The 72,089-nt window shown below is 37.2% G+C and overlaps 3 protein-coding genes across 3 annotated transcripts in view; 2 read left to right on the top strand and 1 right to left on the bottom strand.

Annotated features, from left to right (window-relative positions):
• LOC108699049 (vomeronasal type-2 receptor 26) overlaps window positions 1-16,200 on the top strand; it is a 16,248-nt gene extending 48 nt beyond the window's left edge. Inside the window, exons 1-6 of the mRNA XM_018230908.1 lie at window positions 1-134; window positions 1,277-1,568; window positions 3,159-3,956; window positions 9,211-9,432; window positions 11,643-11,766; window positions 15,278-16,200. The exon at window positions 1-134 is cut by the window's left edge and continues 48 nt beyond it. Of these exons, the coding sequence (XP_018086397.1) occupies window positions 1-134; window positions 1,277-1,568; window positions 3,159-3,956; window positions 9,211-9,432; window positions 11,643-11,766; window positions 15,278-16,200 (2,493 nt within the window). The remainder of the gene's footprint in view (window positions 135-1,276; window positions 1,569-3,158; window positions 3,957-9,210; window positions 9,433-11,642; window positions 11,767-15,277) is intronic.
• Window positions 16,201-36,816: 20,616 nt separating this feature from the next.
• Window positions 36,817-52,139, top strand: LOC108699048 (vomeronasal type-2 receptor 26). Its single transcript, XM_041573950.1, has 6 exons — window positions 36,817-37,067; window positions 40,491-40,782; window positions 41,208-41,483; window positions 43,182-43,322; window positions 45,348-45,471; window positions 51,241-52,139. The coding sequence occupies exons 1-6, from the start codon at window positions 36,817-36,819 to the stop codon at window positions 52,137-52,139; spliced, it is 1,983 nt and encodes a 660-aa protein (XP_041429884.1).
• Window positions 52,140-52,569: 430 nt separating this feature from the next.
• LOC108699047 (vomeronasal type-2 receptor 26) lies at window positions 52,570-70,184 on the bottom strand. Its single transcript, XM_018230905.2, has 7 exons — window positions 69,937-70,184; window positions 67,827-68,118; window positions 66,157-66,954; window positions 64,030-64,248; window positions 62,565-62,688; window positions 59,736-60,542; window positions 52,570-52,664 (listed from the first exon to the last, which is right to left on the bottom strand). The coding sequence occupies exons 1-7, from the start codon at window positions 70,182-70,184 to the stop codon at window positions 52,570-52,572; spliced, it is 2,583 nt and encodes an 860-aa protein (XP_018086394.2).
• Between the last annotated feature and the right edge of the window lie 1,905 nt (window positions 70,185-72,089).

The raw sequence follows: 72,089 nt of genomic DNA, 5'->3' as shown, positions 1-72,089 counted from the left end.
AGTTCTGATATCTCCCCCTATAGTTACTCCAGAGACGGAGACATTATCTTTGGTGGCATCATGCAAATATTTGTATATGCAGCTGGAGGGAATCAGGATTTCTCACAGAAACCAGATCCTGTATCGTGTTTTGTGTAAGTATAAATGGCCACTGAAGTATGCCTTTGTCTCACTTTAAAAAACAGCTCTTTGAAAGAAGCCCAAGTGTTACTCGCTGCAACATCCGTTGATTAAATTTAATTACAGAAACCGGTTGAGTACAAAATATATTTTCAGCTAGCTATACATCTAAATGATTATGAATATGTTTTTATAATGTATGTGTAGTCAGTTCAAGTGCAGGAAGCTGGAAGGACAGTTGCAAATAACCATTGTAGGGGATCTGTGCATTAAAGAACCATTATACAAAAAGATCAATGGAACCATCATCCACATTTTATTTTATCAGTAACCAAATCTTTTGAGTAATAAGGCAACACTCTGAAAAGCATTTTCATGACGACATACATTCACCATATTGCAGATCACATCCCGGGTGCTCCTCGTTGTTGTAAATAGTAGAAAGTATTAAAGAGCACTCACTGGTATAGTTTCAAGTGACTATATTCAAGTTTTCACAAAATCCCCCTCATCCGTACATATACTGTATATATGTAAAAACAATTAGTAATGACCTTTAATAGTTATAATTTGTATGTAGTAAACAGGTATTATAATCCTTTAATAATTATTTCACAAGCCTGCTTGAAGATGTCTTGAAATATTTTCAAAAATATTTTAATGATTTAATACAAAAGGACTATGGGTCCACTTAGTACAAATGCAGATACTGTAAATATAGAAATAGATCAAAATCTGACATTAGGTTTAGGTAGGGAATAGGATACAACAGTATTTATCTATTTGTGACTTACAGCCATGAGCCTCCTCAACCAGAAATTATACAAATACAGTAGTTGCAAGTGATGGGCAAAACTGTCCTGTTTTACCGAAAAATTTGCGAAACATAAAAAAATAATCTAATGGAAGTCAATGGCCATCAAAATAATTTTGATGCAAGACAATTTTTAAGCGTGTGCCAATTCGGATGAGCAATATTTTTTTTTGTTGTTGCAAATTTTTACTGGCAAATTTTCGCTGCAGTTTCACGAAAAACATTTGTGGGTGGCAAAACACAGAAATTTGCTTTGAATCTATGCCTGACAAATTTATTTGCCCATCACTAGTAGTTGCTGTTCCCCTTCACAATTTTTATGTTTCTATTTTTCTCTTTCAGGCCATCTTTGCAGTTTCTGCGTCATCTAATTGTCTTTATTTATGCTGTTGAGGAAATCAATAACAGTGCTGAGATTTTACCCAACATCACATTAGGTTTCCAAATTTATGATTCCTGTATCAGTGAAGTAGTTGCCTTAATGAGCACTTTTAGTATTTTGTCAGAAAGACCAGAGCCCATTCTTAACTTCATCTGTCAAAAAAGACAAAAGACAGTTGCGTTTATTGGGCACATGTTGTCATCTGCAACTCACACCATAGCTGGAATTACTCAACTGTATGGATACCCTCAGGTACCAAGAAATCCTTTCTTAAGACATTAGAACAACGTTTTATTTAGCATAAATATCCCTTGGTTATTCTGTTACATAGTTACATAGTTATATAGTTAAATTGGGTTGAAAAAAGACAAAGTCCATCAAGTTCAACCCCTCCAAATGAAAACCCAGCATCCATACATACACCCATCCCTACTTTTAATTAAATTATATATACCAATACCTATACTAACTATAGAGTTTAGTATCACAATAGCCTTTGATATTATGTCTGTCCAAGAAATCATCCAAGTCATTCTTATAGTCATTAACTGAATCAGCATCACAACATCACCCGGCAGTGGATTCCACAACCTCACTGTCCTGACTGTGAAGAACCCCCTACGTTGCTTCAAATGAAAGTTCTTTTCTTCTAGTCTGAAGGGGAGGCCTCTGGTACGGTGATCCACTTTATGGGTAAAAAGGTCCCCTGCCATTTGTCTATAATGTCCTCTAATGTACTTGAAAAGTGTAATCATGTCCCCTCGCAAGCGCCTTTTTTCCAGAGAAAACAACCCCAACCTTGACAGTCTCCCCTCATAATTTAAGTCTTCCGTCCCTCTAACCAGTTTAGTTGCACTTAGTCTCTGCACTCTCTCCAGCTCATTTATATCCCTCTTAGGGACTGGAGTCCAAAACTGCACTGCATACTCCAGATTAGGCCTTACCAGGGACCTATAAAGAGGCATAATTATGTTTTCATCCCTTGAATTAATGCCCTTTTTTATGCAAGACAGAACTTTATTTGCTTTAGTAGACACAGAATGACACTGCCCAGAATTAGACAACGTGTTATCTACAAAGACCCCTAGATCCTTCTCATTTAAGGAAACTCCCAACACACTGCCATTTAGTGTATAACTTGCATTTATATTATATATATATGTTGGTGGAGTTTACCAGTAATTCTGGTAGTGATTGGGTCATGAATACTTGGGTGGCATGAGGATGCTCAAGGTCCAATTACTGCATTGAACCAATAAAAACATCTACAACCTACTGTAGCAGGGAAGGGCTGTATTATCCCAATTCTTAAGGGTTAAGCTCCAAAGTTTAAGCAACCTTGAAGCAATCTTGCTAGTAACATACTCCTAAATATTTTTGGTCAATTCTTTTTTCTACCAGGTAAGTTATTGGATCATATGTTTAATGATAGAAAAAGGTTACAAGCCCTTTATTGAACTGTTCCCAATGAATATTTCCAATTTATGCTATCATTCAACTTTTAACTTACTTTGAATGGACATGGGTTGGCATCATTATTTCAGATGTTGACTGCATTCTCCTTTCTAGTGAGGAACTAATCAAACTGTTGAGACAAATTAGAATCTGTGTTGCATTTCAGGGTCATGGGTGTCAAGGTGGGACCTATAAGTACAAATGATGCATTGAGCCTTTGGGTTTTTACAAAAAAAAAAGAAGTTTATAAAAGAACAACAGGAACCTAGTTGGGAATGGCTGTTCTTTTATGGTAGATCAGCCTTGAGACATATTGAAATAAGGCTTATGCTCCAAGCTATCCAAAAAAGCACATTCTTATCAACTGTGGTTATTTTTTCCTACCAGGTAAGTTATGGTGCATTAGGTCCAATGTTTAACGACAGAGTAAGGTTCCCAGCCATTTATCGAACTGTTCCCAATGAATATTCCCAGTTTAAAGCCATCATTCAACTTTTAACCCACTTTGAATGGACATGGGTTGGGATCATTATTTCAGATGATGACAGCAATCTCCAGGCTAGTGAGGAACTTAGTAAACAGATGAGGCAAAGTGGAATCTGTGTTTCTTTTCTGGAAAGAACACCAAAACCAACAGAAAGCAATGGGGAGGGCATTCTTAAGGTGATAAATGTGATTAAAAGGGCATCTGCCCGGGTGATCATTTTATATTGCAGCACTGAGGCCTTTATATATTTGCAATCAAAGCTTAAGGGAGTCAGAAAGGTAACCTGGATATCTTCTGTTACATTCAATTTTATTACTGATTTTCCATCTGAAACAAATTTACATGCATTTACTACATTTAATGGATCGTTAGCCATTTCCTTGCACAGTGAAGAAATACCTGGATTTGAAGGGTTTTTTTCTGAAGCAACATTGGGAAACATGCCAGGCAACACATTTATTGAAGACTACTGGCTATTCAATCATGGATGCCCTAATGTTTCACTAGACAGCAGAGGCAATCAATGTCTGAAAGAAACATATAAAAAAAATATTTTGATGCTGGAGGGCAAATACAGAATCACCTATACAACTTATATGGCCGTCTATGCTCTGGCACATGCTTTACATGATATGCATTCCTCTACAAGTCTCCTCACTAATTTACCTAATGTATTTTCTGGCAAAATAAGAATGAAGGTATGTATGTATGATTGTATATATGTATAACCTTATTTGTAAAGTGTTGTAAAGGAGCCATAATGCCATACAATGCATAAAAGTACAATATATACACCTAAACACAGTGAGACAATAAATACAATAAATATGCAAAGTACACAGAACTCATATAAGGACATAGAGCTCAAAGAAGAATTACAGCTTAAAGGAACAGTAACATCAATAAATGAAAGTGAAATAAAGTAATAAAGATATAATGCAGTGTTGCCCTGCACTGGTAAAACGGGAGTGTTTGCTACAGAAACACTACTATTGTTTATATAAATAAGCTACTGTGTAGTCATGGGGGCAGCCATTCAAAGGAGAAAAGACTCAAGTTACACAGCAGATAACAGATAAGCTCTGTAGAACATAATGGTGTTATCTGTTATCCACTATTTAACCTGTGCCACATAGCCTTTTTTCAATTTCCGCCATTGCCACACAGCAGCTTGTTTATATGAACTATAGTAGTGTTTCTAAAGCAAACAAATCCGTTTTACCAGTGCAGGGCAACACTAATTTATTGGTGTTACTGTTCCTTTAACTAAAGAAGTAGGATATAATTGTTATACATTATGGGGCACATTTACTATGCTCGAGTGAAGGATTCGAAGTAAAAAATTTCGAATTTCGAAGGTTTTTTTTGGGTACTTCGACCATCGAATAGGCTACTTCGACTACGACTTCGATTAGAACGTTTCAAACCAAAAATCGTTTGACCATTCAATAGTCGAAGTACTGTCTCTTTAAAAAAACCTTTAACTACATACTTCGCCACATTAAACCTACCGACCACCAATGTTAGCCTATGGGGACCTTCCCCATAAGTTTTGCAAGCAATTTCTGATTGAAGGAAAATCATTCGATCGTTCGATCGATGGATTAAAATCAATTGAAGGAAAAAACGTTCAATCGAACAATTCGAAGGATTTTAATCCATCGATCGAACGATTTTCCTTCGTCAAAGTATCTGCGGTAAATCCTTCGACTTCGATATTTGAAGTCGAAGGATTTTACTTTGATGGTCAAATATCGAGGGATAATTCACCCTCGATATTCGACCCTTAGTAAATGTGCCCCTATGTTTTGGGCTTCTGTACCAGACCAAGAATACCACAGCCCTTTAGCAGTAAAGATCTGTGTCTCCAAAGATGCCCCAGTAGCTCCCCATCTTCTTTTCTTCTGATTCACTGCACATGCTCTGTGCTGCTGTCACTTACTGAGCTTAGGGACCCACTCACAATATACAGTACACATAGAATAGAAATGTCACAATATAAGGCTGATTAGTAATTAATACAGATAATTACTACATGGCAGCACAGAAACCAGTGCAATTAGCATCAGAATTTAATAATCAGCCCTGTAGCATCAGTTTATATTACAGACCAACCTCATTTTCTGCTTCATAATTTGCGACAACTGTGTAAGTATAGGTGATGACACAGGCTCAAGTGAGCAAGTTGTTGATGGAGAAGTTTTGAGACTACTGACTCAATTATAAGATAAAAAGAGTTGAAAAGGAAAAGATGAGAAGAGTGAGAATATTGGTATCTGAAGGGTAGGAAAATTGTTTGTGGATTGAATCGACTTTGCTTTTAAAGAAGTCAGCAAAGTCCTGGGGGGAGAGTATATTCAAATTTTAATGTTTCATTTGGAGAGGTATGGATTAGTAAATTGAATATGGAAAAAGTGTAGTGGGTTGGATTTATTATTATTTATAAGTGCATTATAGTATTCTTGTTTATCCTGGGATAGGGCTATACCAAAGCAGGCCATAAGAAATGTATAGTGGAGTAAGTCTGCTTTTGTACGGAATTTCCTCCACATGTGCTCTGCTGTTTGCGTACAGGGATGCAGGAATCGCGTCTGAGGGGCAGATTTATTAAAGGGCAAAGTGGCCTGTCGCTAGCAAAAAATCGTCAGAAATCACAACCACAGGGACATCACGAATTTACTAACAGGTGTAGACGACAAGTTGCTAGCACAGTCTTGCGCCCTCTCGTTACTCTGCAAATTCACTAAAGTGCGAATTTTACAGAATGTTACCCTTTTTCTTTTGCCAACTTAGACCAGGCGAACTGATAAGATAAAGCTGCATCCAACTCAATCGCATCATATCCTGCAAAGGAGAAAGGAATAAAAGTTGTAAAAAAAACGCTGGTGTTTTCTCATTTTTTCAAGTGGGATTGCCTTCAAAAGTTCTAACTATTAAAGATTTGTGTGTTAACATTTATTTCCCAGCCATTTGATGGGCAAAATTCACCCTTTAATAAATCTACCCCTGAGTTATCATCCAGTAAAGGGGATTGCGGGCCGAATTGCATTGTGGCTGCAGAGGGGCTTGGATATTGGTAGAAGCAGACAAAACTGAGTTGTAGGTATTTACCAGTGAATCAGGATCATCCTGATCCTGATCCATTAATGGTGGAGAAGAAGGTAGAACTAAGAAAATGAGATAGAGCCGTTATATTCACATTGGCTGTGTTATGAACCAGAATTTTTGCCTGAGGATTAGGGATGTAGCGAACTGTTCGCCGGCGAACTTGTTCGCGCGAACTTCGACCGTTCGCGTCCGCCTAATGTTCGCGAACGTTTGGGAACGTTCGCATTTTGAGTTCGCGTGCGATTCGAATACAAATCGTTCGACCATTCGACCATTCAACCGCTAAAATCGAACGATATCCATTCGTTCGAACGATTTCCATTCGTTCGAACGATTTCCATTCGTTCGAACGATTTCCATTCGTTCGAACGATTTCCATTCGTTCGAACGATTTCCATTCGTTCGAACGATTTCCATTCGTTCGAACGATTTCCATTCGTTCGAACGATTTCCATTCGTTCGAACGATTTCCATTCGTTCGAACGATTTCCATTCGTTCGAACGATTTCCATTCGTTCGAACGATTTCCATTCGTTCGAACGATTAAAATCCTTCGAACGTTCGATTCGAATGAAAATCCTTCGATCGAACGATTAAAATCCTTCGAACCTTCGATTCGAATGAAAAATCCTTCGAACGTTCGAATCGAACGATTTTAGCGGGTGTTCGAAGTTCGCGAACTGTTCGCGAACGTTCAAATTTTTTGCCGGTGTTCGCGAACGGCGTTCGCGAACACCAAATCGGCAGTTCGCTACATCCCTACTGAGGATTATCATAGGGTGGATTGTGCAGAATAGAAAAAAGAGATAAGATGGTGAAAGGGGAAAAGGATCACGCGTGAAAGCAGAAAGATGTACGTTTTTTGCAAAGACAAGATCTGGGAAGTGACCATTCTTATGGGTTGCTGAATTTGTCCACTGCTGGAGGTGGTTAGATGGAGAAATTATGATGGCCACGACTGGGAGGGGTCATCAATGTAAGGAATTAGAGCTGATTGCAGCAAGTTACGTAACAAATTAAATTAGTCAGCCATGTCACATGACCAGAGCACTGCAAGAGTGAAGTGCTCACAGAACTACAAAGTTTGTTTAAATAAGTTTATGAGGGGGGTTACAAAATCAACTACTTGGATAAACAAGGGGACATAGACATGAATATTGGAAAGTAAAAGTGTGAGGAATAATACAGTGCACCATTTGCCAATAATAAAGGTAAAAATACAGTATTCAGGACCACAGTACAGATGGATTTGGTATAATTAGTGCAACAATTACCCTTGCACTTCTACCCTTGCGCTGCTTTCCCAAATAATGTCTTAGGATATAGGGAGATCAACCTGGGCCACTCTTGGCCACTTGCAGAACTATTTTACTAATATGCTTAGTTATGTAAATGTGTAGAGTAAGAGGGATATTTATAAAAATTTAGATTTGGAAATGTTAGGGTTTATTTTTAATTTGGGTTTATTTTTAATTTGAATAAACTTGAATGTTTGCCTATTTATTACAAATTTAAAATCTAAAAAACTTGAAGCAAACTGTGAAGCAAACTGTGAAGAAAAACATAAAAAAGCACCAAATTCATATTTTCCTCTTCATTTCCAATGGGTCTACCAACTCTCAAAATAATTAAAAAATTGATTACCTGATCCTGATCTTGGCAGATTTTATATGCTTTACATTTGAGTTTTTCAAAAATGTGAAATTAGAGCTCATCCAAATTTTTCAGCTATGGTGAAAATTGGAGAAGTTTATCTCTCTTAATTTGAGGAGGAAAATTAAGTTCTATCCAATGTTCACTTTATTAGAGTTAACTAATGGTGACAAATGTTTTGATAATTTAGCCTCAATTAAAGGATTATCAACGAAATCAGCGTAGATCACAATGTCAAAAACATCTTCAAATTGTAAAAGGGACATCTGACATTGACTTCTACATAACCTTCAGATTTTTAGCAGCTTTGGGGTATAATAAATTAGAGTTTCGTTTTCCTCTAAAACTCAACCAGAAAAAAGGCTTCATAAATATGCCACTACATATTTAGGATTTCTTAAATAGCTAAAAATGTGCAATGGTTTATGATGAAATACAACTTAAATTACTAAAGGGATACTGTCAATGGAAAAAAAAAATTTCAAAATGAATCAGTTAATAGTGCTGCTCCAGCTTAATTCTGCACTGAAATCCATTTCTCAAAAGACTAAATAGATTTTTTTATATTCAATTTTGAAATCTGACATGGGGCTAGACATATTGTCAATTTCCCAGCTGCCCCAAGTCATGTGACTTGTGCTCTGATAAACTTCAATCACTCTTTACTGCTGTACTGCAAGTTGGAGGGATATCACCCCCTCCCTTTCCCCCCTAGCAGCCAAACAAAACAACAATGGGAAGGTAACCAGATAGCAGCTCCCTAACACAAGATAACAGCTGCCTGGTAGATCTAAGAACAACACTCAATAGTAAAAACCCATGTCCCACTGAGACACATTCAGTTACATTGAGAAGGAAAAACAGCAGCCTGCCAAAAAGCATTTCTCTCCTAAAGTGCAGGCACAAGTCACATGACCAGGGGCAGCTGGGAAATTGACAAAATGTCTAGCCCCATGTCAGATTTCAAAATTGAATATAAAAAAATCTGTTTCCTCTTTTGAGAAATGGATTTCAGTGCAGAATTCTGCTGGAGCAGCACTATTTATTGATTCATTTTGATTTTTTTTTTCCCCATGACAGTATCCCTTTAATGAAAACCAAGTAGTATTAGGATGCTGCCCACTATGTGTATGAAATATACAGTGTATTGTCATATATGTTTTGGAAAAATATATCTTCTTTATTTGTCAGCTAAATCACTATCTGAGAAATGTACATCTGAGAACATCTTCAGGTGGGGTCTTTCGTTTTGATGAGAATGGGAATATTCCTGGCATTTTTGATATCCTAAATTGGAATGTTTTTGAAAATGGAACAATAACTAGAACTCAGGTTGGCAGCTTTTTGATCTCTAGAGTTCCACAGCTCCTCATTGATGATTCTAAAATTACTTGGAACCCACATTTCCATGAAGTGAGTTTTCTTCTTCCTATGAAAACTATTGTTGTAAAATCAGTGATGGTATTAAGAAAATAAATAAATAAAGTTGAGAAGCAATTACTAAGCGGAAGATTTATCAAGGGTCGAATTTCAAATAAAAAAAAACTTTGAAATTCGAATAAAAAAAGACCAACCAAAATTTATTTAAAAAACCAAAGTTTTTGTTTTTTGGGTGAATAGGCCATTTTTTTGTTTGAATTAGAATCGTATGAATCGAAGTAACATCATATTTTATCGAGAGTCCACCACATGACTCCAAATAGGTTCTAGGAGGTCCCCCATGGGCTAAAACAGCAATATGGCAGGTTTAGATGGTGAATGGTCGAAGTCAAATTTTTAAAGAGACAGTACACGATAAATTTCCATATTCTCATTTTTTTTTTTTCAAATCCAAATCAAATTTGAACTATTCCCTAGTCACAAAGTACACAAAAAATAGCTTAAAAAGTCAAATGTTTTTGATTTGAATTTTCGCTTCGACCCTTGATAAATCTGCCCCTTAAAGGCAGTGATGGGCGAAAAATTAATGAAACTGCAAAAATTTGCTATACATTTTTTTACCCATTGGAGTATATGGCCATCATTTTTGTGGCATAACTTGGTGAAAAATTTTACTCATCACTACTTACAGTATATTAGCACAAATGTTTACCACTGGAAGCCAAAGGAAAAATATTGTTAGTATTTTTACTAGTACAATGGTCCAAATGTAAATCAGTGAGAAAAAAAATTATATTTTTTTAAGTTTGCTTGTTCTTTTTGGCAATTTTTATAGAAGCCCTGCGTGAGCTTCTTAATAAAGGCGTGGGGTTCAGGCTGAAAAAGCTCTGTGATTTCTGTAACTTTCATTGAATGGGCTTTTGAAATTAATAAAAACTTCAACACCTAAAATCTGCCAATTTTTTTCTTGTTATAATAGCCTGTTTGCAGAAAATGATTATGTTTTCCAATATCAACAGGCTTGAGCTCCCAATTTATTAATTAGCAAAACCACTAGTGAAAAAAATATGAGAAGAATCGATAAATATGTAAAAGTCGCCAGGGGTGGGTTTTTTGGTATCTGATGTTACATAATGTGACCTTAGGCAAGGTTATCTTGCCTTATGGTAGAATGGTTTAACTTCAAAGTAATTTATAACTACTGGTGTCTTTGTATCAATTGCTGACTGTAGGGGGCACATTTACTAAGGGTCGAATATCAAGGGTTAATAAACCCTCGAATTCGACCCTCGAAGTAAAATCCTTTGAATTTGAATATTAAATTCGAAGGATTTTAGCGCAAATCCTACGATCGAAGGATTATAATCGATCGATTGAAGGATTTTTCTTCGATCAAAAAAAGCTTAGAAAAGTGATGGGGAAGGTCCCCATAGGCTAACATAGTACTTCGGTAGGTTTAAACTGCCAAAGTATGTAGTCGAAGTTTTTTTAAAGAGACAGTACATCGATTTTTAGTTTGAATCGTTCAAAATTGAAGTTGAAGGTCGTAGCAGCCTATTCGATGGTCGAAGTACCCAAAAAAATACTTCGAAATTCAAAGTTTTTTTCATTCGAATCCTTCACTCGAGCTTAGTAAATGTGCCCCCTAGGTGTAATACACATCACATACGTTATACATTTGTGAATTTGCAAACTGTTTGCATTTTCGACTGTTCTAGAACAATTTGCAACCCTCAACATTCTTAAGTAACAGAAGCATTCAAGGAAACAAAAGGGTATTTAGAAAAAAATAATGCCTAATTTGCCTTAGAGATAGGGCCTTCTTAATAGTTGCAATGTACAAAACAAAAGTGGTATATCTAATCTAGTAAAAAGTTTAAGAAAAGGCACGATTACCATTATTATGGAAGGGTCCAATGAACAATCCTTCCCTTTCCTGCCATGCACCAGTATGTCATTTTACATTAAAAAAAAAGGGGAAATGGCCATCTGGGTCAAAATGTTGTGGGTGGGTGGAATAGTTATGGTGAACAAAAGGTATATTAAAAGTCTTCCTGATCTGCCTCATTTTGGTAGAGTTTGACAAAGGTATCCCTAAAAAATGAAGGATCATATTTTTATCATATTAATTATGAAAATTAATTATTGTATGGTATCGTTTGACAGTCCATTTGACATTCTTCAAGTGTCGAAAACATTGATTTGATAAAAAAAAATCTGTTGATTTGTTTTTTTTCTCTTAGACTCCCTTTTCAATGTGCAGTATACCCTGTTCCTATGGTTTCCGAATAGCTCATCAGATTGGTCAAGCTCCCTGTTGCTTTGATTGCATCCCTTGTTCAGATGGAGAAATAGCCAATAAGACAAGTGCGTTGAATCATTTATCTTAATATTCCATAGAAATCGCTCAGAGCCTTATCATTGTACAGGACTCAGTAAGCATAGAGAGCACAATAAACATAACACAAGGGACGGTAACACCAAGCTTTAAAATGTTAACAGGGATCTGAAGTTTTGAAACTACCTTTATTGCTCAATTGATTTCTCTAATCATATTCCAAGTCTCTGACCCATATGTGCTAAGCCTCAACACCTAGAAGATGTCAAGTGTTTATATGCATCTAAGGGGCAGATACTGTAAACTAAGCTCGAGTGAATAGTTTGAATGCAAAAATATTCGAATTTGGAAGTATTTTTTTGGGTACTTCGACCATCGAATTGGTCAAATTCAATCAAATTCGATCGAATGGAATGATTCAAACTATTCAAAGTAAAAATCGTTCAACTATTCGACCATTTGATAATCTTTAAAAAAAACTTCGACTTCATACTTCGCCACATTAAAGCTACCGAAGTACAATTGTGAGAAAATCTTACCCTGGTGGTCTAGTGGGGGGACGGCAGGGACGCCTGCCGCCCCCTCGGCGAGGGCGCTCGCTGCACTGAGCCGGGTTCACTGTAGCGCCGGTCTGTTAGGGCGCACGCGCGCCTCTTCCTGGGTTTATGCGCATGCGCGCTGACGTGATGACGTCAGCGCGCAGTGGCGCGAAATTCAAATGCTATTTAAAGGTACAGTTTTACTTTATGCATTGCCCGTGATAGGATTTGTTCCTGGTGCTGTTAACTTTTGCTATTCTGTTTGAATCTGATCCTGATTATCTGTTTTGACCCCTGCCTGCCTGTTTGACTATTCTGATCTCTGGAACCTGACCCTTGCCTGCCTTCGACAACTCTTCCTGCTAAATCCCTTGATTGACAACCCGGTTTGACCCTTGCCTGCCTGACGATTCTCGATATCTGCCTGCCTCGATCCTGCCTGTCTGACGATTCTCTTGCCTGCTCCATTTGTACAGAGACCATTGGCCTAACTGACTTTTTCAACAGTCGTGCCCCTTTGCTTGCCAGAACTCCTCGCTTTGCTCCTCTCGAAAAGTCCAGGTGGCATCTGAGTACGCTGAGGCCTCCTCCCGAAGCCAAAGGCGGTCACACTACTGGTGAAGCTGAGCCGAGACCAGGGAGCTTGGCATTAGTTCTGGTTTAGGGTGCCGACCGTGACAACAATGTTAGCCTTCCAGAGCACTTTTCTACGGTTTTTCTAATAAAAATCATTTGATCGATCACTTAAAATCGCTCGTCTCGTTAGTTTTGATCGAACAATTTTTATTCGATCGAACGTTTTGCGTTAAAATCCTTTGAAATTCGATATTCGAATTTGAAGGATTTAACTTCGAGGGTTTTTTAATCCTCGAAATTCGACCCTTGATAAATCTGCCCCTAAGTGTGTATACTGTATGTCTAAATATATAGTGATACATGTATAAATAGCTGAATACAAAACTGTTTCAAATCCAGTCCATTTTTTTGGACCAGGCAGACCAAGACCAAGACGATCAGCAGTGAATTTGGCTTAAGTTCATAACAAAACAAATATTCCTAGAGCTGCTATAGTTAAATACTTTACTTTTTAGAGGCACCATATACAGTTTATCTTTCTTACATTTTGATAGTAACACTATACTACAAGCATAACTGGGTAATCTTGTCTTTTAAGGGGCAGATGTATCAAGGGTCAAATTTAGAAGTAATGGGAGGTTTTTATCGAACTCCCATAAATTCAAATAAAAAAAGACCAAACAAAATTTATTAAAAAAAATCTAAGTTTTTTTCCCGGTGAATAGGCCATTTTTGTTCGAATTAGAATCGTATGAATTGAAGTAACATTGTATTCGATCTAATTTGATTTGAAGTTTTTTCCACCAATTGACTCCAAATAGATTCTAGGAGGTCCCCCATAGGCTAAAACAGCAATTCAACAGGTTTTAGATGGTGAATGATCGAAAGTCGAATTTTTAAAGAGAAAGTACATGATACGTTTCGAAAGTCGAATTTTTTTCAAATTCAAATCAAATTTGGACTATTTTCTAGTCGAAGTACACAAAAAGTAGCTTGAAATTCGAACTTTGTTCATTTGAATTTTCACTTTGACCCTTGATAAATCTTCCCCTAGGTGTAGTTTATAGATTTTGCTCATTCGCTGCACAGATTGTATTATCCTTATGTATAAAAAATGCTTCAACCCTGGAAAAAAACAATAATAAAGTATATATAAAGTACAGAATGTTCAAAAATTGGTGTTTAGGCAAAAGAAACGCATGATCCTTCTACAAAATGAAATAATACAAGTTTAAAATAGTGAGGAGCAAATCTGCCCCGTTTCATTGCTGGGAAATTTGTGAAACTGCAAAAAAATTGCGAAACACATTAAAGTTTACATTTTTTGTATATTCTGTTACTTAATGCCTGGGAAATTATGCCAAGGACTGAAAACTGGCCCCCAGCTACCTAATACCTGACAATAAGCAATGGGCAAATCTCTCCCGTTTTGCTTCTCTGAAAAATTCACAAAACAGCGGAAAAATTTGTGAAACCCAGAAAATATTCACAAAACGCATTGAAATCAACGGGTGTCAAAATAAATTTGACGCGCAACAATTTTGACACAAGCGTCAATTTTTATTTGCATGACTACTTTGTCCAAATGCATTAAAGTCAATAGGTGTCCGAATAGTTTCGACGTGCACCAACTTTTTATGCACACAACAATTTTGACACCCAGACATTTTTTTTTGTTGTGGTGAATTTTTCAGCGAATTTTCACTGCAGTTTAGTGAATTTATTCACAGGCAGCGAAACGTCGAAATTTGCCGCAAATTCATGCCTGGCGAATTTATTCACCCATCACTACTGACAATGTACATAAAGAAATAGGCACATATATATACAATGCATGAGGAAAATTATTTTTTTTATAACTAGATGTGCACTTGTAAATAAATACATTTGAACACCTGGCACCCACAGTCATGCATTTCCCCACTAAAACCATGGGTGCTGTTACAAATGCAAAGTTTGCACTGACACCCACCAGGTCTAGATTAAATAACAAACCCCTTCTTTCTACTTTCTACTACTTTCTACAAACTGTAGGAAATACAACTGTGGTACAGGTATAGGATCCATTATTCGGAAACCTGTTATCCAGAAAGCTCCAAATTACGGAATGGTCATCTCCCATAGACTCCATGTTATCCAAATAATCCAAATTTTTTTTTTTTTTTCTGTAATAATAAAACAGTATCTTGTACTTGATCCAAACTAAGATATAATTACTGCCTATCATAAGCAAAACCATCCCATTGGGTTATTTAATGTTAATGATAATTATGAATGATAATTAAATGATTTTCTAATAGGCTTAATGTATCCAAAGATCCAAATTACGGAAAGATCAAGAAGGGCACGATCATTCTGGATAACAGGTCCCATACCTGTACTGTACTGCTTAACAATGGAACCTGACCCCTTTTTTCCCTCAAAGATATGGAAAACTGCTGGATCTGTCCAGAAGATAAGTGGCCGAATCCTAAAAAAGATAAATGCATCCAAAGGACCATAGACTTTGTCTCTTATGGAAGCATGTTAGGAGACACATTATCCAGCATTGCTTCAATATCTCTTGTGATAACTGTGGCAGTGTTATTTGTCTTTGTAAAATTTCGGAGATCTCCTATAGTCAGAGCAAATGATCGGACTCTTAGCTACATCCTCCTCTTATCCATTATGTTGTCATTTCTCTGCTCTTTTCTCTTCATTGGCTATCCTGTGAAGGTGACCTGCATGCTGAGACAAGTTGCCTTCGGGTTCATTTTTACGGTGGCTGTGTCTTCTGTTCTGGGAAAAACAGTTACAATCATTATTGCCTTCAATGCAATTAAACCTAACAGCACATTCAAGAAATGGATAGGAACCAGGATATCTATTGCCCTAGTTTTTCTTATCTCCTTTGGTGAGCTGTGCATTTGTATCATTTGGTTGGTATGTTCTCCACCATTTGTGGACACTGATACAAAGAGTGTTGTAGGCACAATAATTATCCAATGTAATGAAGGCTCCTTCGCTGCTTTTTATGCAATGATCTCATATATTGGTATATTGGCTCTGTTCAGCTTCATTCTTGCTTTTATAGTACGAACGTTACCTGCCAGTTTTAATGATGCTCAGTGTATAACCTTCAGCATGCTGGTGTTCTGCAGTGTTTGGACCTCATTTATCCCTATCTATTTGAGTTCTAAAGGCAAATATGTTGTGGCTGTGGAAATATTTACTATACTGACATCCACAGGAGGTCTTCTATTATGTATATTTGCTCCTAAATGTTACATTATTTTGGTACAGCCAGAACTCAACAGCAGGAGACATCTGCTAAAAGCAGAACTTCACACTTTCCACCTGAAACTATAGGCTTGGCTTTAACTACAACTTTGGTGTCTGAAGTAATTATACAACGCATACAATTTTTTCAATCTTCTACTTTTCATAGAGATCATATTTCAACAAAAAGTTACATGTGAGCATTCATGAAAGTGCCAGTCCTCTATAATAGAACTAATGGAGAGTGTACATTGGTGCAATTCATTAAGGTATTTGTGTCTAAACACTTTCCTACACTTTTCTACACACTATGGGGCCCATTCACTAAGTTCGAGTGAAGGAATAGAGCAAAAATAGTTCGATTTTCGAATGATTTTTTTGGCTACTTCGACCATCGAATTGGCTACTTCGACCTTCGACTACAACCTTCGAATCGAACGATTCGAACTAAAAATCATTCGACTATTCGACCATTCGATAATCTAAGTACTGTCTCTTTAAAAATTTCTTCGACCCCCTAGTTTGCCACTAGTGATTGGTGAATTTGCGCCGTTTCGCTTCGCCAGAAAATTTGCGAATTTCCCGTGAAATTCACGAAACGGCGAAAAATTAGCGAAACGGCAGCGGTATCTCATTTTTGATGCCGGCACCCGGCGGCAAATTTTCACGGCGTTTCGCAGATTTATTCGCTGACAGTGAATCGCCCATTACTATTCGCCACCTAAAACCTACCGAGGCCAAAGTTAGCCTATGGGGAAGGTCCCCATAGGCTTTCCAAGTTTTTTATGATCGAAGGATGATCGAAGGACAATCCTTCGATCGATGGATTAAAATCCTTCGAATCGTTCACTTCGAAGGATTTAATCATTCGGTCGAACGATTATTCCTTCGATCGTTCGATCGAAGGAATTGAGCAAGATCCTTCGACTTCGATATTCGAAGTTGAAGGATTTTAATTCGCCAGTCGAATATCGAGACTTAATTAACCCTCGATATTCAACCCTTGATACATCTGCCCCTATATGTGTCTATTCTTCTACTTCTAAATAAAATAATAACTGTGCCTTTTGCCACTGGAGAATCCCTGAGATATCATTATCCTGGACCTGGCAGCAGGGTTCCCATGACAGGTTGCATCAATAGGTGAACCAGAACTGTTCCAATGCATCTATTGCAAACCCCATTTTAAACATGTGCACTGGAAGTGACCCAGCCTCCACTCTGAAAGGAAAGCCCCAACTTTTCATGATTTGAGTTATTGTGTCTGTTTTATGCATTGTACAATTTCATTTAGCACAGAGCATTATCTGTGGTAGATAAATGTTAAAGTGGTCTCTTTTTTGGCTATAATAATTTGTTCATTAATGTGTTTGGGGAGGGCATTGTAAGTAATGCATTAGTGTTTGCTGATAACATACTGTAAAGTTAATTAATCTAAAATGTATCCTACATGCAGAGCAATAAGGACCAAGTGGCAGTGTGATTCACAGTTGATAGATCATAAGGTTAGCACATTTAAAGAAAACCAAGCGCATTATACACTTAATGGAACTAAGGCAAATCCTTGATGGAGAAAAGCCTTGGGATACTTATGGATAATGAACTGTAGCTCGCAATGGGCAAAGTATTAGCAAGATATATTATCCTATATTAAAAGGGACATAGACAACAGGATGACTGGGTAATTTATCCTTTTTAATAAGCACTTGTAAGGCCCAGTCTAGAATATGCAGAGCAATTTTGATTTTTAGAGCTCAAAATAGATATTATTGAAATAGGGAAACCCCAAAGAAGACAAACTACAGTCATCAAGGGAAAGGAAAGACTCAGAAGGAGCTGACATTTAAGAGGCACTTAAGCAGAGATAAATTTGTATAAATATGTAAGAGGACCACATAATAAACTCTCTGATAATGTATTCACCAATAGATCCATCCAGTGGACACAATGAACCTTGAATCTACAGACATTTAGGGGGTTGTTTACTAAACTTTATTTTTTCTGGTCAAGGTTTTTTGGGCAAAAATTACTTTAAATAGTGCCCATAATAATGTACCTTTCTCCCTGCATTCAGTTTCACTTTGTTTCTACAGCACAAGCAGATCATTTAATCTTTTCCTACTCTAGTGTGAAGCCCCCCACCTTTTTATTTCCTGAGCTCCCCTTCCCCTGTGAAGTCAAAGATGTGCCTACTGTGCATTCCTGAATTCCCCTGAAGCAGAGGCAGCAAGCATGAGTAGTGACTATGTTCACAGTCAAAGAGTGAATGAGAGGTGTTTATAGCTACTTCCCAGTCATGCTAGACTAGTATTTAAGTAGTTAGTAGTTAAGAGACCTGCATTTCAGATGCTTGTAATTTAGAATCCACATCTTATTGAATGGGTTTAAAGTAGTGAAGTCAGGAAAAACTCAACCCACACCCAACCTGCAAACTGTTGCGATTGTAGAACTAGTGCCCAACCCATACTTTGTATATTTCTATGTTTGTTCTGTTTTGCATCTACTTTGTTTAACAAGTATAAGATACCAGCTTATAGTATGGCTTGGTCATTCTGTCACACAAACACACTGAGGAAAGCCTGGCAGCTGAGAGCGTAAAGGCTGGGTAACTGGGAGCATAGCCATAAACAGCTGAATTGACTCCAAAGGCCATGTTAAAGTGAAGGAGACGTTTAATAAAAACAATGTAAGGTGCAAAACATAACACAAATGTATAAATATGCAATAACTGTAGAATCAACAGGCAGAGTCCAGCAAATGGGCCAAAAGTCAATGTCAGGCAGAAAACAACTTGGGGGCAAATTCACTAACCTGCAGAGTTGCGCTAGCACAGCCTTCGCTGCACTTTGCCAGGGCGCCGATAATTCACTAAAATCTGAAGTTGCGCTGAGGGAAAGGTAGCGAAGTTGCACTAGCGTTAATTCGTCAAGCAAAGTGAAGTTACACTAGCGATGCCTAATTTACATACGGCGCCAAGGTAAAGTACAATGGACTTAAATGTAGCAGCAAATACATTACACTACACAAGCCTGGGAAAGCTTCATAAAATAAAATGAAGTTATTTTGCCCTATACATGTGCCCACTGTATAGTTTAGCTGCCATATGTTAGGAAATATAGGGGGGAAGGAGCGTACCCCCAAAAAAATGTTCGATCTTTTTCAGCCTATCACCGTTAAAAAAGTAAAAAGACACCAGTGTTTAAATTTTTTTGAAACAAGCCCTATCTACTCTATTGCACTTTGCCTGGTCTGAGGTGGCGAAGGCAAGTCGGGCGCAAGAGGTAATGTTCAGTAAAATGCGCAAGTTAGTGAATTAGCGTAGTTACGTCCCTTTGCCATATTGCAACTTTGCCTGGCGTAAGGGTGCGAAGTAGCGCTAGAGTAGGTCCACTTCACTAGCGAATTTACACCAGCACCCATTAGCAAATGGGCAAAGTAATGAAATGACGTCACGCTGGCAAATTTGCACTAGCGTTAGCCGTTTCGGGCTTTAGTGAATTTGCCCCTTGGTCCAGTTAGCAGGCCAAGGTCAGTACCGGGAGATCAACGCGAAGCAGGCAGGGAACAAGACAAGGCTCAGGAAGAAGACAAGGATTTAGGAACATGGAAGCTATATAGAGGCAGAGTTCAGGTAAATATCCAATGGATAAGCAGGCTGGATCAGCCTGGAGAATGGACAAGCTACCAGAAATTGCTTGGAACATGCTTATAAAGGGCCTTTATTACTAAATGGAGTACACTTCAGGGGCTTAGGTTGGATACAGCGCTCCTGGAAGAGGGCCTTTGTTTGCAGTCCTGGTGGATTCTGGATGGACCAGTCCGATCATGTTTTTGTGGCATTTTGATTTGGTCAGTGTGGTGGTGTGGGGTTAACACATAGGCAGATTGACCAAAATGTGTGAGAGCTCCCAGCAAAAAAATAGACACACATTTATACATTCCTATGGGATTTTTAGAAGTGTATTTATAAATGATGAACTCTTTTTTTGTAAAGTTTATTGATTTTTGCAATAAAGTACATGTGCAGCATGAAATGTTTCTTTGTGTTATTTGTACAATATTGTTATCAATGATAGACACAAATAACCAAATCATAAACATTGAGTAAAAATGAGATAAAACCAAAACAAAAATCAGAGTGATCATCAGGAGAAATATATCTAATTCCAATCATGGTGGGGTATGGTTTAATTTGGAGATATTGCATGGTCTCCCCAGTTGGCCAGTCCCTCAAGCATCTGAAGTTGTGCATGTGGTGGAAACCATGTAGTATTCCCTTTATCCCACATATTCTTATGTTGCTGCCATTTCCTAATATGTTTGGTTGCTTTTAAGTTTGGTAATGACTTTCTTGATGGTGAGGACTCTGGGAGATTTCCACTTAGAGGTGATAGCCAGTCGGGCTGCAGCTGGTTAACCAGCTTTTGGGCTGGGTTATTGAGCTTAGAAAGAGGGAGTGCCAATAATAAATGAGGCATTTGTATTTGATAGTAATTCCAAGACTGTCTCTATTAGAATAGTTATGGCCGACCAGAAATTGTGATTTTAGGGCATGACCACAGAATATGATGCAAGGTATCCAACACATAGTGCTGGTTTGTGGGTACATTTTAGAGAGTCTATCTGGGGTCAGGTAGCACTTTATCAATACCTTATAAGCACTCTCTGTTTGTTGGGTGTATACTACTATTTTGCAGACATTTCCCAAATTGTAATCAATTTAGAGAGCATCAATTTGTTTTCCATGACTTGACTCCCAGTACCAAATGTAGGCATGTTTTGGAAAGGGGTCCTCCGGTAAGCAGTTCAGCAAATAATAGAGTTGAGCGATGAGGACTCTGTAGGGAAAACTGCCCCCAATTATTTTCTCAAATGGGGTGAGGTATCTGGATCTGTTGTCCCAACGTGGTAGTAATATAGTGCTTAATTTGAAGGTATTCTATCTTTTTGAAGGAGTTTCATTTAAACGTTTTAAGAAACTCGTCATATGTATATAGCCTCTGTTTCAGCAATCAATAAAATCTATAATTCTGGTCAAGAAATGGGTGGCCCAGTCTGTGTGAAATGATTTTTACTGGCCAGGCTAGAAGTCAGGGTTTGCCAAAAGCTGCTCCTTCAGATCAATAAGACTGATCTTGGAATTCTAGTATTCATTATATACTTAAATATTTGTTTTTAGATATGTATTAACATGGAGGTAAGCAAATGGACAGGGATGGTTTCAGATAAGTTTGGGCAGTATACTCATGTTCACAGCAGCTAAGTTTGCTTGATATAATTGGTGATAGTGAGGAGTTATGCAGAGTCCTAGATATCTAATATGGAATTTTTGTCATTCGTGGGGGAAGTTGGTTTGCATTACAATATACAGTATCTTCCTTTATATTAAACAAAAAGGCCTAACATTACCAGTTAATTTTGTATCTAGAGAATGTACCATTAACAACCACCCTCTGTACCCAATTCCTATCCATGTGCAAACAACTGCATTAAGCCCAACAGATCTTAGTTTAGAAAGCAGTCGTTTATGGGGCAATATATCAAACTCTTTGGCAAAATCCATATTCATCACATATACTGCTCCCCCACTGTCCAGCATCTTATTTACCTGATCATAAAAAGCAATCAAATTTGTCTAACACGACCTATCCTTCATAAAGCCATGCTGATTGCTGCTCATAATGCCATTCACTAGGACAATATATTGAATGTGATCCCTTAACAAGCCTTCAAGTAAATTTCCCACCATGGGTGTCAAATTTATTGGCCTATAATTGCCAGACTGAGATTGTAATCCCTTTTTAAATATAGAAATTACATCAGCTTTCCTCCAATCCATAGATACCATATCAGATGAAAGTGGGTCTGAGAAAATCAGAAATAGAGGTCTAAAATTAAACTAAGCTCTCTTAGAACCCGAGGGTGTATTTCATCTGGCCCAGTTGCTTTATTCACATAGTAAAGCTTTATGATCCATATCATATCCATATCCTGAGTCAGCCACTGACTAGACTGAGCCAACAGTGTATCTGTTACAGCCATACTGATACGATTATTTAAAGGAGACACTCTCAACCCACATCTTTTTACTATTAATATACTTAAAAAACTTTTTGGTGATGTCTTAGCCTCAGACACTATGCAGTCCTCATTTGCAATCTTTGCCTTCCGGATTACCATTTTACAGCATTATTATAGTTTTATATCCGTTAAATGCAGCATCTGTCCTTACAGACTTGTAGTTTTCAAATGCCTTTCTCTTAATTTCTATTAACTTCTTTACTTCTATATTAAGCCACAAAGGTTGTTTCTTCGTGCTTCTACATTTACTTCTTAAGGGAATAAATTGAGAACAGTAACAATTTAATATCATTTTAAATGACATCCATTACTATTCTGTGTTCTTATCAGAAAACCTAATGCCCCAATCTATGCTCTAAAGGGCAGCCCTTAAGGCACTAATATTAGCTTTTCTGAAAATAAGGACTTTTACTGCTTCAATGCATATTTGTTTTTTTCCTATGCCCACCACCTCATCTAACCTATCTTCTACGCCAAATTTCCTTCACCGTTTTTGGCGTCAGGTGTTGTTGGTGCAGGATTTCTAAATTGCAGAGTTTGGTCTTTAGATTATACAACTCATGCCATTTAGTTTGTCTCTTTGCCTTTACAAAAAAAATATTTGGCCACTGATTCATGGTCACTGGTTCATGAGCCTCCCAGGTTAGAGCTTTTGATTCGATGGGTCCTTTGTTATGTAAAAATATTCTTTATTAAGGTTGCCTATGGTTACCTTGGTATCTAGATAATGTAAAATCACAACGGCACACTGCAACTCTTCAGAGAGGTGACATCTGAAATTAACAGAGGTGTTGATTCTGTGTAGTTACTGTGATAGGATTATCCAATGTGTCATGCAACTCCTAGAAACAGGTGTTACTTGTGAGATTTGCATGAATAGATGTGTGAAGTGTTCTGAAATTGCTGGGGTACAGATGTTAGAACAGCATTGTATGTAGCAGACAGGTGGTGTTGAAGGCCCCCACGTCTGTTCAGGGATGGTTTCTCCACCTTGACATGAATCGCCACTTTCAAACCAGAGGTCTTCTTTATCCAAGATTTGGACATTGCTATCTTCAAAAGAGTGTCCCTTGTCTTTTAGGTGTAAAAAGACAGCTGAGTCTTGCCCTGTATAGTTTGCCCAAAGCATAGACTGTAAACTCTTTGGGGCATCAAACTCGTTCCAATTGTGCATTTTAACAGACCAATTAAATGTTAAGTTTTAATATCAGCATAACACATGAACCTGATGCAGCAAAAAGCCAGTAACTGAAAATCTGCCATTTTAGACCTGCCAAGGTTTTGTATAAGTCAATGGCAGAAGTCCATATCATATTTTGAAGTTTCCGTGGTCTGCTTTAGAATTAGGTAAAAAAGAAAGAAATGGAAGGTGCGCTGGGGGTACCAATAGAGAGAGGGAGACAAAACCTATATGGTGTAGTATCCTCTATACACCTAAGCAGATAATAGGCAATTGGTTCTACTCACATTCACAAAGCGGTCATTTCGCAAAACGATGCTGATCGCGTCTGCCAGTAATCTGAAGTCAGTGTGCGGCTGGCGTGTCCGGTCAGTTTTGAGACTGTTGAATAGGGGTGCCAGATAGTGTGGTAACGCTAATTTAGATGTAACTGTCAGACAGTATTGCGCTTACCTGAGGTGTACGGAAAGCTGACTTATAAGACACTGTCTGGATCGTATTCAATTCCACCACTTCTAAGTCGGCTGAGTGGCACTTGTACGGGTCTTTGTCAGATCGCGGCCAGATGTCTTTGCGTTGAGAGGGATATGGTCTCCTCCAGCAGGCGCTGATCCAGAGTTACCGCAGTTTCAAATTTTGGCGTTCTCCTCCACGCGGTCTTCGATCGTGCCTGGGGATACTTTCGGCGATGCCTTCTACTTCTCCACGGGATAGTTTAACTCAGGGGGATTTGTTTCAAAAAGAAATTCTACGGCACTGTCTTTGCCTTTCAAGCTTTTATTATAATCCAATATTTATAAAACACAGTACAAGGCCCAACGCGTTTCGTATACAATTATACTTCCTCAGGGGCTGATTTCCCATGTTGCCTCACAGAGGTTTTTTTTATCCCTTCCGTGGGTGGTTCCCTTCATTAAAAATGCAAATTACATTTATTTAATCGTGCCGTATAAAATATAAATATATAGTAAAACAGGTTAATAAAATTATTTTTAATCTTTTAAAAAGCATTTTATATCAATGTCGATATTCAAACCTTTGGGGGTTAAAGTCTTTAATTTATGGATCCAGAAGGTTTCTTCCTGTGATATTATTTTGGTCATATCGCTCCCTCGCCAATGGTTCTTTTTTAGCGATATTCCCATAAAAGTTAGCTGTGTGGGGTCTGAATTATGATGTGTTTTAAAATGTGCAGGGACACTGTGAGTAATTATTCCTTTTTGTATGTTATTAACATGTTCACGTATCCTGGTTTTCAAACTTCTAGTGGTTCTCCCCACATATTGTAACATACACGGACATTGTAACAAATATATTACATTTTTAGTGTTACAAGTAATTATATCCTTTATGTCAAAAATTTCTTTTGTTACGTCTGACCTAAAATTAAACGAATTTCTTGTATTGTTTTTGCATGTACTACATGCTTTGCAGCTGCCACATGAATAAAATCCCTTTTTTCCACTGCTGAGAAATATATTGTTTTTTGTTTCATTTGAAGGTAGACAGCTTGGTACTAACATTTGTCTTATGGTTTGTGGTCTCCTATAGATTACCTTAGGTTTCTCAGTTAGGAATCCGGACAAATCTTTATCGTTTTTTAAAATATGCCAATGTTTCTTTATTATTTGTTCCAGATTTTTATTCGAATTATTAAATGTTGTAATAAACGAGATAGAGTTGTCTTGTGAAATTTTTTGTTTCTTACAATTCTGTTTTAACATCTCATTACGGTCTTTCATATCACAGATCATCTTTGCTTTATCCACAGTTTCTTTTTTATATCCTTTTTCTTTGAATTGATTATATAATATTTTGCATTCATTTTCGTAATCGCTTACTTTGCTGCAATTTCTTTTTACTCTATTAAATTAACCAAGAGGAATATTTTCTAACCATTTCTTATGATGGCAACTGGAATTCAAGATGAAACCGTTACAATCAGTTGGTTTACGGTATAGACTTGTCACAAACTTATTGTTGTCTATTGATATTGTTAAATCAAGAAAGTGTACGGTATGAGTACTATATTCACTGGTAAAAGTCAAATTAAATTCATTTTGATTTATGGTATTCAGAAAGGTTTTTAAGGATTGTTCAGGGCCTTTCCAGATAAATAGACAATCATCTATATAGCGTTTCCATGCTATAAATCCGATGTTAGGATTAAGGAGGGGAGTAACATTAGTTTGTTCCCAATAGCCCATGAATAGGTTGGCATAGCTAGGGGCGAACCGAGTTCCCATAGCTGTCCCCTTGGTTTGTAAATAATAGTTTCCTTCAAACCAGAAATAATTTTTTTCTAGGATAAATTTAATTCCGTTGAGTAAAAATTCCTTTTGCTCACCAGCAATAGTTGAGTCTTCATCTAAGTAGTATCGTATTGCTTGTAATCCCTGATTATGATTTATAACAGTATACAGAGAGGTCACATCACAGGTTCCTATGATGTAACCATCTGAGCATGGTGTATTATTGATAAAATCAATTGTTTGAACAGTATCTCTGAGATAGGAGGGAAGTTTTGTCACATAATTTTGTAGAAAGATATCTATATATTCTGATAAATTGGAGGTTAAGGAATCACATCCCGATATTATAGGGTGGCCAGGTGGGTTGGTCTGATTTTTGTGTATTTTTGGTAAAGTATAAATTACCAGAATTTTTGGATGAAGAACATTAAGATATGTGAATTCGTTTTTAGATAGGATGCCAGTTGATCTAGCACTTTCTAGTAATCTCAATAATTCTACTTTGTATTCGTTAGTAGGATTATTTTTTTACTTTTTGTAAGTGGTAGTGTCTGATAATTGCCTATTGATTTCACCTATGTAGTTGTCTCTGGTCATAATTACTATTCCTCCTCCTTTGTCAGCGGGTTTAATTACTATGGTTTTGTCATCCTTTAAATCTTTGAGTGCTGTTCGTTCTGCCCCGGTTAAATTTTGTCTTTTCGGTTTTCTTTCTAAATTTTCCAAATCTTTAAGTACTAGTTCTCTAAATGTATTGATATAATGACTGTTTGCAAATGTCGGATTAAAGTATCTCAGAGATACTGTTCAAACAATTGATTTTATCAATAATACACCATGCTCAGATGGTTACATCATAGGGACCTGTGATGTGACCTCTCTGTATACTGTTATAAATCATAATCAGGGATTACAAGCAATACGATACTACTTAGATGAAGACTCAACTATTGCTGGTGAGCAAAAGGAATTTTTACTCAACGGAATTAAATTTATCCTAGAAAAAAATTATTTCTGGTTTGAAGGAAACTATTATTTACAAACCAAGGGGACAGTTATGGGAACTCGGTTCGACCCTAGCTATGCCAATCTATTCATGGGCTATTGGGAACAAACTAATGTTACTCCCCTCCTTAATCCTAACATCGGATTTATAGCATGGAAACGCTATATAGATGATTGTCTATTTATCTGGAAAGGCCCTGAACAATCCTTAAAAACCTTTCTGAATACCATAAATCAAAATGAATTTAATTTGACTTTTACCAGTGAATATAGTACTCATACCGTACACTTTCTTGATTTAACAATATCAATAGACAACAATAAGTTTGTGACAAGTCTATACCGTAAACCAACTGATTGTAACGGTTTCATCTTGAATTCCAGTTGCCATCATAAGAAATGGTTAGAAAATATTCCTCTTGGTCAATTTAATAGAGTAAAAAGAAATTGCAGCAAAGTAAGCGATTACGAAAATGAATGCAAAATATTATTTAATCAATTCAAAGAAAAAGGATATAAAAAAGAAACTGTGGATAAAGCAAAGATGATCTGTGATATGAAAGACCGTAATGAGATGTTAAAACAGAATTGTAAGAAACAAAAAATTTCACAAGACAACTCTATCTCGTTTATTACAACATTTAATAATTCGAATAAAAATCTGGAACAAATAATAAAGAAACATTGGCATATTTTAAAAAACGATAAAGATTTGTCCGGATTCCTGAGAAACCTAAGGTAATCTATAGGAGACCACAAACCATAAGACAAATGTTAGTACCAAGCTGTCTACCTTCAAATGAAACAAAAAACAATACATTTCTCAGCAGTGGAAAAAAGGGATTTTATTCATGTGGCAGCTGCAAAGCATGTAGTACATGCAAAAACAATACAAGAAATTCGTTTAATTTTAGGTCAAACGTAACAAAAGAAATTTTTGACATAAAGGATATAATTACTTGTAACACTAAAAATGTAATATATTTGTTACAATGTCCGTGTATGTTACAATATGTGGGGAGAACCACTAGAAGTTTGAAAACCAGGATACGTGAACATGTTAATAACATACAAAAAGGAATAATTACTCACAGTGTCCCTGCACATTTTAAAACACATCATAATTCAGACCCCACACAGCTAACTTTTATGGGAATATCGCTAAAAAAGAACCATTGGCGAGGGAGCGATATGACCAAAATAATATCACAGGAAGAAACCTTCTGGATCCATAAATTAAAGACTTTAACCCCCAAAGGTTTGAATATCGACATTGATATAAAATGCTTTTTAAAAGATTAATAATAATTTTATTAACCTGTTTTACTATATATTTATATTTTATACGGCACGATTAAATAAATGTAATTTGCATTTTTAATGAAGGGAACCACCCACGGAAGGGATAAAAAAAACCTCTGTGAGGCAACAGGGGAAATCAGCCCCTGAGGAAGTATAATTGTATACGAAACGCGTTGGGCCTTGTACTGTGTTTTATAAATATTGGATTATAATAAAAGCTTGAAAGGCAAAGACAGTGCCGTAGAATTTCTTTTTGAAACAAATCCCCCTGAGTTAAACTATCCCGTGGAGAAGTAGAAGGCATCACCGAAAGTATTCCCAGGCACGATCGAAGACCGCGTGGAGGAGAACGCCGACATTTGAAACTGCGGTAACTCTGGATCAGCGCCTGCTGGAGGAGACCATATCCCTCTCAACGCAAAGACATCTGGCCGCGATCTGACAAAGACCCGTACAAGTGCCACTCAGCCGACTTAGAAGTGGTGGAATTGAATACGATCCAGACAGTGTCTTATAAGTCAGCTTTCCGTACACCTCAGGTAAGCGCAATACTGTCTGACAGTTACATCTAAATTAGCGTTACCACACTATCTGGCACCCCTATTCAACAGGCTCAAAACTGACCGGACACGCCAGCCGCACACTGACTTCAGATTACTGGCAGACGCGATCAGCATCGTTTTGCGAAATGACCGCTTTGTGAATCTTCAGGGTTGACCTTACATTTTGATGAGAATGGGACTATTCCTGGAATATTTGATATCATAAACTGGAATATTTACTCAAATGGAACAGTTACAAGAACTCAGGTTGGAAGTTTTTCGATCTCTAGAACCGCACAACTTTTCATTGATGATTCTAAAATTGCTTGGAGCCCACATTTTAATCAAGTGAGTTTATTTTGTCCTAACTCGAAAACTATTGGTGGAGACTTACACAATCAGTGATTGAGAAAAAAAATGAATTAATATGCTTACACTAAAATAATACCCTTTTCAAATAGCACATATCTTAATCAACAGGAGATATATGGTACTGCATTATTTGCACCTAAGGGGCTGTACTTAGTGATGGCCAAATTTATTTGCCCATCACAGGTTGCAGTGTATTAATCAAAGTATGTGAAGTCCATATTTTTTAGAAGTCTAAAGTACAGTTTTATAAAAATCCATGAAATATTCTTATTTTCTTGAAACTTCCAGTGTTATAAATACAAAAAAATCAACATTCAAATGTTTTTTTTCTTATAAAGCAACTCAAGAATTAATATACTCCAATGTAGGAGAGCATAATATGTTGTTGTGGATGGGTTAAAAAATGAAATAATGGGGTATGTTTACAAAAAAGTGAATTTCTAGCTCACGACAGTCTGCCAGAGTGGAATTCCTCCACTCTCAATTCACTTTTATGTGATTTTTAAGAGTCTATTTATTAAAGGGTGAACTCTCACTTTCACCCATTGATAAATAGGCTTTCATCCCAGAGAAATTAATAGAGAGTGGATGAATTTCACGCAGATTCAGCTATAAATTCACTTTTTGGTGAATATGTGTAGGTGGAAGTGAAGTAAAGAGAAACATATTATAAAGGCTGCCTGATCTGTTTTAATCTGTTTATAGAGTTGTAAGATATTTATTTTTCTTCATCAAATACATTTATTTCATTGACCAATCTGCTGATTTATACTTAAATGAATGAATATATTATTTCATGTTTTTCTTTCAGACTCCCTTCTCAAAGTGCACTCTGCTCTGTCCCCCTGGCTCCAGAAAAGCTCATCAGACTGGGAAAGCTCCCTGCTACTTTGATTGTATTCCTTGTCCAGGCGGAGAAATAGCCAATGTGACAAGTGTGTAGCATTATTTTAGCTTATTTTATAGATATTCAATAGCAATAGCTCAGACTCTGTCCATATAATGTCAGTTATCCAAGCACATGACTAGAGATCCACAAATAATTTTGAGGCATCACAACACCCAGCCTCAAGTAAACAGGGTGTTGAAACTACCTTTATTGCCCGATTAATCTCTTTATTCATATTCCAAGTCTCTGTCCCACATATGCTAATCTTCAACACATAAAAGATGTCAATTGTTTTTATGCATCTATGGGCCACATTAAGTAAAGGGAGTAAGTGAAAAATTTATGTAGTTTCACCAAAAATTAAGATTTTCCTCAACATCGCCAATTGACTTAAATGAAAAGTTTTGGAGATTTAACTTCACTGTGATGAAAATTCTCTTTGCAGTGGTGGCGTAAATTCCCCTTTTCTCCAGGTGCAGGGCTGGATTTTGAGCCACCCTAGGCCAGTAGCTTTGTGACCTCACCACAAACAGGAGCGTTCCAAAAATGAAGTGAGTTGAGTAACTTGCCTCAGGCGGCAGCGCCCCACTAGATACCAGGGGCGACAAAAATGGTCCTCCTGGTACTTTAAGAGCCGAATTTCTGTTTTTCAAACTCTTCTAGCACAGAGAGCGCAATTATGCTCTCTGCAATAGCGTCCTGGACCACTCCGCCACCCTCATGGACCCCCCTGGAACAAAAAGGGGAGCACACCGGGGAGGGGGGGTGCGGCAGCAACACCAAGCTGACTCAGGTGGCAGAGGGGCCAGGATCTCCCCTGACCACAAATCCGGGCCTGTCCAGGTGAACTTTACCAGTGAAAATTCTCTAATTAAGAGCATTAAGAGCACTAGAGTGTATTTTCAATAAAAGAAACTTCTCCAGGTTCAGGCTGATGAATTTACATTATAAAGATAAAGCAGCCACTTTTAAATCTCCATAAACTTTGAGCTTTCCATGGTAATTTTCTCCATGGCAAAAATTCTCTGGAAAAAATTCTCTAGAGTATTTTCCCCACTACTTTCTATGGGGAAATATACTGGTAGATTTTGACAGAGAATTTAGGGCAGAAGAAAATTCACCACAATTCTTTTGAAAAGGTTAACTTCCAGTTTTTAGTAAATATGAGATGTGTTGTGAAAATACACCTAGGGACATTTTTATCAAGGGTCGAATTTCAAATTTTGAAAAACTTTGAAATTCTAATTCAAAAAGACCAACGGGAATTAAGTCGAAGGTTTTTTGGCTGAATAGGTCAGTTTTCGATCGAATAGGTTCGTATTCGGCCGAATTCAAATTGTACGAATCGAAGTAATAGCACATGCGATCCAATTTGAATCAAAGTTTTTTTGGGAAAATTGCCACCAATTGACTCCAAATAGGTTCTAGGAGATCCCCCATAGGCTAAAACAGCAATTTGGCAGGTTTTAGATGGCGAATGGTCGAAGTCTAATTTTAAAAGAGACAGTGCATGATAAATTTCGATATTCAAATTGTCTAATTTTTTTTCAAATTCAAATCGAATTTTGACTATTCCCTAGTCGAAGTACACAAAAAAAATAGCTCAAAATTCGAATTTTTTGAATTCGAAAATTCACCTCGACCTTTGATAAATCTGCCCCTTAGTGAATTGAAGCGAACTTTGGTGAAGTTAGATAGAGAGAAAACTAACACTAAGGGGCCGATTCACTAAGGGTCGAATTTCGAAGTTAAAAATACTTCGAAATTCGACCCTCGGATTGAAATCCTTCGACTTCGAATATCGAAGTCGAAGGATTTAGCGCTAATCCTTCGATCGATCGATCGAAGGATTTTTCGTTCGATCGAACGATTAAATCCTTCGAATCGAACGATTCGAAGGATTTTAATCCAACGATCGAACGAAAATCCTTCGATCAAAAAAAGGTTAGCAAGCCTATGGGGACCTTCCCCATAGGCTAACATTGACTTCGGTAGGTTTTACCTGCCGAAGTAGGGGGTCGAAGTTTTTTTTAAAGGGCAAGTACTTCGACTATCGAATGGTCGAATAGTCTAACGATTTTTCGTTCGATTCGTTCGATTTCGTTCGAATTCGAACAAATTTAACCAATTCGATGGTCGAAGTACCAAAAAAATACTTCGAAATTCGAAGTTTTTTTCATTCGAATCCTTCACTCGAGCTTAGTGAATCTGCCCCTAACACTTTAGTAAATGTGCCCCTATATGTGTATTTTTCTAAAAAAAAAAATTCTAATACAGAAGGAGTGGGAAAGCAGTAAAAATAAATTAATTGAAAGATATACAATAATCCAAGATAAAGTGGTAGATGTTAAATCATTCGGGGTTTACAGGCATTATAGTATTCACTTAAATAACTAGATATCCATTATCATAAATACATAAATTAAAATCCAATACCATTAAGTCTGGGCAAGCCAGATTAAGACCAGGAAGATAAGTAGTGACATTGGAGTAAGGCAAAAGCAAAATATACATTTTTAGAACTGTAATTAAATAGTAAAAATTTACTTATGGCTGCACAGTTATTTTTTGGCTTTCATTCTTTTTAATATATTATAACTATAAACATTTTATAATAACACTTCATGCCAGGAACAGAACATGAAACAAAGTTCTGCCTGTCTGTTTTCATTATAATATGTTCTTACAATGATGATGTTTTAATAATACTAAATTAAAACTAAATATGAAAGCACCATTAAGCATTTAGTAGACGTAGTCTGGCCGGGTCAGAACCAGATAACAGGAGCAGATTTAAGAGACAAAGTCAAGGTCAGGAACAGACTGGGGTCAGAACCAGGAAGTCACACAATGGACAGGAACAGGTAGTAGGAGTCAAAGGAACAACAATCACAGGGAACAGAGCACCTAGGACCAAGCACTTTTGACCTAGAATGGCAGTGAGTGGGTGCACAACAGGGGGTTATATAGCCAGAGTAATGACTTTTACTGAACACTAGACTAATAGCAGCTGGATGAAGCAAAACCTTCTTGCAAATACAAGGATAGCAATAGAAGCAAACCAGGACCAACTGTCTGCTAAAATATAGCAGAGGTGATGCAGACAGCATGAAAACACAAACCATGGCAGGATTTTACACTACTTAAGAAAAAAAATGTAATTAACATACCTATACGGGCAAGGGATTTGTGCCTATAAAATATAATCAACATATGGACGCATTTTACATTTTTGCTTGTTCGTTGTCTTATTATATTGACTCCTTGTGAGTTGTCTCAGGCTCAGGAATCATTACAATTTAACAATTCATATAAAACAACTTGCCTTTATATCTTCTGTATGCATATAGTGAAAAATGGAAATTAGGTTGATGGATAACACAAAATATGTAAAATGACTAGGGGGCAGATTTACCTAGGGTCGAATATCGAGGGTTAATTAACCCTCGATATTCGACTGCCGAATTGAAATCCTTCGACTTCGAATATCGAAGTCGAAGGATTTAGCGCTATTCCTATGATCGAAGGAGCAAAGGAATAATCGTTCGATCGAACGATTAAATCCTTCGAATCGAACGATCCGAAGGATTTTAATCCATCTATCAAAGGATATTCCTTCGATCAGAAAATTGTTAGGAAGCCTATGGGGACCTTCCCCATAGGCTAACATTGGCCTCGGTAGGTTTTAGGTGGCGAACTAGGCGGTCGAAGGATTTTTTAAAGAGACATTACTTCGACTATCGAATGGTCGAATAGTCGAACGATTTTTGCTTCAAATCGTTCGATTCAAAGTCGTAGTAGTAGTCGAAGGTCGAAGTAGCCAATTCGATGGTCGAAGTAGCCATATTCGACCATTCGAAATTCGATTTTTTTTCTTCTATTCCTTCACTCGAGCTAAGTAAATGGGCCCTCACATGTGAACTTACAGTGAATGTTATCACCTGACACTAGTGATGGGTGAATAAATTTGCCACGTTTTGCCGCCAGTGTATAAATTCACAAAACTACGGCGACGAAAATTCTGCAGCGACAAAAAAAATTGGCACTCGTCAGAATTGTTGTGCACCTAAAATTGTCACGTGTCACAATTATTCGAACGCCCGTTGACTTGTATGCATTTGGACAAAATAGTTGTGTGTATAAAAATTGTCACGCGCGTCAAAATTATTTTGACGCCCATTAACTTCAAAATGTTTTGTAAATTTTTACAGTTTCACGACAGATTTACCCATCACTAACAGCAAAAACGCTGCGACTATTCGCCATTCGATAGTCGAAGTACTGGATCGAGCGCAAAAACACTGCGACTATTCGCCCATTCGATAGTCGAAGTACTGTCTCTTTTAAAAATACTTTGACTGCCTACTTTGCCACCCAAAAACCTACCGAATTGCTTTAAAAGCAAGAAAGTCCCATAGGCTTGTTTTCCAAGTTTTTGATCGAATAAAAAGGCATTCGATCGAATGAAAATCCTTCGAGTGAATATTCGATCGAGCGCCTATTCGCCTGGTGAATATTCGCCAATTCGACTGTTCGCCAGCGCGTAAATTCACCCGAATTGCCTATTCGATTCTATTCCCCAGTCGGATTTCGAGGGATTTAACCCCTCGAAATTCGACCCTTGATACATCTGCCCCATAATATACCTCTCCACTTCTATTCACTTTAATGGAATATCACCTCATTAGTGAAACTACATTTCAAAATACCACACATAATGGGTGAACATTATCATTTTGTATGTTCTCTTAGCCTAAATAATCCTCTGGGATATTTAATTTGATTTTATGCTTGTGTCTTTATTATTTAGCAAATGGTGAACTCTAAGGGGCACATTTACTAAGGGTCGAATATCGAGGATTAATTAACCCTCGATATTCGATCATCGAAGTAAAATCGTTCGACTTCGAATATCGAAGTCGAACGATTTAGCGCTAATACTTCGATCGAACGATCGAACGATTATTCGTTCGATCGAACGATTAAATCCTTCGAATCGAACGATTCGAAGGATTTTAATTCATCGATTGAACGAATATCCTTCGATCCAAAAAACATAGGCAAGCCTATGGGGACCTTCCCCATAGGCTAACATTGAGTTCGGTAGCTTTTAGCTGCCGAACTAGGGGGTCGAAGTTTTTCTTAAAGAGACAGTACTTCGATTATCGAACGATCGAATAGTCGAACGATTTTTAGTTTGAATCGTTCGATTCGTAGTCAAAGTCGTAGTCGAAGGTCGAAGTAGCCCATTCGATGGTCGAAGTAGCCAAAAAAACACTTCGAAATTCGAAGTTTTTTTTATTCGAATCCTTCACTCGAGCTTTGTAAATGTGCCCCTAACTTTAACCAATTGATAAATACAATTCTAAAAATCCAATAGGAATGAATTTTTCAAAGGTGAGCTCTAATCTCACATTTTGATAGATCTGCCTCTTAATAGATAACTTTTGAGGTAATTAATATCCACTTGTATGAAATTATGTAGCAAATGTAATTTATTTCCAGGTAACTGGATAGAAAATGTAAGTGTAAAATCCGAAGTACTTGTATCATCATTTTTGTTTATTTTGCCTTTTCAATGAGTCTATCATATAATAAGTAATTTTCCACCATTAAAGCTCTGACGAAGATTTTTTGTAGAGGTGGAGGAAGCAAGCTTGTGGTTGATTAGTGACTTCCCTAAGAGGGAAGTTCCTGCCCACCTATTTCTGTATCGAAAAAAGGACCAATAAATTGTGTTGTTTCATGAAATCATGTCAAGATATTTATTTTGAATATCATAGAAAAGATTCCTTGTCTTGTAGTGCCAAGTTTGACTGTAACTGAATTATGTGATATAATAATTTAAGTTCCCATAATTGTTTTGGAGGTGATTTTGTGGCAGTCCAAAATGCCAAGAGTCTTAAATTGTCTTATCTGTGTTCTTATTCAAAAAAGCAATAAAATGAATTGACCTGTACTTTTCTTTATTTTTCAACCCTTGATTTAATATATTTATTAACATTGTTTTTGTACTAGGATCAATCTCTTCTCCCATGTTTTTATGTTTATAATTTCAATAATAATATGTTTATAATTTCAATATTCTGTTTATATCTGTTTATAATTTCAATATTCTAACATCCTATACACCTATTCCACTTCTTATTAATTAAAATCCGAAGTTAAAAATCTAAAAAACATCAAAAAAATTTTCACTAGAACACTCAAATGTTTCGATTTTTTTTCCAAAATGTTTTAAACCCTGATGCTGCAAAAAGTTAGAATCTGAAAATCCACCATCTCAAGGTCCTGTATAAGTCATTGGGAGAGGCACCTATCTCAATTTAAAGTTTTCATGGTGTGTGCTAGGTTTAGCCAGAAATCCATATTTTTGGAGTTTTCAGGCAAAATTTGAGCAATTTTCACTTGATTTTATCGAGTTTAACACGATTGGTTTGAATCCAGTTTTTTTTATTTATAAATAAGCTAAAATCGGACACGACAGTTTGGTCATGCTTTTTTTAATAAAACAAGAGATAAATTCGGGTTTTAGTAAATAACCCCATGATAATACCTATATCAGCCAGGCCTTCTTTCCCTGGCAAAAGTCTGTTATCACAATTAGTCAGTTGTAACTGCTAAAACTATACCTGTTTAATACAATTACAATTTATATTCTTTTCAAAAAATAAATACAAGGAAACTTGGAGACACAGCAGCCTAATAAAGTGGCTATGAGCTGCTTATACAGTAAATAAAAAATAAATGTTACAATTCTGCAGATATTGGGTGTTAGGTATTTCAGCATGAGGAAGCCAAGCTAAAAACATGTTTGCAAAATTGTATTTTGAATATTTCTGTGGCCTCATGGGCTATAAAGCTAACAATCAATTACATTGCAACTAATAATTACATTGGAAAACAACTAATGGTTATAAAGACGACCTCTGAGCCTAAATGTGCAATCTGTTTGACTGCTTGATATCCGTTCTAGAGATTGTACTCCAGCATTAATGCTTTTACATTTTTATAATATACTTTTTCCCTTTAAGCTGGTACAGACAGACTGATGAGACAACGTAATCACAAAGGCAAATCAGAATGATATTCGATTATTTGCGGATCATTTTACTTCACCTGTACCTTTACCCATTCATGACTATTGATCTTATATTAGACTGTGTCAGAGGAGAGTATAACAGACAAGGTTGTGCTCTTATTACTGATATATCGCCCTACAGTTACTCCCAAGATGGGGATATTATCTTTGGTGGCATTCTGCAAATATTTACATTTTCCTCTAAAAGTAAACATGATTTCTCAGATGTACCAGAGCCTGTAACATGTTTTGTGTAAGTAAAATGCTTTACAGTTATGTATAATGCCACTGAAGGATGAAATTATTATTATACAATGAAGGACTAATCTGTGTCTCACTTTAAAAAATGGCACTTTGAAAGAGACCATCAGTAAGTAAGAGTATCACTAATCAAAATTGATTTGTAGATACAGGTATAGGATCCCTTATTCGGAAACCCGTTATCCAGAAAGCTCTGAATTACAGAATGGCGCGTGACGTCTTTTCGGCACTTTGCCAATTTACTAACGGTAGCTGGTGTAAATTCGCTGGCGTAATTTCGCCAAGGAGATAGACTCTGGCGCAACTTCGCACTCTAACGCCAGGCAAATTTTCGGTCTGGCGAAAGAGCGTTACTACGCAAATTCACCAAGTTTTTGATTTTACTGACCGTTACCTCTATCGCCAGACTTGCCTTCACCACCTCAGACCAGGCGAAGTGCAATAGAGTAGATAGGAGTTCCTCAAAAAAAAGTTGAAAATTTTTCTAAGTCCCAAAAAACGCTGGCGTTTTTTCCTATTTAAAGGGTGACAGATTGAAAAAGATCGTAAATTTGTTTTGGGGTACCCTCCTTCCCCCCTACAGTTGCCAACATATGTCATCTAAACTATACTGTGGGTACATGTGTAGGGCATTATAACAACTCTATTTTATTTTATTAAGGTTCCCTGGCCTTGTGTAGTGTAATGTATTTGCTGCAACATATACGGCCATTGTACTTTAACTGCACGCCGTATGCAAATTAGCCAATGCTAGCGTAACTTCGAACTGCTGAGCGTAATTTCGCTGGTGTAATTTCACAAGCGTTTGGTACCTTGTGCGCAACTTCGGACCTTTGTGGATTAGCGTTGTCCAGGCGAATTTACGCCTGGCGAAGTGTTGCGATGTGTGCGGAGCAGGCACTGGCGAATTTTACCGGTTAGTGAATTTGCTCCATAGATTCCATTTTATCCAAGTAATCCAAGTTTTTAAAATTTTTCTTTTTTCTCTGTAATAAGAAAACAGCACATTATACTTGATCCCAACTCAGATATAATGAATACTTATTGGAAGCAAAATCAGCCTATTAGGTTTATTTATAGTTTCTAGTAGACTTAAGGCATGAAGACCCAAATTACAGAAAGATCCATTATCCGGAAAACCCCAGTTCCCGAGCATTCTGGATAACAGGTCCCATACCTGTATAGGTAAACTGGGAAAATAACTACTTCTGTTTCTATGTGTAGTCAGTCCAGGTACCTTGACAGTTTATATTGTTTTTGAGTGCTAACTAGTTTCCACCTGACAAGATCAGAAGTTGGTAGGCCATTTTGAAAGCACATTGAATAAGTAACAAAGATAATTCACATTTAAAGCACTCTGTAGCTCGAGTACCAGCCCTGTAGTTTCTATGGACTTCGACAGTTAATGCTGAAATGGGTTTTTCTAGATTTCAGGCAAGGGACTATATATAACACTAAAAACAATAGACATCTAGAATCGGCTAAATCCAAAGAATTCTGGAAAAATAATTAAAAAAATGTCAAAACAATTTTACTTACAGATTTTAAAAAATGATTTCCTTTTTTCTCTGTAAAAAAACAGTACCTTGTACTCGATTCAAACTAAGATAAGTAATCATTATTACAAGCAGCCTATTGGGTATATTATGTTAATGTTTACATGATTTTCTAGTAGACTTAAAGTATGAAGATCCAAATTACAACCTGGACAACCCCAGGTCCTGACCATTCTGGATAGCAGGTCATATACCTGTACCTGCTACAAGCTTTCCTGAACCCTCTTGTGATATATATTAATGACTTTAATAATTTATTTTTTGAGCTGCAGTTTTTCTCCATTCTTCTTCTGTCTCTTTTGTGAGTGCTGGCAGGTAAACTGTAATATTTTTATTTATTACAAGATAAAGATGGCTATAATGAAGGTATGTAAGCCACTTAGCACTGTGCATATAAGTAGATTTGAGGATAAACAACATCAAACAGAAATAAAGCTTAAAACATGTTTTTTTCAAAATGCATCAGTTAATAGTTCTACTGCAGCAGAATTTTGCACTGAAATCCATTTCTCAAAAGAGCAAACAGATTTTTTTATATTCAATTTTGAAATCTGACATGGGGCTAGACATTTTGTCAATTTCCCAGCTGCCCCCAGTCATGTGACTTGTGCCTGCACTTTAGGAGAGAAATGCTTTCTGGCAGGCTGCTGTTTTTCCTTCTTAATGTAACTGAATGTGTCTCAGTGACATGGGTTTTTACTATTGAGTGTTGTTCTTAGATCTACCAGGCAGCTGTTATTTTGTGTTAGGGAGCTGCTATCTGGTTACCTTCCCATTGTTCTTTTGTTTGGCTGCTGGGGGGAAAGGGAGGGGGTGATATCACTCCAATTTGCAGTACAGCAGTAAAGAGTGATTGAAGTTTATCAGAGCACAAGTCACATGACTTGGGCAGCTGGGCAATTGACAATATGTCTAGCCCCATGTCAGATTTCAAAATTGAATATAAAAAAATCTGTTTGCTCTTTTGAGAAATGGATTTAAGTGCAGAATTCTGCTGGAGCAGCACTATTAACTGATTCATTTTGAAAACAATTTTTTTCCCATGACAGTATCCCTTTACAATACATAACAAGGTTTTGGGGACCACTTTGTTCACATACAGATACATTCTGAGAAGGGCAACTAAGCTGGTAAAAGTTATGGAAAATCTTAGCTATGAGGAAAGACTTGCCAAATTGGGGATGTTAACGCTGGAGAAGAGGTACTTAAGGGGTGATATGATAACTATGTATAAATATATAAGGGGATCTTATCATAATCTCTCTAATGCTTTATTTACCAGTAGGTCTTTCCAGTTGACACAAGGTCACCCATTCCGATTAGAAGAAAGGAGGTTCCGCCTAAATATTCAGAAGTGTTATTTTTTTTACAGTGAGAGCTGTGAAGATGTGGAATTCTCTCCCTAAATCAGTTGTACAGGCTGATACATTAGATAGCTTTAAGAAGGGGTTGGATGGTATTTAGCAAGTGGGGGAATACAGGGTTATGGGAGATAGATCATAGTACACGTTGATCCAGGGACTAGTCTGATTGCCATTAGGATTCAGGAAGGAATTTTCCCCCCTCTGAGGCAAATTAGAGAGGCTTTTTTTTTTGCCTTCCTCTGAATCAACTAGCAGTTAGGCAGGTTAAAAAAAAAAGTTAAAAGGTTGGACTTGATGGATGTGTGTCTTATTTCAACCTAACTTACTATGTTACTATGTATGTTACTGATGGAGCAAAGTTTGACTTTTAGTTCGGTTTGAAATACCTTTTATAAATGTTTGTGTCTACAGCCATTCACTTTCTCAACAAGGAATGCTTAATGTATAATAGTTGCTGTTACTTGTAACAATTTAGCTCGTATTTCTCTTTTTAAGGCCATCTTTGCAGTATCTGCGCCATCTGTTTGCCTTTATTTATGCTGTTGAGGAAATCAATAACAGTGCTGAGATTTTACCCAACATCACACTGGGTTTCCAAATTTATGATTCCTGTACAAGTGAAGTAGTTGCCTTAGTGAGCACCTTCAGCATTCTGTCAGAAAGACCAGAGCCCATTCTGAACTTCATATGTCAAAAAAGACAAAAGACGGTTGCGTTTATTGGGCATGTGTTGTCATCTGCAAGTCACACCATAGCTGGAATTACTCAACTTTATGGATACCCTCAGGTACAGTACAAAGGAATACTTTCTTGATGATACAGATCTATCAAAAAATAGAAAAAAAAATTGGATTTTACATACCAGTGACTGTTTTATAAATTAGTATAGTTAAAATTAATGTAACTTATTCATTTATAATTTAAAACATTTTGTAATTTATAAATGTAATCAGGATTTAGGTTTATGGGTGGTTAGGAGAGCTGAAGGTATAATTATTGCGCCACTGGGTTTTTGCAAATAAAACAACTACAAACAACAGTTTTACAGCAAGTAGAACAACAGCAACATAGTTGGGAAAGTACAGTACTTTCATAATATATCAGGCCTAAAACTTATTGAAATACGTTGTAAGCGCCAAAGCAAAGTGTTCCAATAAGCAATTATACTAGTAGTAAACCTTATTAACTGTGGTTATTTTTTTTTATTACCAGGTAAGTTATGGTGCATTAGATCCTATATTCAATGACAGAGTAAGATTCCCAGCCGTGTATCGAACTGTTCCCAATGAATATTCCCAGTTTAAAGCCATCATTCAACTTTTAACCCACTTTGAATGGACATGGGTTGGGATCATTACTTCAGATGATGACAGCAATCTCCAGGCTAGTGAGGAACTAAGTAAACAGATGAGACAAAGTGGAATTTGTGTTCCTTTTCTGGAAAAAACACCAAAACCAACAGATGGAGATAGGAAGGGCATCCAAAAGGTGATAAGTGTGATTAAAAGGACGTCTGCCCGGGTGATTATTTTATATTGCAGCATAAATTCCTTTCTAACGTTGCTATCAAATCTAAAACAAGACTCAACGATAACCTGGATATCGTCATTAACATTAAATATTATTACTGATTTTCCATCTGACACATTTTTACAGAAATTTAGTTCATTTAATGGATCTTTAGCCATTTCTATGCCCAGTGAAAAAATACCTGGATTTCAGATTTTTTTTTCCAATGCAATATTGGGAAAAAATCCAGGCAATATATTTATTGAAAACTATTGTTTTTTTAATCATGCATGCTCTAATATTTCAGTAGACAGTAGCAATAATCAAAATATGAAACAAGTTTATAAAAAAGATACTTTAATGCTGGACAACACATACAGAATTACCTATACCACTTATATGGCCGTCTATGCTCTGGCACATGCTTTACATGATTTGCATTCTTCTACAAGTCTCCTGACTCATTTATCTAAAGAATCTTCTGGCAAAATAAGAATAAAGGTAACCTATAAATGCTTTTTAACTATTTGTCTCATGTTATTCTTAATCAGTGCCTTTACTATCTAAGTCAATTGCAGCCTTAACTGGCAAAATAAGACAATAAAATAAATTATTAATGTAATGGTGTTTTGCGGTTTTTCAGCCTTTATTATTTTAATTAAAAATTGGCTGACCAGCCTACCCAGGTTATTAAAAACAGAAACAGTCTACTAAAATATACACAACTAGCAACTTTATGGGGATTATTTAATAAAGGTTGAGTTGTTTTTTACCTGAAAATTTTGAGTTTTCCAGAGAATTTTTCAGCCAATTTTTTAAAAAAACTTTTTTCAAGATTTATTATACCCCGAAGTTGTAAATAGGTCAAATCCTAAAATACTCCAGCTAACACCTGTCAAGGTCATATAAAAGTCAATGGCAGAGGTTCCTTGAACCATTTGAAGATGTGCGCAGCCTTTATGATGTTCCGTTTTTCTTTCGGTGGGTTTGCCAAAAACTTGATACATTTGAGTTCAGGTTTTTCACCCACAATTTACTTATTTGAGTTTTTTTCCATTCAAGATTTTTTCTCAAATCAGGAAACATTTGAGTTGTGAGTTCATTTGAGGTAAAAAAAAAAAACTCACAAAGCTCACAAATCCACCTTTGAAAATAACCCCCTATTTAAGGTTAATGCACTAGTTCAAGTTCAGAGGACCATTCTGGTAAGTAGAGCCTTAGAATTGGACTGGTGTTGAGGGTAAGTTTTCAAATATTTTTCTTAAATTAAAACATGAATAAATACGGTACAACCCTACAATACCTATTTTTTTGGGGGGGGAACTTTGAATCAAATTCGATTGAATGTGCTATTCCTTCGATTCGTCGATTCAAATTCAGCAGAATACAGACCTATTCGATTGAAAACGGACTTATAATAATAAAATAATAATAATAACTTAAAATAATAATAATTTTGGTTGGTCTTTTTTAATTCAAATTTCGACGTTTTTTCAATTAGAAATTAGACCCTTGATAAATATGCCCCTTAGTGTTGTTAAAGTTGAATCATTTCTGATAACAATGACAATTAAAAAAAAGTAGTATTAAGATGTTGCCCACTATATGCAGTATATGAAAATATGCAGTACATTGTGATTTAAGTTTTTGTACAGACGCATCTTCTCTATTTGTCAGCTAAATCACTACCTGAAAAATGTACAACTGAAAACATCTTCAGGGGTGGTCTTAAACTTTGATGAGAATGGGAATATGCCTGGAATGTTTGATGTCATAATTTGGAATGTTTTTTCAAATGAGAGAATAACCAAAACTCAGGTTGGCAACTTTTTGATCTCTCGAGTTCCACAACTTCTAATTAATGATTCGAGAATTACCTGGAATACACGTTTTCATCAAGTGGGTTTTCTTTTTCTTCCTTTGAAAAGTATTAGTGAAAACTTACAAATCAGTGCTAAAATACAGTATAAAATCAATAAATAGAAAGCATAAATTATAGTTGAGTTTCATTTAATCACATTAGCACATGCCTTTGATAATAATGATTTTTTAAATCAATATTTAAGAATGCTTGAGCCTTTAGGTACTAAAACCACGGGACAGTTCCAAACTTTATTGTGGGTTCCTAATTCAAATACCTCAGCTTCCTAACATTTGTGGGGGCAGTTTTCCCTGAGTGGATTTGAAAAAAAGTAAGAAGCACCTAAAACCTCCCAAGCTTTTTTTTTTGTTGGAGGGAAAAAAACCTGATCGGAAGGAAGCCAAGAAACAGTATTTAAATGAAGAAACTACTATGAATACTGAAAAGATTCAGAGAAACAAACACAAAAGCGTAAGCACCTACTGCATATCAACCTTACATTGACTTATGCATGAACCATTTCACTAACCACTTTTTTATAACCATCTGCCACAATATCCATCTAACTCCATCCATCGTGTTGGTTCAGCCTATTTAGGAAGTGATGTTCTAAAGAGTATTTATCTATGAGAGTAATGTTTTTATCTGTTGTGTTAACTACTCATGATTCTTGCCCATGAGTAGGGATGTAGCGAACCGCCGAGTATGTGTTCGCGAACGCCGTTCGCGAACACCGGCAAAAAATGCGAACTGTTCGCGAACTTCGAACATCCGAAAATCGTTCGATTCGAACGATCGAAGGATTTTAATCGTTCGATCGAACGATTTTCGTTCGAATCGAACGAAAATCGTTCGATTTTAGCGATCGAATGGTCGAATGGTCGAACGATTTTGACGCGAACGCCTATTGGCGAACGTCGCGCGACGTTCGCGAACTTGCGGCGGACGCGAACAGTCGAAGTTCGCGCGAACTAGTTCGCCGGCGAACAGTTCGCTACATCCCTACCCATGAGTAATTAATTTATTTGTTCCCCAAAGATGGGTATTCTTGTTTTTGAACCATAGCAGCTTTAGTTCTCCTCTTATTTGCTGCGACATTAACTATATTCTAAAGTAACCTTTATGGCCAATTCCAGTTTGCTTCACTATCTTAATAGCAACTATACTGTTGCCCTGTTAACCTGCTGGTGAACCCAATGTCCTTCCTTGCATTTTCCTTCTCACAGGCAGTAAGGAAACTCACCAGTTGGGTCAAATGGGGTCTTTACCAGTGGTGGTAAAGTCAAATTCTGATGATGAGTTATGTGTATGTGGAATTATCTGGGAAGAAACAGCTTATAATAAATTCCTTTAGATAAGGAATGGAGTAAAATTAAGTGCACAATTATTTAAAGGTAGGAGACTACTTAAAGAATGGGTGATTCATTCTTACAACAAGCACATGTGAGTAAGATGATTCTGAGCAGTTGTGGGCGAATTTGTCCCATTTCGCAAAGAAATTCAAAAATTTCCAGTGAAATTCGCGAAACGGCAAAAATTTTTCGTAACGCCGCCGTCTCGTTTTGGATGCCGGTGTCTGTTTTTGGATGTGGTGCACATTCGCCGGTGAAAATGCGATAGCGTCCAGAAAAATTAGAAATTATCCCTTAATGTCTATCAGCAAATTGTGGCAAAATATTTAGCTCATTCCTATATATAATGTTATAGAGTTCTAAGTTCATGTGCTCACTTACAACTGGTGCTTATCAGTGATCGGCAAATTTGTCCCATTTTGCTTCGCAACAAAAACGGGCAAAAAAATTCACGAACCGCAAATTTTGACACCGGCGACGATTTTTCCCAGCAGATTTGCAAATGTATTCACTGCCGGCGAAACGTGAAAATTTTACACAAATTTGCCCATCACTAGTGCTTATTGTAACTGTATTTTCAGTTGATTTCTAATAAAATTAATTGAAATATTGTTCCAATTTGTATTTCAGACTCCATTATCAAGGTGCAGTATTCCCTGTTCCTTTGGTTTCAGAATAGTTCAACAGAAAGGCAAAACTCACTGCTGCTATCAATGCATCCCTTGTCCAGATGGAGAAATAGCTAATGTTACAGGTTTGTAATATCATTGTGACTTATCTCAGACATATTCAGTAGAAATTGTTCTAAATCTTGCTGTGGATTTCCAGCTATCCAAGCACTGTGTATGACTAAGGAAGCACTGAGAATATTGAGGCATCCTAACCTCCAACCCTAACATGTTAACAGTGACTGAACTCCTAAAATTACCTTTATTGCCTAATTAATGTCTCGCTAGTCATATTCCAAGACTCTGAGCCACATTTACTAATTTTCAACCTAGAAGATGCCAAGCATTTATAGTTATCAATGTGTGTATTATTATAATTATATAGTGATATATCTATAACTAGTTCTGTCCATTCTTTAAAATTAATTAATACAGAAGGAACCAAATTTATTGTAAATACAATAAATATATCTAAATATAAACATTAGTTCGAGCCAAAGGGCCAAAAGTTAAAATATGCAGATAAAGATGATCAATGCCTTGCAGAGTTTACACTGTAGCCATATGTAACCATATTTAAAAGCTCATACATCCACAAATGATTTAGAATCCAGTACCATTATGCCTGGACCAGACATAGTAAGACAAGGAAGACCAGCAATGATTTTTGAGCATCAGTAAGCCATTACACAATATCCTAGAGCTGATGTAGTCAAGATGGACATGCCTTTCACATCTATAGCACTTTTTTATAAAAGTAAATAATATGTTGCTCCATTAAATAATGGTACCAGTATGTTGTAACAGATACAGATAAGGCAAATGTGTTAAATCAGTTATTTTCTTCAGTGTATACAATAGAGGAGTCTGGGTTCACAGGCTCACTTCATAGATGCACCAGGCCTGGACTGAGAATTAAAATAGGCCCTGGCATTAAAGTTACATAGAGGCCCACTCAGCCCACACAGAGGCCCTAACAGCCACCACCAGCCCACTAAATACTGACTTTCTATGGCACCTTATAGCAGCCCCTCTGGCATTTGCCAGAACCCACAGATTGCCAGTCCGGGCCTGAGATGCACTAATGGCTCAGCTCAATCTAGTCAGTGGCTGACTCAGGATATGATTCATAAAGCTTTAATGCAAATTAATGTAAACAAGGCTCCAGGGCCTGATGGCATACACCCCCGGGTTCTAAGAGAACTTAGTTCAGTTTTAGACCAGCCCTTATTTCTGATTTTCTCAGATTCACTGTCATCTGGTATGGTGCCTATGGATTGGAGAAAAGCTGATGTTATTCCAATATTTAAAAAGGGATTAGATCTCAGCCTGGCAATTATAGGCCAGTAAGATTGACATCTGTGGTGGGCAAATTATTTGAAGGCTTGTTAAGGGATCACATTCAAAATTTTGTCCTAATGAATGGCATTATGAGCAACAATCAGCATGGCTTTATGAAGGATAGGTCGTGTCAGACAAATTTATTGCATTTTATGATGTGGTAAGTAAGATTCTGGACGGGGGGGCAGTAGATGTGATCTATTTGGATTTTGCCAAAGCGTTTGATACTGTGCCCCACAAATGACTGCTTTCTAAACTAAGGTCTGTTGGGCTTAATAAAGTTGTTTGCACGTGGATAGGAAACTGGCTACAGGATCGGGTACAGAGGGTGGTTATTAATGGGACATTCTCTACTTGGAGTAAGGTTCTTAGTGGGGTCCCCCAGGGCTCAGTATTGGGTCCACTTTTATTTAACTTGTTCATTAATGACTTAGGGGAGGGTGTTGTAAGTAATGTATCAGTGTTTTCAGATGACACAAAATTATCCAGCCCAATTAATTCCATCCAGGATGTGGCATCCTTGCAACATGATCTTGACAAACTGGCAATCTGGGCAGCTAAGTGGCAAATGAGATTCAATGTTGATAAATGTAAAGTCATGCACCTGGGATGTAAAAATATCCAAGCCACTTATACCCTTAATGGGACTGCACTAGGCAAATCCATTATGGAAAAGGACCTTGGAGTCCTTGTAGATGATAAACTTGGCTGTAGCAAGCAATGCCAGTCGGCAGCATCAAGGGCAAATAAGGTCTTGAGCTGTATTAAAAGGGGCATAGAGTCAAGGGAGGAGGGGGTCATTCTTCCACTGTATAGAGCACTTGTAAGGCCCCATCTAGAATATGCCGTACAGTTTTGGTCTCCATCACTCAAACAGGACATTATTGTATTAGAGAGGGTACAGAGAAGGGCAACTAAGCTGATAAAAGGTATTGAAAATCTTAGCTATGAGGAAAGACTTGCCAAATTGGGGATGTTCACTCTGGAGAAGAGGCGCTTAAGGGGTGATATGATGACTATGTATAAATATATAAGGGGATCATATAATAATCTCTCTAATGCTTTATTTACCAGTAGGTCTTTCCAGCTGACACAAGGTCACCCATTCCGATTAGAAGAAAAGAGGTTCTGCCTAAATATTCGGAAGGGGTTTTTTACAGTGAGAGCCGTGAAGATGTGGAATTCTCTCCCTGAATCAGTTGTACAGGCTGATACATAAGATAGCTTTAAGAAGGGGTTGGATAGCTTTTTAGCAAGTAAGGGAATACAGGGTTATGGGTAATAGCTCATAGTCCAAGTTGATCCAGGGACTAGTCTGATTGCCATTTTGGAGTCAGGAAGGAATTTTTCCCCCTCTAAGGCAAATTGGAGAGGCTTCAGATGTTTTTTTTTGCCTTCCTCTGGATCAACTGGCAGATAGGTAGTTAATATATAAAAAAAAAAGGTTGAACTCGATGGACATGTGTCTTTTTTCAACCTTACTTACTATGTTACTATGTAAGTCTATGGGCATAATTTTAGCGGCAAATCAAGGTGAAAAAATTCGCCCATCCCTACTGGTGGCCTTATGCCTTAATCTCTCTACTCATAATCCAAGTCTTAGTCCCACATTTGCTAATTCTCAACACCTAGAAGATATTTAATTTTTACAGGCAGCTATGTGTATGTGTGCAATGACATGGTAATACATGTAAAATCAGTTCTGTACATTTATACATTCATCAGTAATACATAAGAGGTAGGTAAACTATAAAAGTAAATAAAGACATACAAATATATTAAATTCAAAGCATTAAAAGGTAATTTATATATGAGGAAGGAGGTCTCTGCCCTGTGGAGTTTACATTATGAACATAAGTAGCCAGATGAGCAGCTGCATATCAACTAATTACTAAAAATTCAGTACCATTACGTCTGGGTAGTTTAAGACAAGGCAGACCAATATTGAAGTGAGAACAAGACATAACAAAAGTTCCTAGAGCTGCTTTAGTAAAATGGTACAACAGACTTTACTTAGCGAGGCATCATATACAGTCAAATGTTATTTTCTTGCTTTGCTTTATCTTTAGTGTGATAGACTTTTAAACATTTTAATACCAACATAACATGCCAAAATGTAAGAAAGTAGTTCCGTCTGTCTGTGGCTTTTATATGTTTTGCTAATTGCCTACAAAGATTGATGTTTTTCTGATGTATACAGTCTTAGTTCCAGGCTCCACTTAATAGAAGTGCGAGTTCTTGACCTATATCTTCTGCACAAATGACATCCATGACCCAGTCATTTTGCAGTTATAACTGTTGCACCATTCTACTTTCAATTAATGGTAGACCCCTCGATCTGTTCATTATTATTATTATTAACATGTATTTATATAGCGCCAACATATTGCGTAGCACTGTAAAGTAAATGTGATTATACAACTACATCACATGAATTACATACATAGAACATATGGAGTAACAAACATCACAATCAATACAGGTACAAAAAGGTGAGGAAGGCCCTATGCATAGGCATACAGTCTAAAGGGAAGGGAGTAATACACAAGGTGTGGGAGTGGGCAAGATCGAATTAAATGGGTGAGAAATGTGGTATTGTATGTGGTGTTGCGTTTGGTAGTTAAGCAGAGTGAGGGTAGGCTTCTCGTAGTAAGCGAGTGGGTGAGTATATAGAGATGAGTTCAGAGATTAGGGTGGGGCAGAGTTATGAAGTGCTTTGAAAGTCAGTGTCATTAATTTGAATTTGATTCTGAAAGGTAATGGAAGCCAGTGTAGGGATTGACAGAATGGTGAGGCAGAGGAGGAGCGGTTGCTGAGGTGTATGAGCCTTGCAGCAGGGTTCATTATGGACTGGAGAGGTGACAGTCTCTGGAGGGGGAAGCCAATTAAAAGAGAGTTACAGTAGTCTAGACGCGATATGATGAGAGAGTGAATAAGAATTTTGGCAGCGTCTTGGGTGATAAATGATCGTATTTTGGATATGTTCCTTAGGTGGAAGTGACATGATTTAATAAGTGACTGGATATGAGGAGTGAATGACAGGGCAGAATCTAGGATAACCCCAAGGCACCGGGCCTGGGGAGAGGGGGTGATAGTGGAATTGTTAACTATGATGGATACTTCGGGGATGCTACTGGTGTTATTTGGAGGAAAGAGAACCATTTCGGTTTTAGAGAGGTTTAATTTAAGGTAGCGTTGCGACATCCAGGTAGAGATAGCGGACAGGCAGGAGGAGACGCGAGTTAGGAGTTCTGGGTTGAGATCAGGAGATGAGAGATAGATCTGAGTATCGTCAGCATAGAGGTGGTAGTGGAAACCATACAAATGTATTAATTTGCCAAGGGAGGAAGTATAGAGGGAGAATAGTAATGGTCCCAGGACAGAGCCTTGAGGAACTCCAACAGAAAGAGGTAGGGGAGAAGATGATACTCCATTGTAGGAGACACTGAAGGAACGATTGGTGATGTAAGAAGAGAACCAGGACAGGGCTGTGTCACGAAGGCCAAGCGATTGGAGGGACTGGAGGAGGAGAGGGTGATCTACAGTGTCAAATGCGGCTGAGAGATCAATAGTATTAGTAGTGAGAAATGATTGTTGGCTTTAGCGGTTAAAAGGTCATTAGTTAGTCAAGTCAGGGCAGTTTTCGTGGAGTGTTGTGGCTTAAAACCAGATTGTAGGGGGTCCAGCAGGTTATTGTCAGAGAGGAATGAGGTTAGTTGGTTGTAGACTAGGCGCTCAAGTAGTTTAGAGATGAAAGGTAGCAGAGAGATAGGTCAGAGGTTGTCAAGATTGGAGGGATCAAGAGAGGGTTTTTTCAGAATGGGGGTGACAAGAGCATGTTTTAGTTGAGAAGGAAACAGTCCAGTTGAGAGCGAAAGATTAAATAGGTGAGTTAAGGCTTTGATTAGACAAGGATTGGTATTGCGGAGAAGTTTTGAGGGAATTGGATCAAGCGGGCAGGTGGTAAGGTGAGAAGAGGCCAGAAGCTTTGAGACTTCCTCATCAGTGACAGGGGTGAAGGAGCACAGGAGAGACTGGGGAGTGTGGAGGGAGTGTGGTGGAAGTCTAGGGTTGAGTATATCAGTCAGGGGGGTTATATCAGGGGGGTTATATAAGTCTAGGGGGTTATATCAGTCATTCATACTGCCATGGCAATTCTAATAACTTGTTCCATATTTCTGCGTTACTTGAGGGTCCCATCTGTATGTTTGGTCTAAGAGGTGTATTTTTTAACATCTCTTTGCTTTCATAAATAAGAAAGCATTTACTCTTTTTGTGATTTCTTTTCTCCCACTATGTGAAAATCCATAAGAAATCCTTAAATGGTTCTTTCCTTAAATGTGACTTTCCTATACCCAATATAGATGAGATTTAGATAACAATGCCCGACATATTGGCCTCCTAGGTAAAATACACTCACCATAGCATTTTTAATGCTCAGTAAATATAACTGTTGATCCAAAGTTTATACTCTTTAAAAACTGGAACTTATCTCGTTTTTGTATCCCTCAAAGATATGTTAAAGTGCTTGAGCTGTCCAGAAGACCAGTGGTCAAATCCTTATAAAGCTAAATGCATCCAAAGGATTAAAGAATTTCTTTCTTATAGAGGCACATTGGGAGCTACATTATCCTCCATTGCCTCCATCTTTCTTGTGATAACTGTGGCAGTGCTATTTGTCTTTGTCAAATTTCGGAGATCTCCTTTAGTCAGAGCAAATGATCGGAATCTCAGCTACATCCTCCTCTTGTCCCTTATATTGTCATTTCTCTGTTCCTTTCTCTTCATTGGCTATCCCATGATGGTGACCTGCATGCTGAGACAAGTTGCCTTTGGGTTCATTTTTACTGTAGCTGTATCCTCCGTTCTGGGAAAAACAGTTACAATCATTATTGCTTTTAATGCAACGAAACCTAACAGCACAATAAGAAAATGGATAGGAAGCAGGATATCTATTAGTCTTATTCTTCTTTTCTCCTTTGGTGAACTATTAATTTGTATCATTTGGTTGACATGTTCTCCGCCATTTGTGGATACTGATACCAAGACTTTTCCAGGCAAAATCATAATTCAATGCAACGAAGGCTCCTTCATTGCTTTTTATGCAATGATTTCATATATTGGTATTCTGGCTCTGTTTAGCTTTATTCTTGCTTTTTTGGTTCGGAAATTACCTGATAGTTTCAACGATGCTCAGTACATAACCTTCAGCATGTTGGTGTTCTGCAGTGTCTGGATCTCTTTTATCCCTATCTATTTGAGTTCTAAAGGCAAATATGTTGTGGCTGTGGAAATATTTACTATACTGGCTTCCACAGGAGGTCTTCTAATTTGTATATTTGCTCCTAAATGTTACATTATATTGATAAAACCGGAACTCAACAAGAAACATCTGCTAAAACCAAAGCTATGACTAATGCATTACAGTTGTAGCTGAACTTCACATTTACCACCTAAAATCACTAGACTTTAGCTATAATTGTGGTGCATATTAATAAATATTACTGCTTTCTTTTCATTGTCTGCTTTTCTAAAAACTCACAATTTAAGAAGATTGTTACATCTATAGCAATTTTTGGATAAATGGTGACAAGTTTCTTATTTATATATTTAGCTGATTAGCTCATTACTGACCATGTCCCACAGTGTCACTTCATATCCACATCATACTCATGTTCATTACCACATCTTTACCATTAAAATGATGCAACAAGTTACACAATTGTGTGCTGTGATGACTTGCATAAAGGGAAACAAGCTATTTTTCTAGCTGAACATCCATATATGGTGTTTTTTGTCCCATATTGAGGGTGAATATGAAATGACCATAGCTGCCATTAAGATTATTCATCTACCCAAATTTCATCTGCAGAGGAGCCAATCCAGCAAAGGTTTATCGAGGGCCCTATTTCTGGTGAGTAGGCCACTTTGCTGCAACCTGCCAAAGAAACAAATTGTAACATCTCTAAGAAGAAATTTCCAAATCCTTCCTTCATCAGTTTTTTTTTTGAGTTTGAGTAATGCAACCTCTCCTTTTCCACATTTGAAATATTTAACTGTAGCTGTATCCTTATTACATGGATTCAGGAGAAGTAGCAAATTTCAATTCAGATGAGGTGGTACAGCAGGTGAACCTTTGTTCTACATCAATGGAGGTTACAAATGTCTCTCTTCTCCAGACTGGTGCTGTGTACACAAAAGTGAAAAATGTTTTACTTACTTTTGCCCATGTTATAGCACATTTTGAAAACGTTTCATTTCATTTTCCTTCTTCCTTAGCCTTTGATGTTATTTTTAGTTATCCTTGTATGTTTTCCTGAGCTTAATTGAGTTAAGGGGGCATGTCTTTCCAGTTTGTATAGAGATTATTGGCAATTTTATAGTGGAGGAAAATTATAATATGCTACATCATAAGTTGAAAGTTAAAGCTAAATTTTACAATCAAACAGAATTCTTTTGGATAGCAAGAATAGATATAGCAAAAATTATGTTGTTACCGAAAGTATTATATCTAATAAGAACAATCCCTTTAAAGATTCCTAGAGAAATACTTGAGTCCTTACAAGATATTTTTCAGGATCTTATATGGAAAAGCAAAAAACCTAGAATAAAGGAAGAATATATGTACAGACCTACAGTATTCTACAGAATGTCCCAAATATGAAAGCAGCGGCTCTTTAGTAAGGTTTGTTGGAAAAATGATACCCAAAAACACTGGCTGGATATAGAAAATGTTGTATTAAAAAATACTACGATTAATAATGTTCTAAGTTTACTCATCCAACCGGAATTTAACATTTGAGCATTAGCAACTACCAGGTATTTGTTTCAGTTATGGCGAGAAATGAGTAAACAAAAAAGTTGGTGGAAACATAATTTTAGAAAAATAACCATTGATTCCATAAATGCACTTGTACCATCTCCAGAACTACTAGAGTGGAAATCAAAAGGGATTATAACAATAAGAGATATGTCTGATGACAATGGATTATGGACATTTCAACAAATAAGAGACAAATTCCTTGTTAACAAAGGCAATTTTTTCTATACTTACAATTAAGACACATAGGGGCAGATTTATCAAGGGTCGAAGTGAATTCGAGGGAATTTTCGAAGTTAAAAAATTCGAAATTCAAAGTAATTTTTTGTATACATCGACCATTGAATAGGATACTGCGACTTCGACTTCTACTTAGTATTCGATTTGAAGTAAAATAGTTTGAATATTTGACCATTCGATAATCAAAGTACTGTCTCTTTAAAAAAAACTTTGACTTCAATACATCGCCAAATTAGACCCGCCGAAGTGCTATGTTAGCCTATGGGGACCTTCTAGAGCAGTTTTCTAAGTTTTTTGAAGTCGAAGAAAAATCGTTAGATCAATGGATGAAATCATTCGAATCGTTCGATTCGAAGGATTTCATTGTTCGATCAAACGATTTTACTTCGATTGCAAAATGGTCAAATTCGGTGAAAAAAACGTTGACTTCGATATTCGAGTACAAGAGTAAATTAAAGGGCATATGACTTTGTTACAAATTAGTGAATGAAGCATCTAGTAAGGACAAAACAAACCCTTTGCTTAAATGGGAAACAGACTTAGGGAAGGTTTATTCAATAGAGCAATGGGAAGCTGCAATGAAGTGGCCTGGTAAAGCAACTGTATAACTCATGTGGAAATCAGTAGGAAAATTCTACTAACATGTGACTTAACCCCACTTTAACTAGCAACATTTTCAACTTCTAACTCTTATAAATGCTGTAGAGGATGTGGGCAACAAGTAGGGATGTAGCGAACTGCCGATTTGGTGTTCACGAACGCCGTTCGCGAACACCGGCAAAAAATGCGAACGTTCGCGAACAGTTCGCGAACTTCGAACACGCGCTAAAATCGTACGAATCGAACGATCGAAGGATTTTAATCGTTCGATCGAACGATTTTCATTCGAATCGAACGATCGAAGCATTCGATCGAATGCTTTTCATTCATTCGAATGCTTACAATCGTTCGAACGAATGGAAATCGTTCAATTTTTAGCGGTCGAAGGAATTCGAATGGTCGAATGGTCGAACGATTTGTATTCGAATCGAACGCGAACTCAAAATGCGAACGTCGCACGACGTTCGCGAACATTCGGCGGACGCGAACGGTCGAAGTTCGCGCGAACAAGTTATGTATCAAAAATGTATGGGAGATCCGATTAATTTAGTAAACAGTGGAGTTGCTGGCTGAATAAAAATCTGATCTAATGATCCATTTTATAAAACATGTTCAATGTTTTATATGAAAAAAACGACTTTGTTATTATCTGAAAATATGTTAACAAATCCATATGCCATTATTAATCTGAATGTGTACTTTACATGAATCTGTTCTGACTACATGCATGTAATATATTATGGGGCTGATTCATTAAGGGTCGAATATCGAGGGTTAATTAACCCTCGATATTCGACTAGGAATTGAAATCCTTCGAGTTCGAATATCGAAGTCGAAGGATTTAGCACAAATTCTGCGATTGTACGATCGAAGGATTATTCCTTCGATCGAACGATAAAATCCTTCGAATCGAACGATTCGAAGGATTTTAATCCAACGATCGAAGGAATATCCTTCGATCAAAAAAACTTAGGAAAGCCTATGGGGAAGGTCCCCATAGGCTAACATTGACTTCGGTAGCTTTTAGCTGCCGAACTAGGGGGTCGAAGTTTTTTTTAAAGAGACAGTACTTCGACTATCGAATGGTCGAATAGTCGAACGATTTTTAGTTCGAATCCTTCGATTCGAAGTCGTAGTCGAAGGTCGAAGTAGCCCATTCGATGGTCGAAGTAGCCCAAAAAATACTTCGAAATTCGAAGTTTTTTTACTTCGAATCCTTCGCTCGAATTTAGTGAATCGGCCCCTATATGTTAATTACTAATAAAAATAATACAAGAAATTAATAGCAATTTTAATGAAGCAGATTACACCTTACCTACTAGTGTTGAGCAAATCAATCTCATTTCACTTCGCCTGCAAAAAAAAACATCACAAAATAGCAAAACGTTTGCGAAACGCATTGAAGTCAATGGGCATCAAACATTTTTTTACATGCGACAAATTATTACTCACATGTTAATGAGAGTTTTTTCTTGTGGCAAAGTATTAAATTTTTTTGTCCAAATGCATTAAAGTCAATGGGTGTTTTTTTCTCATTGTGACGTTTTTGTTGCAGCAACATTTTTTTCTCGACAACTTTTGTAATGGTCGGCACCCAACACCAGAACAAACACCAGGCACCCTGGTCTCGGCTCATGCTTCACCAGTAGTGTGACTGCCTTTGGGCCTCGGGAGGAGCCCTCGGCTTACTTGGATGCCACCTGGACTTAAACGAGAGGTGCAAGATGAGGGTTCTGGATAGGCAGAGGGGCCAGACTGTAGAGCAAAGTCTTTGGACAGAAGGTCGTAGTACAAGGCGTTAGGCAATAGAGTAGTCAGATCAGGCCGGGTCGAGGCAGGCATAAAGTCAGCTTAAACAATTCAGGCCGGATCGGCGCAGGCAGGCAAAACCGGGAGATCAATCAGAGGGATATGTCAGAAGAGGTAGTCGAAATTCAGGCAATGGATCAGGATACAGAGGTCAGAATCATCAGGAACAGGCAGGGGTCACAACAGGTAGTTAGAATCAAGTACAGAATCAGAATAGCAACAGCTAAAGGCACCAGGAACAACCTATAATGGGCAATGAGAACTAGAGGAATGGCCCTTTAAATATTTGAATTTTCTACTTCCATCTTCCTCACACAACTGTTCCCTTTAAATGGACACAGGGACTTTTGAAAAGCTTAATAGTTGCTTTAACTTTGCTCAACCCTGATTTACCCAGACCCTCCATTTCCCTTTTTTGCTGAGACTAGGACTAGTCTGTTTGAAAAATGAAATGTAGAAAAGTATTATAAATAAATTGTTATAATACCTGTACAGTGAAAATAAATGCTTGTTACTTGTGTCCAAATGGTACCAATAAAGATGTAAGTGTCAATGCATTAGCAGGTCTTTTTCTTGTGACTGTGAAATAAACATAACATATATTACCTAAAATATCCCCACTAGGAGTCATTGGAGTTCACCAAATATCCAAATTAGAAAGTTAAATTTCATAAAGAAAGGACATCACTCCTTCAGAAGAAGCAGGAATAGTTCAGATGTTCATTAAGTCCCATTGGGGCCATGGTGTTTAATCTATCAATCCACATTGATGCTTAGTTTACTAAAATGGCTCAAATTATTCCATCTAAGGGCATTACATTTGCAGCCGATCCAGCAGAACTAATGAATAGCAATATGTTTTGCCTTCAGAGAACCCCTGACTCCTCAAACCAATGGGCGAACCGAGCATGTAAATCTTAGACCAACATTTGTGGTGCTTTGTCATTTCCTTGTTTCAAGATGATTGATCTGAATTCTAGCTGAATTTTCCTATAATAATTAGTACCATTCCTTCACCCAACAAACTTAATTTTATACTTATTTTGTTACCACTCTTTATTGCTACTATCCAATCTTTTTTTTTGCATTTATAGAGGTTGGTTTCAGTAATCTGATCTCCTGGAAAGGTGTTGGTCCTGAAGAAATGTCTATGTAGAAGTATGTCCATGGTTACTGAATTTTATCAGCAACATTCTTACTACCTAAGCCCAAGGCACCCAGAAGGAGAGGAATTATGTCAGTAAATGCAGTGCAGCAAAGGTTTGGGCAAAATTGGCTCTTGGGCTGCCTCCAATTAGTATAATAAGCCTATTATAGATCCAGTCTACTTAGGCTCATTGCCTTAGTAAACAGGTCTGTTATTTTGAGCTACTGTAGGTGTTCCTGTAAAATGTTACATTGAGGGATTGGGGACAGTTTAGTTAAACCTTTGAATTTTGGCTTGTCTAACTTTACTCTTGTATTTCCCCTAGTACTGATTTGATTTCGTTGTTTGTCCTGGTCTTTTTCACCCAGGCTGTCTGACACTCTTTGAAACAAATATCTCACAAGTGTAGCTCACCGACAGGTTCCAGACGATCACGTGTCCATCATCCAACTTCCTGGCAGCTGAAATTTTCCCAAAATTGCAAATTGGAAAATAAAATACTATATAGAATAGGAGAGATATTGAACAATTTAATTGAGGTAATTTGTAGACCGGAAATGATTAATATTGAGAGATGACCTTATAAGATATTATGTGGAGTACCCAAGAAGAAATTAATGAATGGATACATCATGTTTATAATTATTTTTGGTTTTAAGATTTTATATAATAAATGTATAGAAATAAAAATTTAGGTAGTATCACTTTAAGTATAATTATGTGGACATTGCCTGTAATTGTGGATAGCTATAAAGTTGTGTATTGTGAAAAAATTTGAAACTCTGAGGAAGTGCCATGTGGCAAAGCTGACATGTCTCTATTGTATGCAAACAAATAAAGAAGCTTTTATTTATCTTGATTAAACATGTCAAAGAAGTCCGTATTTGCAATGTCTGACACTCTTGTTCCCAGTATGCAGTTGCATCATGTATCAGTCCAGGTGCTCCACTATCTGTACTCAATTAAAGCTGCTGAACTGCTAAACTCAAAGTTAGTTTGATATTTCCACTGCACCTTGTGTCCCTTCAGCTTGATACATTGTTGCTAAGGTTGTCAATTGGTCCAGAATCTCTAATAACATGGTTTAGTGTACATTAAAGGACAATGAAAGTTAAACTAAAGAAGTAGGTAGAAAATGTTGTACATTATTTTTTGTGCTTCTGTACCAGCCCAAGGCAACCACAGTCCTTTAGCAGTAAAGATCTGTGTCTCCAAAGATGCCCCAGTAGCTCCCCATCTTCTTTTCTGCTGATTCACTGCACATGCTCTGTGCTGCTGTCACTTACTGAGCTTAGGGACCCACTAACAATATACACATAGAATCGAAATGTCACAATATAAGTCTGATTAGTAATTAATACAGATAATTACTACATGGCAGCACAGAAACCAGTGCAATTGGCATCAGAATTTAATAATCAACCAGTAAAAAAGCCCCCTTTTGTATATGTTACAGGCCAACCTCATTTTCTGTTTCATAATCTGTGACAACCCCTAAGCTTAGCTTCTCAACAGCTGCTCAGAGCCCACTGAGCATGTGAGTGTCACAGACACTTTCCAAGATGGTGACTCCCTGTAATAAGTTTGAAGTCTTGGATCATTGCTGCAATTGAGATGCTGAAACTTCAGGCTGATGCATAAGTTCAGTATATAAAATGTGGCATTTTTAGCCCTATTCATTTTTAGGGTTTAGTTCTCCTTTAATAATTCTACTGTGCTCAGTGAAAGTGTTAGTAATCTGTTAACATTTGAATTTCTAGCCACTGTTATTCATTTTCTGAACTACATAACAATGAACAAATATTTATCCTAATTACCACAATATCATATCTTTGAATAAGTACTTAAAACAACCAGTGTCGGACCGGCCCACCGGGATACCAGGAAAACTCCCGGTGGGCCCAGGTGTCAGGGGGCCCTTGAGCTGCTAAAAATTTGGCCTATTTCATGGCTATTTCCTATTTCTTTGAGAACAAAGAGGTTAAATATATAGAATAATAGATTATAGTATGTAAAGAATAGAGACTAGGAGAATAGAGGTTGAGTGAGGAGAAGAATAATAATAGTACTGAGAGTGGGCCCCTGGTCTATGGTTCTTTGTGGGTCCCTGGTCTAAGGTTTTAGGGTGGGCCCCTGGTGTCCCAGTCCGACATTGAAAACAACTGTTCCTGCATATAAATCAAAGCAAACCAGCAGAAACCTTTTGAACCATTTTTTTATTTTACAATGCCTAGATGATATACTTTCAAAAAGAAGGTTTTTCAATACATAATTCAATTATCGTATTTGTTATTTTTTTGGCCGTATTTTAAAAGTAAGATTTCCTTTAATGTTGAGTTCTGGTTTTAGCAAAATTGTGTAACATTTTGGAGTAAATATACAAATTAACAGACCCGCTGCAGAGGCTTGGATGGCAAATATTTCCACTACAATCATGTATTTGCCTTTGGAGCTCAGGTATGTTGGAATGAAGGAGCCCCAGACACTGCAGAACACCAGCATGCTGAAGGTTATGTGCTGCGCCTCATTGAAACGGTCCGGTAATTTACGAGCAATGAAAGCGACAGCAAAGCTACAAAGAGATAATACACCAATGTATGAAACTGCCAGATAGAAACTTATGATTGATCCCTCATTACACTGTAGAATTATTTTTCCTGGTATAGTTTTGATGTCAGACTCTACATATGGTGGGGAAAAGGTTAGCCAAATTATACATATTAAAACTTCAACAAAAGAGCAAATAAAGACCACACCCATGGAAATGTCAATTCTTCCCCATCTCCTAAATTTGTTGGCCACTTTTGCAGATTCAAATGCAACCAGGACTGTCATTGTTTTACCTAAAATTGAAGAAATAGCAACAGAGAAGACACACACAAATGTGGCTTGTCTCAGTAGGCAGGTTACCTTTGTAGGATGTCCAATGAACATAAAGGTACAAAGGAATGACATCAGAAGAGCTGTAAGTAGGATGTAGCTGGTGTTCTCATTATTAGCACGAACTATAGGAGTCCTTCTGTATTTTATAAAAACCAAAAACACCACAGCAGTAGAAACAATAAAGACTGAAGCACATCCGGCCAGTATATATCCTAAACGATCTTCATAAGAGAGAAAGTCTATTGCTCTTTTAATGCACCAATCCCTAGTGGGATTAGACCAGTGATCATCAGGACACTTCACACAGGTTTCCAGATCTAATAAATGAAATTTAAAATTAGATTATTTTTTTTTTAGTTTTTTTTAATTTGTCATGCATGTTTAAACTTTTCATGGTAACCACTTCTAATTGTTGATGAGAGAAATTATTCGGCAGGTATGTTTTCAGCATGTTTCACAGCCTGGAAAACATGCTGTCAGGTTTGTGAGGAAGGAAAGTCATAAAGAAAGAGGCACAGTTAAGTACATGCAAATAAACTTTACTCAAAAAATGTTCACACAATACAAGTATCAAAATAAATGTGGCACTATTAAAATAGATGACCTCCAGTCTTAGAACTTTGGGACTGTAAACATTTATGGTGTAAAAACATTGATGGACTAAGCTCTGCTACTTTATTATTATTATTATTATTATTATTTGAGCAGGAGCTAAAGAGAGACTTAATGGAGTGACTGGTCAGGTAGCTGTGCTGCAAATTTGGATCCTGCAGAGGATATAGAGTTATGTTAAAAGGTAGCACCTTGAACTAGTGGACATCCAGGCTGAACTGGAAGGTAGAGTTTTTTAACAAATGTATTGGGGTGCATTTATAAACACTGGGGCAATTTGCACCTGGGCAGTAACCCATGGCAAGTACTATACAAGTCATTGAATTGATGCTGTTTCTCCAAATTTTGATGGCAGTCGTTTATTTTGGCGTAAAGCAAACTGAGGCAGGATTTGTCATTGTTACTTCTAATTTTCATGTATTGGCTGTATGTCACATTGTCTACCAGCCTATACTTTCTAGAGTGTTTTAAATAATTCAATAGCATTCAGTCTTTCTTCTCTTCTTTAAAGTATATGAGAGAAATTGAATCTTTCTTTACATAGAACAGTGGTTCCCAAACTGTGAGGCCTCATTAACTGAAAGGATTTTATTTTCTGTAACTGCTTACATGCAAGTCTGGAACACCTTCAGGTTAAGAGTATCTGCCCGCTGCCACATATTATTGTTTTGTGACCTTTTGCTTTTGCAGCCTAGAGAAATATATGCAGAACTAGACTGATAACACCTTAGCTTTTGCCTTGAGACATGCTGGCCTCACTGAAAGATATGAAACCACAAAATAACAGCTAAAGCTATTTTTCTGAAGAACTAGGATGACTTGTTGTAACCTGTCCTCCCTGATCTGTGCACAACCCTCGGGGGGCCTGTAAGTGTATATAATGTTATCATGTACAGCAATAAAGTGAACAAGTTTTGTACCACACTTGTTGTCAGTATTGTACTTGTTCCCAAGATATCGAGTCCTTCCTGGGGTACTCCAAACAGTGTCGGACTGGCCCGGCGGGACACCGGGAAAAAACCCGGTGGGCCCCGACCCTCGTGGGCCCCCGCCGGGCCAGACCCCCTCTACATATAAAAATTTTGGGGAAAAAAAGTTTTCGCCGATGCGCATCGCCACTCGCGCATGCGCATGAGAAGCGCCGCCCGCGCATGCGCATGAGAAGCGCCGCCCGCGCATGCGCATGGCGGCGGTTGAGCGGCCGAACTCGGTGCGGCGCAGTGGGGGGCGGGGGGCCCTGGACCAGCAGTCCCGGTGGGCCCCGGGCCCCCCAGTCCGACCCTGACTCCAAAGGTGTGCTCAAGTGATGGGCAGGGACCCCTACATTAACAAGATGCATAAACAGGCACAATCCACTCTGCTTTTCAAATATTCATACTGCCCTTCACATTGGAAATGTTTGTAGCCTGAATTTCTTCTTCAGCTTTTCTAGCCACACCTTCTACTACCCTTCTTAGAACAACAGGTAGTTAAGTTGCATGTGAAATCCTGCAAGTATGATGCAGTGTGAATTTCCTGACACTTTACTTAACTAAACTGGCAGAATGTACTAGGCAACCTGGTCAGCCACTGCTCTCCCTGCTTACCCCCCTCCATCTGTGTGCACACACATGCACATGTTAAATAGCAGGGCCAAAGCTAGGGTAGGTGACTGAAGAGATATGTGCCCAACATGTCCCCACCAACTGAATCTATTATCATGTACTCTTTGATTAATGAGTAAATACCTGAAGAATTTGAAATTTCTCCTTCAGAACATGGAACACAGTCAAAGCAGCATGATGGTCTCCCAGTCTGATGAGCTCTTCGGTGGCCAGGAGTACACAATTCTGTGCAGAATGACGCTGGAGTCTTAAACAAAAAGACATTGTTATATTCAATTTGACATGTATTTATTAAAGTTGTGTTATTATAGTATGCTTAAGTGTGGTATAAATAGAGAAATGTATATATGAAAAACAGGAGAACATTTACTGTGCATAAGCTACAATTATGGCAGGTGCGACTCACTGTACAATGATACAGGAAATCTGGTGAAAACGGTAAACTGTAGGGGGCAAATTTGATTTTGAAAATGTACCTTTTCTATATGTAAATGATCCTTTTAAAGGGATCCTGTCATCGGAAAACATGTTTTTTTTCAAAATACATCAGTTAATATTGCTACTCCAGCAGAATTCTGCACTGAAATCCATTTCTCAAAAGAGCAAACAGATTTTTTTATATTCAATTTTGAAATCTGACATGGGGCTAGACATTTTGTCAATTTCCCAGCTGCCCCTGGTCATGTGACTTGTGCCTTTAGGAGAGAAATGCTTTCTGGCAGGCTGCTGTTTTTCCTTCTCAATCTAACTGAAGGAGTCTCAGTGGGACATGGGTTTTTACTATTGAGTGTTGTTCATAGATCTACCAGGCAGCTGTTTTCTTGTGTTAGGGAGCTGTTATCTGGTTACCATCCGATTGTTCTTTTGTTTGGCTGCTGGGGGAAAAGGAAGGGGGTGATATCATTCCTACTTGCAGTACAGCAGTAAAGAGTGATTGAAGTTTATCAGAGCACAAGTCACATGAATTGGGGCAGTTGGGAAATTGACAATATGTCTAGCCCCATGTCAGATTTCAAAATTGAATATAAAAAAATCTGTTTGCTTTTTTGAGAAATGGATTTCATTGCAGAATTCTGCTGGAGCAGCACTATTAACTGATTCATTTTGAAAAAAAGATTTTTCCCATGACAGTATCCCTTTAAGGTTTTGTATGTTTTTTGTGCCTAGCACAAAGTTATTTTTTAAAATTCGAATTTATCTCATATATTAATAAAAAAAACACAACCAAACTCCCATGCTCAATTTGATATTACTTATTAATAAAAAACCTGAATTAATAAGATCACAGAAAAAACTTGATAAAATCAAGCCAAAACTTTTCTGGCTGAAGTTTTTGCTGAAAACCTGAAAAAGTCAGAGAGAGAGAGAAGAATTCATGATGTGCCTGTAATGTATACAAGAGACAGAAGTGATATTGTAAGTAAAACCTGAGCACAAGCGCAAGAGCACTTGGGGAGGTAATAGCATACTGTACTTAGGTTGTTGCCTACATGCCTCCCGTCCCTCTTGAATATAACTCAAACACAACATACTATGATCACAAACTGAATGGATTCCTAATCCACAGTTAAACTCAAAACTTTCACACCTTTTGAAAATAAGGGCTCCAGGTAATTGCCTCCTCATGGATAACGAGGTGATCTGTAATTGGAAAGAATTGCCCCACATGGATCTTCTTGATCGTTCCATTTCCATAAATGACCCAGTTCAGAATATCAAACTTTCCTGGAATATTTCCATCCTTGGTGAAAAAAATATCCTCTTCAGATGCCATTTTCATATGAATGTTTTTCAGGTAATAGTTTAACTACAATTAAAAAAGACTTTCATTTGATTTAGTTTAACCATTTATTTTGTAAAGTTTGTCTGTATGGCCAATAATAAAGCTCTCAAATGCTGAAAAGGGGTGATGAAGGCAACACAATCCACATGGCTGATAAATGGATAAATGGATGTAGAGTTAGTGAGAGGTTATTCTATATATATATATATATATATATATATATATATATATATATATATATATATATATATATATATATGGCTTTTTTTCTAATGCAGTTCATGCAATAATTTTATTTAAAAGGGATGTTTAACATTCAACACAAATTCATATTGTTCAAATAAGAATTGTTTTGAAATTATTTGCTTCATTTATAAACGTAACCCTTAATCGGTTTGGTTCAGTGCTGTCCCCCTCCAATGCAGTCAGAAAGATTTAGTATTGTATGAGGGATTCAACAGAGGGATCAATGGATAGGGCATGCTCAGTAGCAATTGAGAACTGGAGAGGGTCCAGAGGAGAGCAACAAAGCTGGTAGAATGTATGGAAATTTTCAGCAATGAAAAAATGATTCAGGGGGGGGGGGTTATTTACTAAAATCCGAATTGATCTCATGTTTTATTAAAAAAAAACACAACCATACTCCCTTGCACAAATTTAGCTTATTAATTCATTTACAAAACTGGATTTAATCGAATCACGGAAAAACTCCTGAATCGCTAAATGTTTTCAAGTTTTTTCCCAAAAACCCAGAAAAAGTTGAATTTTTTAGCAAAACCCCCAAAGACCCTGATAACTTCAATTTGAGCTAGGTGCCCCTACAGGTCTGAGATCTCGACAGGTCTGAGATGGCAGATTTCAGATTCAGGATTTTTGCAACATCAGGTAATAATAAATCTCAAAAAGATTTCATTTTTATAGTGAAAAAACTAAAAATTTTAAAATAATTAACCCCCAGGTCTTTGTCAGTAAATGTAGTCTAACATACCATAGGCATCAGATCAACATGCAAAGAAAAAAAAGCCTCTCTGGGGGTAATGTAATATATAGGCTACTTGTCTAATTATCAAGTAGCATTTATTGTTCAGCTGACAAGTAGAAAACTTAAGATCTAATCTAATAATATTTCCCCATTTTTAAAATGGAGAGCAAGTTCCCCTTACTATGAATATAGAACTGTGTTCACTTTAAGAGGAGCTATTCCCTGGTACTTACCCTCTTACTTGCACATAATTATTAAGTATAACCTTAAGCAATGAAATATTGTTTCAACCAAATGAGTTATTTGTGTTATATCTGTAAGGTCATGTATCCACTTGAGTACATTTTCACATATGCATGCGAAGAATTGTTGCCAGGAACAAATGTTTTCTTGCAGATTCTGCATTAAAGGAGAAGGAAAGGTTAAAACTAAGTAAGCCTTATCAGAAAGGTCCATCTAAATATACCAGTAAACCCCCAAAGTAATGTTGCTCTGAGTCCCCTGTCAAAAGAAACACTGCATTTCTTTCCTTCTATTGTGTACTCATGGGCTTCTGTATCAGACTTCCTGCCTTCAGCTTAAACCTCATTGCCCTGGGCAAGAGCATGCTCAGTTTGCTCCTCTTCCCCCCTCCCTTCTCTACTGTAATCTGAGCCCAGAGCAGGGAGAGACTCAGGCAGGAAGTATAGGTAGGGTAATGCAGAAGGAGCTTTTTACTCAGGTATGGTAAACATTCTACAGAATAAATATAGCATTCTAGCTTGCACTATTGCAGCTAATCTATTGGCAATAAAATGCCTCCGTAGCTTTCCTTCTCCTTTAAGCAATGATAAATGCAGCAAAATTCTTGACATTTTTATGAATTTTTCAAAAGAAAATATGTGGGATTCAGATACTGAATCATTTCATCATTGTTTTTCTTTGCAACAAGGGCATATAGATTTACCAACCTTAATTCTCATTTGGCCAATGTTCTTTTTAGGAGACAGCTTCAAAAAATCTGTAGGTAATTGCATCATGTCCAATGCATGTGCTAGAGCATAGACAGACATGTATATTGTGTATTTAATATGGTGGTTCATTGTCTCTTCTTGTGATAAATATTCTTTTATCTTGTATTCACCAGGACACGTAAAATTCTGAATATTGTCATGGAAAACAACGGAACATCCACCATTTAGGACCCATACATAGTTGACAAATATATTCTTTAGCATATCAGTCCAAATGACTTGAGAAATAAAGTTACTCAATCCAGGGATGTCTGCCTTTGGAAGGGAAATTAAAAGTGACCCATTAAAAGCACACAGAAAGTCTTTAAATTTATATTCTGCAATGATATCTGGAGCTACTGACTTTATCCATACCCTTTCTGACATCAGTTTAAAAGTACCAAGTCTTAGTAAAACTATCAAAGAACTTGTTTTGAGGTATGAAATAATGACTCTGACAGAAGAATGTTTCATGACCTCAATAGCTTTCTCTAGACTGTTTTCTATATCAGACTGCCAAACAACCTTTAGGAAATCCACACATATTCCATTTCTCCACATTTCTTTCTTCAGCTCCTCACTGGCTTGGAGATTGCTTTCATCCTCTGATGCAATGATTCCTACCCATGTCCATCCAAAATGGATCACTAATTTTATGATAGCACTAAACTGGGAATATTCATTGGGAACCATCCGATAAATGGATGGAAAATGGATGCGGTCATTAAACACGGGATCCAGAGCTCCATAACTTATCTGAAACAAACAAATTTATAAAATATAGTCATGTTTAGAATGCTTAGAGCATAACTAATGTCATGTTTTTATGATTGCACTGGAGAATTTTAAGTTAATAGGGGCCAAATTGCATTACCCAGTATTAAACAGGACTGAACTTTGTAAAATAGCTTTTGTAACATCCAAATAAATAGCCATAATAAAATATTACAGATGGAAAAAAAGTTGAAAGATGTACTCAAAAATATGAGTATCTTGAAAATCTGTACAGTTACGTGTATGGGACCTGTTATCCAGAATGGTTGGGATTGCGGTTTATGGATAACAGATCTTTCTGCAATTTGGATCTTCATTAGGGATGGGTAGTGATGGGCGAATTTGGGGCGTTTCGTCATATAATTAGGGATGGGTGAATTTGACCTGTTTCATTTCGCCAAAAATTTGCCTTCGGCGTCAAAATAATTTTGTTGCGTGGCGAAATTGTTTTGACGCGCATCTTTTTTTTTACACATGCCGCCATACAAGTCTATGGGCGTATTTTTTTCGGCTAAACAAGGCGTAAAAATTCGCCCATCCTAACATATAATTAATGAATTTTCCGCAAAATTCGTGAAACGGCAAAAAAATTGTGAAACGGCACCAGCATCTCGTTTTTGACGCCTGCGTCCATTTTTTTTGACGCCGGCGAGTTTTCGCTGACATAATTTGGCTGTGGTTTCACTGCAGTTTTGCAAATTTATCCACCGGCAGCAAACCGCGGGAATTTGCCGCAAATTCGACCATCACTAGGTATGGCCAAATTAGACCCGTTTCGCTTTGCCAAAAATTTGCCGCTGGCAAAAATTTGCCTTAATGCATTAAAGTCATCAACATTTTGCAGAAGTTTGTACCTGAGGGTATCCATACAACTGAGTAATTTCTGCAGTGGTGTAAGTTATAGATGATAGCAAATGTCCAACAAATGCCACCATCTTCTGATCTTGTTTACAGATATAGTTGAGAGCTGGATTTTCTGCTTCAGATAATAAACTGAAAGTGCTCATTAATGCCATTATGTCACTGGTACATGCATCATAGACATGGTATCCTAGAGTAATGTTGGGTAAAAGCTCTGTGCTGTTGTTGATTTCCTCTATAGCATACATAAAGGCCAGGAGGTGGGTGAGATACCGAAAGAGAGGTCTGTTAGAAGTACACAATAGTTTAGTAATAGTTTTATAACATAAATATGGAAAGACTTCTGCATTACCCTACCTATAGCACTTAGTTTTGTTCTCATATTGGTTTCTCTACTTTATCACAGTGGTTATGGTTATGAAGTGATAACGTTGTAAAATGTCATCAGTTTCTTTGAAAGTAGGGAGATATATAACAGAGCATACCAATCAAATTGTGACAAAGACTGAAGCTAGCCAGGGTCAAGGTATTTTTCACATTGCAATACTGGGTAAAAAAAATGTGTCCAGTTTCTAGATACAGGGCATTGAAAAGGTTGGGGAGATGACATGTCAAAAATGTTTCTCAGTTTCAATGTAAAGTGTATATAGTTTCTAGAAACCCATTATTTGATGTATTGAACATAAAATGGGACATACGCTATTGAACTGTAATCTTTATTCATAAAAGTGTTTTGATACAGGCCCGGATTTGCGGCAAGGGCGCAAAGGCCCGGGCCTAGAGCGGCAAAAAATAGGGGTGGCATGCCGCCCAGCCGCATTATGGGGACATGTGCGTCCCCATTCAATTACACCAGCTGCGCCGGCGCACTGGGAAGGGGAAGTGTAGGCGGATGCTAGGACCGCGCGGCCGCCTGGTCGGACCGTGCGGCCTAGGGGCGGCCGGCAAAGAAATCCGGCACTGTTTTGATAGCAATAGAAATATATATGAATCTGTGTAAAACCGTAATCTAAATCTGCCCCACATTTTAATGCAACAAAAGCAGAAAACAATTCCATCATTATTAATTACCTACAACTGAATTCAGCAATTTGTAGACACACACAAATCCTCCGCAAAATATTCCAAATACCCTCAACAACATCAGCAGCAGACAGTTCTAAAGGTTTTCTATGCTGAAATTTGTTCTGAAAACTGAATTTGATGTTATATTCAGAGAAAATATTTTGGCATCAACAAGATCTAGGGATGAACCATTTTTTTGTGTTATACAGTTTTGCAACAAAATTAACATTTTTGCAAGTGGTGAAAATATTCTTTAATCTCTGCTAGAATTTGTCATTTATAGACTAGGTTCACCAATTATCCACCAATGTCTTTGCCTTAGCATTCGTTCCCATTGTTGCCTTGACTTATATATATATATATTCTACCCTGCTGACCCACAGATCTGCTTAGATAAAGAATAAACAACAGTTCTCCCTGCTGTCACATTACCCAACTTGTATTTAGTGATGGGCGAATTTATTGGGCGAATTTATTCGGCAGGCGTGAATTTGCGGCAAATTCCTGCGATTCGCTGTCAGTGAATAAATTCGCGATTTGCGGAATTTTTGCTACAAATTCGCCCATCACTGTTTGTATTCTATTAACATGCTTCAAAAAACCCTCAATAGTCTTCATTTCAGATTAGCAACACTATTATACTAATAAACTTTCCTATCTCTTTCAGACAACACACTGAGATCTATTAAAAAATCAGTAACACGGGTGACATGTGTTAGATCCAATGACCTTTTTTTAAAAGAAAAAAAAAACTGCAACAAAGTTAAACGGTTAATATGGCTGCCAGTTACCTAATATTTTAATTTTTTTATCATGGTATAAAATCTGCGTTTATACACTTTACAATAAACTTTATACACGTATACACTTTACAAACAACTTTGAGAAATATTATATGTCAATTGAGAGTCAGTAAATATAATTAAACCTCTTTAAAAGTAACTAAAGTCAGGTTCAGATGGATTTGCATGTTTTCTCTATATTGAAATTTGTCTTATTTCAGAATCAATGTGTTTAATATAAACTGCAGTTACTTACGCCACACAATATACATGATCAGGGGCTTCTTGAAAATCAGGCATCCCACCAACAGCAAACAAAAATATTTGTAGAATACCTCCTATTAATATGTCTCCATCAACAGCATATAGCAATGGGTTAGTACAAGAAGTGAGTGCACATGGATGATCTGATTCTACTTTTGTAAATTGTCCAGTGCTACCAGGAAGTATAAGGAAAACTAAAATAAACTTTAGCGGTATGAGTTTCCATAAAGGCTTTGCCATCTTTACCAAATACAATTTGCAGATATCTGGGTAATAAAGCTTTTAGATACAAATGCTCAAACTTGAAGGTCAAACTACTTAAAGGTGAAGCAGCAAGCGTTATAAGTCAAACAATTGGTATCTTTCTTCAGCGTAGAGTGTATACGGAGCCTCTCTCTTAAATCCTTTCCTTTTTCTCAGTAATTATAGATTTGCTATTTTTATTCAGAAAGGAGTACTTTGCTAGGTCCTCGCAAAAAGAAAATTGTCAACAGCTATTATGTCACAAAAATAGACAAGTCTATAAGCAATTTTAACTATTGAGGATGTTGCTTTTTGTAAGTGTGTCCATTAGGTTTTATTGCATAGGTGACTTGATATGAAACATAGTGGTGACATTCTTGCACATGGGTATGATTTAAGATTTTATGTGTTATATTCTGTATGTTTTTACTTCTTTAAAATATCACATAGTTCCAAGAGTATTACTGATTTTGAGCAGAAATTAACTGAAAATATACCTTTGCATGGCATGTTTTGAGCCATAGGGCCCATTATCAAGGGTCCTATTATGGCTCAAGTCATGTGATCAGTAAAGGCATCATTTATTGGTCACATTTGTCGTGACTAATACATCTAAATTATGTTTTAGATTTAGAAATATACAAAACACCAGGGCCACTCACCCTGTTTGTTATTCATAGTAAAGAATGAACACAAAGTTACAATACTCATTGGCATCACTCCTGTGACCAGTAAGCTGTTCTTACTTTGCCCTTTACATACTCTAATCTGTTGTAGCATTTTATAAAAGGTGGTAGACCTCCTTAGAAGCTCATGTGCATGGTCTAAAAGTTGAAATGGATAAAATAACCAAAAACTGAAAAACATCTATGGCCACTCTATAGCACAGTCAACATGTGACCACTTTAGAGATTTCACTGGGAACTGGGAATGCCAAACAAAAGAGATATGCAGATCACCACTCTAATTAATGACAAACTGATGATCAACTAAAAAAAGCTGCCAAAGTGGATTTTAATCACAGTTACACAGTTCACAGTCAAATAAAAAACAAACTGAATTGAAGGAAATAGGAGAATTAGTGGACTACACAACACAGTGGGACAAATTTACTAAAGGACAAATTTTTGTCTTGGAAGACTGCAGCACACTTCTCGCATCTTTGTCAGATGCTGAATCGCATCAAAATACATGTATGTATCAAAATGAAAATTTTTGTCTCGGCAGATGAACGCTGGTAAAGTTTTGACAGCAAAACTTTGTCATCGCAAAAATTCCTAAGCAAATTTTCCCTAGCGTTTCTTTCTTCCCAGTGAAACTTAGTTAACAAACTTACACTTATGTCACTTTAAATATGGTGGCTGCAAATAGGTCATATATATAAATCATACTTCACGAAGGATCCGCACTCTCAGGACTTATTAAATAAAATAATCATTTATTAACAGAACTTCAATCTGACGTTTCGGCCCTATCCAAGGCCTTTCTCAAAGTGCTGAAACATTGTCAGTATATGTCACGACCGGCACCCAATACCAGAACAAGTGCCACGTACCCTGGTCTCGTCTCGGCTTCACCAGTAGTGTGACCACCATTGGGCTTCGGGAGGAGCCCTCAGCTTACTTGGGTGCCACCTGGACTTAACGAGGGGTACAAGGCGAGATGTTCTGGCTGGCAAAAGGGCACGGCTGTTAGCAGAGTCTTTTGGACTGTAGGTCACGGTACAAAAGGATTAGGCAGGAGGATGGTCAGACAGGCTGGGTCGAGGCAGGCGGATATCAGAATCGCCAGGCAGGCCAGGGTCAAAACCAGGTTGTCAATTAAGGGGTTAGGCTAGAAGAGTTGTTGTAGGCAGGCAAGGGTCAGGATACAGATTGGAGAGAAATCAGGAACAGGCTGGAT

The sequence above is a fragment of the Xenopus laevis genome, chromosome 8L (assembly GCF_017654675.1).
Source record: "Xenopus laevis strain J_2021 chromosome 8L, Xenopus_laevis_v10.1, whole genome shotgun sequence".
NCBI lineage: Eukaryota > Metazoa > Chordata > Amphibia > Anura > Pipidae > Xenopus > Xenopus laevis.
Note: the sequence above shows the minus strand (reverse complement) of the source record. Positions and strands in the feature narration are given on the sequence as shown.

What these genes read in the sequence shown, in the direction of transcription:
- LOC108699048 (XM_041573950.1), top strand. Translation starts at nt 36,817, where the DNA reads ATGATATTCGATTATTTGCGGATCATTTTACTTCACCTGTACCTTTAC. An exon ending in ATAGGAAGGGCATCCAAAAG is followed by an intron (nt 41,484 to 43,181) that starts GTGATAAGTGTG and finishes TCTATTTGTCAG; the next exon opens with CTAAATCACTACCTGAAAAA. An exon ending in AGAAATAGCTAATGTTACAG is followed by an intron (nt 45,472 to 51,240) that starts GTTTGTAATATC and finishes TATCCCTCAAAG; the next exon opens with ATATGTTAAAGTGCTTGAGC.
- LOC108699047 (XM_018230905.2), bottom strand. Translation starts at nt 70,184, where the DNA reads ATGGCAAAGCCTTTATGGAAACTCATACCGCTAAAGTTTATTTTAGTT. An exon ending in TTGGCCAAATGAGAATTAAG is followed by an intron (nt 64,249 to 66,156) that starts GTTGGTAAATCT and finishes TTTTAATTGTAG; the next exon opens with TTAAACTATTACCTGAAAAA. An exon ending in AGAAATTTCAAATTCTTCAG is followed by an intron (nt 60,543 to 62,564) that starts GTATTTACTCAT and finishes TTCATTTATTAG; the next exon opens with ATCTGGAAACCTGTGTGAAG.